General features: G+C 39.9%; 2 protein-coding genes across 4 annotated transcripts in view; one reads left to right on the forward strand and one right to left on the reverse strand.

Annotated features, from left to right (window-relative positions):
• The first annotated feature begins 14,621 nt into the window (after window positions 1-14,621).
• On the forward strand, window positions 14,622-34,354 carry LOC109624170 (paired box protein Pax-6-like). 2 transcript variants are annotated; one of them, XM_020078682.2, is made up of 12 exons: window positions 14,622-14,756; window positions 18,911-18,964; window positions 20,464-20,487; window positions 23,956-24,086; window positions 24,812-25,027; window positions 25,818-25,980; window positions 28,006-28,158; window positions 29,153-29,235; window positions 29,339-29,489; window positions 30,177-30,286; window positions 32,111-32,252; window positions 33,212-34,354. In XM_020078682.2, the coding sequence occupies exons 1-12, from the start codon at window positions 14,744-14,746 to the stop codon at window positions 33,295-33,297; spliced, it is 1,326 nt and encodes a 441-aa protein (XP_019934241.1). In that variant the 5' UTR covers window positions 14,622-14,743; the 3' UTR covers window positions 33,298-34,354. The 2 variants fall into 2 exon arrangements, with proteins under 2 accessions (XP_019934241.1, XP_019934242.1); XM_020078683.2 differs by lacking the exon at window positions 20,464-20,487 and having other exon boundaries at window positions 33,212-34,353.
• Window positions 34,355-69,135: 34,781 nt separating this feature from the next.
• The window catches only part of dnajc24 (DnaJ (Hsp40) homolog, subfamily C, member 24), a 7,433-nt gene continuing 4,479 nt past the window's right edge, over window positions 69,136-72,089 (reverse strand). Inside the window, exons 4-5 of one of the 2 annotated variants that reach the window (XM_020078757.2) lie at window positions 72,055-72,089; window positions 69,136-69,447 (exon numbers count right to left, since the gene is read on the reverse strand). The exon at window positions 72,055-72,089 is cut by the window's right edge and continues 34 nt beyond it. In XM_020078757.2, the coding sequence (XP_019934316.2) occupies window positions 69,221-69,447; window positions 72,055-72,089 (262 nt within the window). In that variant the 3' untranslated portion in view covers window positions 69,136-69,220. The remainder of the gene's footprint in view (window positions 69,448-72,054) is intronic. The other variant, XM_020078758.2, reaches the window with a different exon arrangement.

Below are 72,089 nucleotides of genomic sequence, written 5' to 3' on the forward strand. Positions count from 1 at the left end.
ACCTTGCCAAATGTTTGCCAGAAAAGGCCCACATTCGTTTTGAGATGTGTGGACCACATTTGCTATTAGGAAAGCTCACATCCATTTTGTCCAGGCCAAGAGGCCAGAAGTGCCACATGACTGTGGCGGCTGTGGCTTGTTCCCTAACAACAGGGTTGGCGGTTCAATTCAAATTTATTTGTGTAGCTTCAAATCATAACATACATATCTCAAGGCACTTTACATAGTATGGCCACCTCATGGTTGTATAAATCAAGAAAATTATTATAACCTTTCCATTAACAATGTATTGAAATATTTAATGACACAGGAAATATAATTATTTGATAAATACAGACTTACATTTTTTACTCTGTGTGGCTCTTACTTCAACTCATACTTAGCCCCCTACTAAATTCATTTCCATAGGACTTCACATACAAACAATTAGTAAAAGTAAATGTACCTTCACCACCTCCACCCTTTATCTCCAAACAGAGCCAGCTAGAAATCTGGTCAGAGGAGGCGACTAGACAGCAAGCGGCGAGCCTCTCGACTCAACGTCTTTAAAGAGTTCACACTGCCAATTGAACGTTGATTGGACTTTTGCTGGCGGCTTCAAAAACAGAATGTCATCTGATTTGATGACTCACTGGATTCAAGCTCTTTGCCGTTATGACTCGACCTGTGACCTCCTGCACACACCCAGACAGTTTCCAGCAGGACGCTGGCAGTTTGGCCAGTGCTGAATAAAAAGGATATAAGTATATCCAGTACGTTGTGGTATGAATCTGCCGATTAACCTCACAATCATTTTAAATAAGTCTTGGTATTGTCTGTCTCTATGAACGGCACAAACAGAGTGAGTAGAGGCCAGCACTCACTTTGAGTTAATAATGGCCCCAGTAACAACCTCTCACCTACACATCCCCAAACCCTCATCAACAACTACAACCATTAATTTCCCAAATTTCCTCTGAGCTCACTGTTTATGATTTTAAACTAAACTCAGCTTGTAGTTGAGTTTAATGGTGAAATGACATCTTTAGGATCTGAAACAACTTCATTATCAACAAATTAAAATATCCAGTTTTGAACAGAATCTTAATATGCTGATCCTCTGCAGTCAGTTCTGTTGGACGATGTGTGTCTGCATGTGCGTGTGGATGTTGTACTAAATTGCTGACTTCATTAAGGCAGCCCTTCTCTCCTCACTCATTTAATTACAAGAGAAAAGGTTAGTGCCACAACGCAATTTACCAAATGTGATTTCTGAGCGGCTATTAACTGTGTGTGGGTGTAGAGACAGAGAGGGGGATGGTTATAGTGGGGTCTTTTTGTGCTCTGTGTGTGTGTGTGTGTGTGTGTGTGTGTGTGTGTGTGTTTCAACTCTCCAAATGCTATTAACTCCAACAACTACTAGTTAATGTTGGTGGAGTTATATGTTGATATTTTATGTCAGTCCAAGTTTTATTTTTGTACAGATAATTCAAATATCCAACCAACTAGTCTAAACCGATCCAGACATTAGGCAGAATGTTCGATCAGCAGTAACTGGATTCAGGTTTTGTCTAACAGTATGTCAGCATATTGTCCTGTTGTAGTGTGAATGTGAATTTTTGCAGCTTAAGCTGAAATCTCATCTGTTTCAGAGTCTGGACACAGTATGCACTTTGAGGTTTCCTGTTTCCTGGAGGGTTTTACCAATCAGACGTATTCACATCAACAGAAAAATCTCTTGAGTGTTCAGGCTAAGGTTGGTGCAGCAGGATGAGGCAGGATGTAATCTTTTAATTCCACTGAGGAGATCACTTGTTTTTGTTTACAGCACATCAGCATTTGGCCCTTACCACCAAAAGCTTGAGATTTTAAGAGAGATTATTGTTTAATTTTTGCATTTGTCGGGCGTGATTCATGTGTAAGTACAGAATACATTCATAGAACCAAATGAGCAGGTGCTGCTGGTGAATCTGCAACATCACGGTCTGTTGCTGATGAAGGGCGGAGCTCCGTGATCTGACAGGAGTCAGCACCGCTCTGAGCTCATGGTCTACAGCGTGACGGCTGTGGCTGAGGGGTAGAGCAGTCGTGCTCCAACCAGAAGGTCGCCGAAGTGTCCTTGGGCAAGATGCTGAACCTGGAATTGCCCCTTATAGAACAGAAAGAGTGTTGCTAATAGATGCACTGTATGAATGTGTGTGTGAATGGGGCAAACTGTATTATAAAGAGCTTTGAGTGGTCATCAAGACTGGAAAATCACAATGTAAATACAAGCTATTTAACCATTCTACATACATGTAAATCATTTTTCTCATTGACCAAGGGTCAGGGGGTGAGAGGGGTGCATGTGTAGCGGGGTAGACCTGTATCAGCACCTTCACACTGGGTTGCAGTGATTGGGAATGGCTATGGTTTATGTGTGTGGGGAGAGGGAAGCTGCATGCAGAAAACACTGCTCTCTAATTCTCACGTGTCTCTCTGTGCAGGCCGAGGTCACTCTAGAAGCTGTGCGTCTGAAGACAAGCGTTGACCTTAGTCACAAACAACAAACTCTAGAAGCAACACATCAACACTTTAACCCTCCAGGGAGACAAACTACACTCATCAGACTCACTAAGACGCTCTACGCTTTTCTCTGGACTATAGAGAGGGTCAGGGACACATTGTAGATATTAATCAAGCCCCTTTTACACTGGTCACAAAATCCACTAATACTCATCTGTCTTTTTCTGCAGTGGGAATGGATACAAGCAGCCTTCACTCCAGGGTCAAATGACCACAGCAGACACATGTTTGTATTGGCTCAGGCTCAAATTGACACACTAATTCGGCAAGACAGGAGTGAAAGAGCTTCTCGTTTTTCAGTGTGTTCGTGATGGTTTTGCAGCCTGATTTGCTATGTGGCTTCAAGTTCTGAGGATACTCTGGGAAAGCTCCAAAGTTAGTTTGAACACGGGCTCAGGAAACCCCTCAGAGCAACTCTGAGCCAGAAAGGGACACAAGCCTTAACCTGAGTGAGGCCGTGTGGTTGACCATGATGTGATGCACAGGCCGAGATGCACTTGTGTGTGTGTAGTGTGGAACAGCATACAAGTGGGATAATTCAGGCAGAAGTGTTTAATCACTTACAGTATATGAAACTGCTGGCAAAGTTATCTTTATCAGCATTTTCCTTGCTTAACAAACCCTTCCTCCTCCCTTTTCACATTAAGATCTCTATGAGCTTTGTGAATCATCTTTTAACTCTCTCAGAATCTATTCGTGAGGGGGAAATGTTTTAATGATGCAATATAGTAGAAAATAATTCTATTGTGGGGATTTGGCTTCTTTCTTTTGGTATGCACACAGCAGTTAACAAGAGGAAGAGTATGATGCTCTTAAGCTTTCTTGCTCTAAACATCATGTCTTAAAAAAAAAAAACATTTTCTGTGATGTGTCTGCCGGGCCCCCTTTCCTGGTCCTGTTAGTGTGTCAGGGTCTTTATCAGCTAATTGTTAATCACTGACCTGCAGTAAGCTGTTAATTGAGACTCTGTGAATTAAAGATAATAGTCATTAGAGCGAGAAGAGAGATCACCCATCACACTGAGACAGGAGATGTCATGGCTCTAAAGATGAATGATGGCTCTCTGTGTCAAGAGCACGGCAGCCCGGGGCACAGAAGAGGGAAATGGATGAAGATAGCTGCACAGCTTTCCAGCTGCTTGTCTGAAAGAAGGTACAGAAGATAGCCAAATGAATGCCCTGTAATTAAATAAAAAAGAACTGAATACAAAGCTGTAAGTAAAGATGTATAAACCCAATAAGACAAACATTACACCATCACTCATTTCATTATTTACAGTCCAAAAGTTATTCTCAGAACAGAAGTTTAGCCTCATTAAACCAGCCACCTGTTATTTTTATAATTTGCATTAAAATCTTATTGCTCAATCCATGTCCAGGCACCGAGCCGCATCACTTAACTTTCAGTGCCGTCACATTTAATGACATCATTTTACAGTGGCCTTTAAGCAGTCCTAGAGTTAAAGTTATTCTATATCATAATACTCTCAGTTTGTGGCAGCTATCACGTGTTTTCATTCTCTTGAGCATTTCTAAAGACACACCAAAGTTGTCTCATCACTCACTCATTCTTTCCCTCGCTGTAGTCTGGCTGTGGTGTTAGATAAAGTCATATTCAGTAAAACAAAAAGACATAAGAATAACTGAGCATCCTGATCTGCAGGAAAACTAAACATGATTACATTAAAATATGTCTAACATGAATGATTCCATTATTAAAGCCCCATCTGTCATAAAGATTTGAGTTATTTTCATGAATGATATTAATTTTCTAAATGATAGTATATAAATCCAAACCTGCACTCTCTCCAGCTAATGACACCAATAGCCAATTTACATTAATGGTCCAATTTGACCTTAAGTGGCTCCTTGTCACATTCACACAGACTGGACTGAACCTGTCGGTTTCATTCTGTTTTCACTCAGAAAGTGTTAGCAACACTGATATGACATACATGATATAAGTAATTGACTGGGCGGTTGCACAGTAATCCTGCCTGCAATTTAAAAGACAGGACACCAATAATGAAATTACATCTCTGGGTCAGTTTGACTTGATTAGTCTCATATTTCATACGTCATAAATGCATGCAGACATAAAACAGGGCTTGTAAAAATTCCCCGCAAAATAAATAAAATCCTGTGACTGCCAACAGAGAATCAGTTAACAGTATCATTATCTGCATAATGTAATGACTGTATAATCTGACTGCATTAACCAGAAAAATAAAAGTAAATGATGAAAATGTTTTTTTAATGGGATTCATTACTGCAACAGTTAACAGGTGACTAATGTGAATGTTATTATGTGTGTAGTCTTATTTAAAAAGAGAAAAACAAATCTCTGTGTGAGGTAAAAAGAAAATCATAAAATTGTCCTGCACAAGAAAATTCTGAACTGAAATAAAATACAGCCACTATCGCACATCAATATTGATATTGATATTTCCCCTAAATCTTGCTGGGGGGGAGTGTTTTTGTGTGTGGAGAGAGTTAGGTGTGGGTTGATAATTAATTAGCATTATTACACTGTAAAATGTACCTTTTGGTTTGTGAGGCTGCGGGAGGAAGCCCTGTATAGGAGTTGAACTTATGCGGCTACAAGTTCAGTTGCCTTATCAAAAGCCAGTATTTACTGAGGGCCTTTATAGACCATCACATGCAACAATTATGTATCTGGATCAAAAATGTGAAATGGGAGATAGGGTGGCCTATGTGATATAATGAGATTCATTTCCTGGCTGATTTGAATATTGATTGGAATTTAAAGTTTTGTGGACTCATAAACAACACATTTGTAGCAAGTTATTAAAACAACAAGATTATGCCGCAGAGCTGTTGGTCAACAATCATCGAGTCACACTGATCTAATTTTTACAAATGTGGCTGAGTTGTACTCAGAAGCAACATCAGCTCCATCAGGCAGCATTGATTAGTATTTAATTGCCATTGGATGAGTGTTCCAAAATCTGGTCAAAATAATATTTAAGAGGACGTTTTAACATTTTAAAGTAGGGAATAAAGAGTTCCAAACGAGTGAAGTCAACACAATCCTTAATGGAAGCAGATGGAACATTTCTTACTAAACCAATGGAGAGTACCAGAGGTTAATGGGATTAGTTGTGTGAGGGGATTCTTGGTTTCAGGGGTGCATGGTATATTATGGTGATTCAACTTAAATAAAACAAAGCTGTGTTCCTATGAAGACAAAATTACTGACTGTAAGCTTAGTACTTCTGATATTTAGACAAGGTATATATATATATATATACATATATGTGCATGTGGGACAGAATGTTTTTTAAGACTGAAAACAAAAAAAAAAACAGATAAAAATGCAGTTACAGTATTTGGATAACACTACAAAAAAACAACATTTACACTCTGTCCCCAAATATTAAGGGAACTAACAGAAGAGACCAAATGATGCATGGTGACTTTTCAGTATAGTAACACACCCGACAGGTCTTTGTGACAATCTCATGAAGACATGAGACAGCAGAGAATATCAATGCAAAAAATACGCACAGACAAAAAGTGACTGTACAGTAATGAATACAGGAACAGAGAGTGAGTACAGGCCATATTATTGTTAGACAGCAGAGCCTGTGGAGAACCCAATATGACTGTTTGGTGTATGAAGAGCAACTGGACTAATTAGACAAGTAGAAATGGAGAAGGATGAAACGTTAGAGATGCCAACTTCCATAGAAGCTGAGACTCAGATGAGTTCATGAGTGAACCTGCACGTCAAGGACGGATGGAATTAATTTCGTAAAAATATAGATGTTCATTCTTGACCTTTGTTAACAGCATCTTGCTCAAAAGAGACATTTGACACTGTTCTCAGACCAAAACAGAATTGCATCTGGGAATAGGTCAAATGTCAAAGTTCAGAAGTCAGACTGAGATCAAGGGGGACATTAACAAGCAACATGTTTAAACAGAGACAGTGATTACCTTGTCTCAATATGGCATACACTTGCTTTATGCATAGCAGGCATGCAACATGTGCAGGGTGTGTGGAGGTGGAGGATGTATACAAGAAGGTTCAGTGTCCCCATCTTTCAGTAAATGAATGGAAGTGAAGAAACATTTTCTGAAAGTGACAAAGTTGCATGTATGTGTCTGTGTGTACACATCTGTGTGTGAGTGTTCAGGCATATATATCTGTGCTGCTGCTGGGTGTAGGACTTACAAACCCAAGTCAAAGGCTCGGCAGCAACTCACAATATTGTAAAGATACCCCCACCTACCCCCAAATGTAATTACTGTCTGTTTAGATGATTACCTGCAATTACTCGTAAGCTGTCAGCATCAGACAGAAACGCTACTTCTGAGACACAAGGAGGAGGACAGGGAGGTGGAGGGAGGTGAAGGAATGTAGAATTGGAGGAAAAGTTGGAAGGGGCATAGGTGTTAGGAGTGAGGCTGACAAGAGGAGGACAAAGACGAGGACGTGGTAAAAAAGGAACAGTTTTGGGGGGGGGGGGGGTATGGGGACTGAGGAGGAGCAGAGGAGGAGGTGGAGCTGAGGACAGAGAGCAGAGTGTTGACATGTGTTTCTGTCAGTCAGGGTCAAGCGAATGCTGTCTTTTCTTTCAGCTGCCATCCATCAGAGAGTGCCAGTGAATTAATCTCCCCTTCATTTGCAGAGATGAGGCAGACCTCTGACAGCAGCAGTAATTGCAGGGCTACTGATCTGCTCTCTGATGACAGCGATGCTGCTTTTTCCAAAAGTCATGTGACTGTCAGGTGGAAGTGTTGAGACTTGGCTCATTCTCAGGTCCTGTTCTTTCAGGCTCTTTTTGTTACAGCTCAGAACACACAGGACTCACATCCATTAATCATGTATACATATAAAACAAAAAAAACTATTTACGCCACCTAGCTGTGGTTTCATTTGCCCTGAGATTCTCCTCAGACCATGATGGCCCTCACATTTTAGATTCATTTTACAGTTACTTTTACTTTTACCAACTTTTGGTGGAAAATTGTTTGTTTCAGCGTCATTTTTATTACAGTGTCTCTAATCCTTGGGTCTTCTTCTCCCCTCCTTGGTCCATGCTGTGCGGCTCTCCGGAGCCCGTCCTGGCTGGGGGATGGACCAAGTGGAGGTCGCTGGTCTGTCGTAGGGCTGACATGGAGGGTCACGCAACCACCAGCACTCTCACCTGAGGACCTCTCACCTTTGGAGCCATGGGTCCACCTTCTGCGCGTGTTGGACCATGAGGGAGGCAGTAGTGCCCAGGGGGACCGACGTGCCCGTGACCATGCCAACGTCCATGTGGAGATTCCTGGGCTGGATTCAAGCCCATGACCTGAGATTGTGACTCCTACCCCCCCCCCCCCCCCCCTTTATTTCATTTTGTTCCCCTATTTTTTTTTCTCCACTCACCCCAACCGGTCCTGGCAGAGGCCGTCCACACCGAGCCCTGTTCTGCCGGAGCTTTCTTCCACCCGGGAGTTTTTCCTTCCCCGCTGTTGCTCATGCTTGCTCGGTGTGGAACAAGTTGGAATTTGTCTTTTTTAAGATCTTGGACTTTTGTGCAGCACCCTGAGACAACTGTTTGTTGTGATACCATGCTGTATAAATACATTTGATTGATTGATTGATCATATAAAAAAAAAATTGTTTTAGCTTTTGCAATAGATCCGGATGCAGCAGTCTCTTGGGTCTGTTCTGTTACAAATTTAAACATTTGCGTGGTGTGTTTTGTGGTTAAATCTTTCATTTTACTCCTAGCTTGATTGATGACCACTCAAAGCTCTTTATAGTACAGTCTTTGCCATTCACCCATGTACACATTCATATAGAGCATCTATGGGCAGCACTTTCTCTATTAGAAGGGGCAATTTTGGGGTTTACAAGGACACACTGCTGAATAGTGAGGACTTGAATCCAACTGCTGACCTTCTCTCCTGAGCCGCAGCTGCTCCTGTGTACACAAAGTATTTGAACTTGAGCACGTGCTGTAAACATTGCCGAGAGCATTGTCAAGTTCCATTAGCATCTAAATCATCTATTGGCAAAACTGATAATTGTTGCTGTGGGACTGTTAATTACAACAAGAAACTGTGAATAATTGCCGTGCGGTGCCATCAGATAATAACGATGACAAGATAAACGTGAAGATAACACAAGTCTCAGCAGGAATAACAGAAACACAACAGGCCACTCACACTGAAGCTACTAGATATCAATTAACAGTTTTGAAATTAACTTTACAATGTGTAAAGGGACATAGCAACACTTATGTATAGCCATGAAGACTGACCTCCTCGTGAGTTTCATGGGTTATGACCAGCAGGAAATCATTGGGAGTCATCTTCAAAAGACCTGGGCATATTTTTTTTTTAAAGATGTAGAGTCCCTAGTTCCATGTTGCAGAGCATATACGAAACAAATGACACAAAAACTGTAAATGGAAGGGAACCATTTTTCTGTTTTAATTGGCTATATAAACACATCTGAGGTGTCCTCCACCCCCATTCAGACGGTCCATACTGAAACCTGATTTATCAAAGAGGAGTGCCCATAAAACTATCTTTTTAAAATACAGATGGCTTCTGATGTGGAGAGAAGGCAGTAGAATCCACTATTGTAACAATATTAAATGAACTGGACTAAATATTTTCTCTAAGAGAACAAAGAACTGTACTTATAGTTTTTGTCGATATGGGGCATCATGTGTCATTGCTCTGATTGGTTGCTGGTCCATTCATTAATATCCAGAGCCATTTTGGTCTGCGGCCGTTGATAAGATTCCAATTTGTCTTTTGAGGCCAGGTGATGTCACTGTATTTAGTTTTAATTATATTTTATTCAAACTCATGACCCACACTAAAATTGATTCAATACCGAAGAAGCACAAAAAAGAAAGAAAAATCACTTTCTAATTCTTTCTCTTTCAACATGTTATTTTTTTTTCACCTTTTTAAAACTGCATCGCAAACATATAGTATGTGCTGTGTGACAGCCTTTGAGCAGGAAGAAGGGGTAGTGAGATATCACTGTATTACAGATACTGAGGTGAGGACCAGCACAAAGCAAAGATGAATGGACAGAGGGAGGGAATGATGGAGGAAGGGAGAGGGGAGGGCAGAGAATGAAGGGAGAGGGATGGAGGAGGGGATGGAGAGATATCACCCTGTTACAGACATGAATTTAAAGACATTAATAAGACTAATAGAGAACACAGGACATGAGTTTAATGTTCAGGTCAGCAGCATCTGATCGTACATTAGCCTCCATCACTTCGTTCTCATTCAATGCTGAGAGACGAATGACTGAGAGAAGACCACATCTCAATGTGTGGCTGACATGAACTGGCTAAAATATGAACACACTCACAGCTGCCAATTACAGTAATGCATTTAACACTGCTGCTCTGAATTAAATTAAGCACAGGACCAGGCCCTGGCATATGCAAATGCTGTGTAAAATGACCGTGTGGAGCAATATCTCTTCACTCTCTGTTATTTCAGCTCGTGCCTCAAAACAACATATGTTTACACTCAAGTGACAGCTCCCTCTAGTGACCATGGTAATTATGATGGGAGCAAATGTTGCAATGAAGCAAATAACATACAATTCGAACATCCATACCAATTATGATTTAAATGTGAATGTGTGGTGCATTCGAAATGTACAGTATGTGATTTTGTGTATGTGAGAAATGCCAAACCTGCAAGCCAATGCAATCAAACATATATGGCCTGTAGTTGTTATCATAATCAACACATCTTTGTTGTTGGAATTGTATGTAACGCTCCATTTACCTTTTAACATGCTAACCTATATGCAAGTTTAGCACTGAGGTCATTGAGTTTGCTACTACCAGTTAAAACTGACCTGTAAATGTGGATGTGTGATGAGCAACTGTGACTAATTCTGAATTATTGCTACATTTGCAACTGAATAATGAAAGAGTTGAAATCCAGTGTATGGATAGGAAAGAGTTCGTGCTAACTTGTAAATAAGCTTAAACATGTAAACTGTGTATACTTAACTTACATATCATGTTGATCTATATTGCAGATTTATTTCTACTTATCCTCATGTTTTACTTTTTATTTTTGTCTTCTTGTTTAATTTGATTTATTTTGATTGCGCTGCAATTTTTGCTTGCCCTTACTCGTACTACTACACCTGCCTTTTCATTGCTTGCTCAGGAGCTATGTGACTTTTGGAATTTCCCTCCGGAGATTAATAAAGTATTTCTGATGTTTAATCGTACCCATATAGCTGGTGACCAGTTGGTTTTGTCAGTCAGAGATTATTGGAGTGACCATAATGTTTCAGTAACTGTCACATTTTAAATAATATTATAGTGTTTTTCCCCAAAGTTTAATGCCCATATAGATATAGGATGTTCATCAAGCCACATTAGCTGGGGGGAAGGTGGAGGCTGTCTGGGCCAATTTGGTGGGGCTCTTGGGGAATGGGGAACACCTTATAGCTAGAGGATGACCTGCTCTATTTACTCAGCCACAGCCACTGCTAAACATGAATGATGTCATGAAACATTTTACTGATACATGGAGTTTCAATAATGTGCAAATTGCAATTGTAACTAAACTTTCTTTTCCTGTAAGAAAGCGAAGGGAAGAAGACAAGTGTGTTAAGGATTATTTATATATATTTGAGACGGAGAGAGAGAGCATATAAAAACTATTCATAGGACTAACTGTTGTCATGATACATCAAGATGAAATATGTGATTAGCATGAACAGGCAGTGGAGTAGGTATTATTAATCTGTCATCTATGTAGAGAAGAGAAGGAAACAGAAGGTGAGTTAAATGTAGGGAACAGAGAATGATGAAAAGAAATTATTAAATATATTACAAAATGTTTTATGAATATGTAATTTCCTATAGAGTTCCCTGAACATCACAGTGAAGCACACGTTTCATTTAGTATGAACATAACAATCGTTATTACAAAACTCGCTGCATATAACTATTACTGGATAGTTACACAGGTCTAATATCACAAAGAAAAAATACTTAGTGGAATCAAAAGATAAATTACATTTCAACAAACACCAACATAAAACAATTAAGAAATTCCCTAAGTCATCGAGAACAGCTTTTACAACAGTACAAACTGATTATCACATATACAATACAGTGCTCTCTCTCTATATTTTAAAAAGATTTTAAGGTCTTGACCTTCTATGTAAAGTGCCTTGAGATAATGTATATATGATTTTGCGCTATACAAATTAAAATTGAATTGAACTGAATTGAATGAATACAAAACATTTTCATGACAGCACATTTTAGCAATAGCATTTAATATAATAGAGTCATGTGCTGCAGGGTGGTCACTTCTGGCTGTAGTGTCAGGCCATGGTTAAGGTAAAAGAAACGCATCTGTCACACGTCACAGCTGACAAGCATCATGACAACTATGAAAGAAATGAGAAATTATATATGTATACTTAATGTGCAAATCATGTTAATTCAATTCAATTAAATTATATATGCACCAAAATCATGATAAACATTATCTCAAGGCACTTTACGTAGATGGTCAAGAGCTTAAAAGGGGATAGGAGGAATAAGTTTGAAGTTGATTTCTTATAAACATAAAGAGTACAAGTGTCCAAGTGGGGGGGGGCAATGGTGAGGCAGATCTGTGGCTGAAGGCTAGGCTTGGCATGTCCTGGTGGCTTGAGCTGGTGGTTGGTGATCCTGAGCACAGAGAAAAACAATTAGCACAACGGGAGAAAATCTTCACGAGGAAATAATTTAAGCAAACACTGGAAAAGTGGCTTGACTGCTACTCGGTTGGTGAGAACAGTAATCCGTGGTTGAAGATCCTGTGGTTATAGACGGCAGATTCTTGGATGATTGGCCGGCAGGTGAGCTCATCGGGGAGGAGGGCTCACCAGAGTGAAGCAGGGGGTGCGCAGCAGAGTCGACGAGCCACACCTACAGACGAACAAACACAGAGGGCCAGAAGGGACAGAGAGAGACACAGGGGACCGGTTAGAAGAAACTGCAGTGTCCGAAGCCACTACAGCAATATGCTTCAGTTTAACCAGTTTAACCCTTTAACACAATTAAACAGCTCATCTTGAATGAACATCATTAGCTTCTTATGACAGAAGGTTAAAAAATGCCACTATGACTTTACTAAAGTGCATCATACACAAAGCACATTCAGACACTCCGTCAAAAATGAGTGGTGTTTTTTTTACCTACCTTACCTTTGCCAAGGAGGTTACCTTTTCATCAGCACTTCTTTCAGGATTAAACACAAACTATTGAACCCGTTTCCATGAAACTTGGTGGAAGGATGCATTTCCGGATCAGGGGGCAGATCCAGAGTTTTTTTTCACTTTCTTTAACATCGCGAGTGTGGCAACTGAAGGTACAGTTGAGTGCCCACGATCAGAAGGAGGATGGTTTCGATGATTTACCTGTAACCAGCAGCTTTCCCCACCAAAGCTACAGAGCTGTGGACAGATATTGTTGACACCGTGGAAAACATAAGAACTGAGTTTAGAAAAATCATTGCAGATATACTGTAAATCTGTTAAGCACACTTTGCAGAATGTTCAGTTTTGCCAAGTCTTACAACATCATGGTTAATGATTTTTCATATGGTTATGCTCATACCAGTCAAAATAAACTAAATTAAATGGGCAAATCAACAGGAGTCAAATGACTCCGAGGTAGACACAGGTTTTTATTGGCTCCAATGTGCAGTGATAGAAACATGACACTAAGATAAACCTGCCATTTTCTTCTCCTTTTTTACTCTGGCAGTCTAAATGCTGATGCTGCACATTTGCAGTATTAAAATACACACACACACACACACACACACACTCACTGTGAAAATCTGTAAGCACCAGGTTCCTTGTGACTAGAATACAGCTGTTGGATATCATGGTTCTGTTTTATTTCCATTATTTAAGGACCATCTCTTGAAATAAATTCAAAAGAAATCCAAAAGGTTTCCTAACATGCATTGATTAATAGTATTAGTATTGAAAATAACATGCATTGATTAATTTCTGTCTTCGTATCGTGCATGCTGCAACACTGGCAAGACAGTGAGGTGAGAGAGCTTCTCAGTTTCAGGCACATTCGTGACATTGAACAAGACGCACAATGGAAAAGGTGTCAAGCACAGTTTTTAGCTGCATGGTTCACCCACGTTTAAAAATCCTTCGTATAGCTGCTAACTTTGGTGTAAAAGAGGTTTCATTCTATCCTCGGCTGCTATATGGTGTTGAAGTGTTGGAACCCTTAATCTAAATGTATGAGTGATAGAGAAGTGTGTGGCGTGTAAATGCAGTTCATGAACCACTTATCTGACATGCACACGGTCCAACAATTCCTGTACCTTTTGGAAACAGACACTTAACGTACTGGTCAGGTATGCAGGTAAATTTTTTGGCTCATCTCTGCAAAATAAAACTAATAAAGGATTATATTAGAATTGTTTCCACACAGCTCTTTCAATGAAATGTCTGTAAGGAGATAGTGTTTGATAGTGAGAGCCGTTGCCCCTGAACAGATAAAATTCTTCTGCAAGAAAAATTTGATGAGGAAATATTGTTTTGTAAATGCTAGTCAGAGTCTTTTTACCTTTCTCTCCTCCTGACTTGTGTTCCAGCAGTGCTTCATACATTTCATGACCTTGATATTTCACACATTTAGCAACTTTTAGCTTCACTAGAAACGACCAGCAACACAATGAATTATTAAATACAATTAGGACCTTAGTTCTTTTTATATTGTTCAACTGCACTTTAAAACAATCTAACCCTCTTTTAAATGTGTGTCATGGGACACTGGTGTTTGCTGTGGGAACGTTAAAGTATGAGGCCTTTTATTTATTTGTATTATATATATTTGCCTTTTTCTTGCTGAGTGAATTGTAGGACACTGATCACAGACGTTTCTCTCTCCCGCTCGCTCCCTCGCTCACACACAGACACACACACACATAAGCTCTCAGCATTCAAACTCTCCATCCCCTCCCCTCCATCCTCTCTCTCTATGTCTCTTGGCCCTCCCACTCGCTCTCCCTCCCTCTCTCCTCCCTCCTCCTCAGAGGACCAGCTCTGTCTCTCTCTGCACTTGTCTCTTCAGTCAAGGAGAAACTAATTGGAGGGAAGAATAGAAGAAAGAAGCTGTTGGAAAACTAAACGCACCAAAACTTTACTTCTCTACAGCATGCCACAGAAAGGTAAGCTTGCTGTCTGTCTCTCTTCCTCTCTCTCTTCCTCTCTCTCTCTTTCTTTCTATCTCCCTCTCTCTCATTAGTCTGTGCTCTGAGTTAAAAAGTTGTCTCTTTATAAATCAGAAATGATTTATAAAGAGACAACTCAAACTGACAGTCTGGGAAAGTAGGACACCCTTTGGATTTCTTTTGAATTTATTTCAAGAGATGGTCCTTAAATAATGGAAATAAAACAGAACCATGATATCCAACAGCTGTATTCTAGTCACCAGGAACCTGGTGCTTACAGATTTTCACAGTGAGTGTGTGTGTGTGTGTGTGTGTGTGTGTGTGTGTGTGTTCTTGTACTTATACAATCGGACTTAGTACAAGTGAGGACACTCATTGGCATAATGCATTTGTCAGCCCCTTACCCTAACTCTAACCATCACACCTACCTAGCCCTAGCCTAAACCGAATTCTAACCCTAATCCCACTCACTTTCCAAAAATGTCCTCACCCCGTAAAGTCCACGCTCAAAGCGGACCTCACACGTTTATACATGTGCACACACGCGCGCGCGCACACACACACAAACACATACACAACTCCGGACAAAAAAAAAACAACAACAACAAACCCGTGAAGTAAAAGCTCAGCGAGTTCAGGGAACGCGTGCTGATGAAGCAGTGATGATGTGGATCAGGATCAGATCAGAGTCTGGATCAGATCAGAGTCCGGATCAGATCAGAGTCTGGATCAGATCAGAGAGCAGACACACGCTTCAGTGTAAACCATCGAGCACCTGGTTCAGAAGTGGTTGAGCCACATTGTAAATGATGTTTTTGGATTATGACATGAGTTGTGGATTTTATTTAAACACCCCGTCATCTCAGACTTTACCCCAAAGTTTCAATTTGCTCAAAAAGATATCTGTCATCCACCCTGAACGTTTCTGTTTCTCACTCATCCATCACTGTTTTTCTTCACATGGACTAGACCAGTCTCCGCAGCTCACTCCGGTGTGATTAAGAACTTTAGCATCTTTTAAAAAAAAATGGTAATCTCTAATGAAAGGACACTGAAGGTTGTTTTTTGTATTGCTGAAATGTAATATCAAAGAGCCAAACCCTACAACCTTCAAACTGAAAGCCTGTAAAGGCCTTGACATTTTTAAACATTTCTCTAAAAAAGCGTTGAATATTTGTCATGTAAAGAAATAAATATCTTTAACTGACACGTAAGAGGGACTGATGGAGCTCTGTGGCTATATGATTGAGATGATATATAGCTCAGGCTGGAGGCCCTCGCGTGTTCTTCACGGAGGCCCACACTGAGAACGAGGGAGCGCTGTAGAGGCCTGTGCACTGCGATGTGATTTCCAAATGCTTTTAAAAACCATAAAATGATTTGTAAAAGTGCTTCGTCATAGAAAACGACACATGAATATAACAGACGCTGTTTGGGGAGGGTTTGTCTTTTTTTAAAACCCAGAGCCAACATGCACGAAGTTGGTCTCAAAACTGACGATCGGCTTTTAATGAATGTCTTAATTAAATAGGAGCCAATTAAGCGCATGATGGATCATCCAGCGCGTGAGCGTTGTTTGTGTCAGAGGGAGCTGCACGTGCGCCACCTGAGCCACAGGAGTTTGAGCCGTGGAGATGTTCGAGTTCCTGCAGTGACTTTATTATCCTGCATCACAGCAGCTGGATTTCTCTTTCCATCAGCTGGCCTTTTTTTTTTTTCTCTCTTCACATTTCACCACCTAGCTTAAATACACTCTGCATTAAATAAATCAAGTAAAATAATAAAGTGTGAGATCTGTCATGTTGCCTCGCCGTGTGTGTGTGTGTGTGTGTGAGAGCGCAGCAGACACACTGATCCCGAACTGATCCTGAACGCGCAGTAAGAGTGGATCATAAGCATCCACTACAATATCAACACACACACACACACACACACACACACACACACACACACACATATAGATCATCTATTCTATTGAACAGGAGCTGGTGGAGCCGCTGCAGCAGAAGTTGTCAGAGTTGCTTTGGCGCGTCCATATTCACTGATCGTGCAATGAACTCAGCGAATGTACAAGAAATGATAATAGCCTAATAATAAAAATACATCTGGCAGAATAGACCCCGCTATTTAATCTCCTTCATTCATACGTGTAAAGCTGGGTTGTTGTCATCTATTGTAATTCTTCAAATGTTTCACTGGTTTCCATTTTTTAGAGGGAACTTGTTCTCAGCGGCCAGAAGTTCCAGTTCTCTATTGACAGAAAGACTGAAGTTCTGTAGGGTTTTGAAATAGTTCGTCATGTAGCTGTGTCGTCCAGACTCCCAGAAAATATTCCACATCCTGAATGAAAGTGATTATTATCATTATTATTATTGTGTCATGATGGTGATGATGAATCTAGTGGTCGTGATGGAGTGCTGGGGACGGGATGCAGCGGCAGAAGCGGCCGGCTCCTCCAGTGTCGGGCAGCAGCTCCGTCTCTTTTCTCCTCACACAGCGCTCTGTGTGGTTGAAAGAAACTTGTATATTGTCACGGGCCTGTTCAACAGAACCCCTTTATGTCCGTGGCTCTGGTCAAATTGGGCTCCCCGCCGCGGTTTTGTGTCGCGGGGTTTTTTAACGAGCCGCAACTAACGAGGCAGCGACATGAAAATCCCGCGGACACACAAAGGCCGGCGGGTATTTACCGAGCAGAGCCGCGGCTCCGCTCCTCCGACTCTTTGTCTCCTTTCACAGGCGCCAGGGCGCTGAGTTACAGCGGGGACGAGGTGCCTATAGCCGGCCTGTGTGTGTGTGTGTGTGTGTGTGTGTGAGCTGCTCCATGTTCATTAATGCAGGTCGTTAATAACAAGAGCTTCAGAGAAGGATCTGCTTTGAAGCCTTTATAGCTTCTTTTTTTAAACGTGAAAAGACTTGGAGAATCGGGGTGAAGTATGACTGTCATGTGCATTGATGCCACCACACAGTTAAAATGGGAATCCTCCCTTCCACATGTTTGGTGATAGATGGAGGACCGTTCTGAATTAATGAACGACTGTCCCCATATGATCTCATGACAGTGACGTGTGAACTGAATTATCAGTAAACTCGAAATGAAACATTTGGATCTTTCACTTTTACAAACGTGTCATTTAGAATGGCCTCTGGACTTATTCCATTCTTTAATCAGCTTTCTGAGCTTGTGCTAATTTTATAAGGGCCCAAATTCAATTCAAAAATTAGAAATATAAAGCGGGCAATATTAAATAAATAGAAAAAAACAATGTTAACCCTAAAACACTCAAGTATTTCAAAATATACACAAATATACAAAATCGGCACTTAGTTTTATTTATTTCTATTCAGCATTTCCACAATTGAAGCCCTGTAAATTGGCTGTGATTCTTCCATCTACCAAAACATCAATACGAATATTATATGAATGTGTTATTGGGTGTAAATGGTTCTCAAAGAATGTGATATCTGTATATCGGAATTAACAAACTTTTTTGGGGTGTGTTCTGACCGACACATAATTTAAAATATGCTCGATCAAATCATTTCTCTCTCCTAGTTAGTTTCTTCCATTGCCTGATTTTCTTAAAGCGAACCGCTGTCCCTGAATCCTGCAATGTCTTTTTTTTTTATCTTTGGAGAGTTTCTCCACCAGAGAGTGAGATGTTGTCAAGAAACTGTTCTGAGAATACATACAGCTATAAAAACCATCAGATCTGCAGACTAAATGAAATAAGGTGACTATAAAAAGAGACTGAACAGTGGATTTTACATTTTGGCTACAGAATCGACCCTGAATGGCAGCTCAGTGGTCTGAATGTGAGCGCTGGACTCATAACTTTATGGACATTTGCATATATTAGCATATGAACCAATCACAGGGTGGCGTGGCATTCAGCCAGTCTGTCCAGACAGTGTATTGGACAACATGTTTTTCTCTGATAAAAAAAACCCAAAACGTTTATTTATCTCCTTTATATTTCTACACACACATGTAAAAAAAAAAGTAAATTGTGTTGTTTCTTTTTTACTCACTCCTATAAGATTAGAAGTACAATTTGAGCTGACCGGTGTATGTCTCTGATCCAGCTGGGAGAGATGTGTGTGTTGTGTTGTGTATACTGCACAGAGTTCAAGTGTCCTCTCTTTCTGTACAGATTACAGAAGTCAAACAAGCTGGGAGAGTGGCGTGGCCTCCATGATGCAAAACAGTGAGTTACACCTTAAACCTCTTTGTTGTTTTTATCATTTATGCATTTGATGTTATTGCATCCATAGGTGAGTGAACAATTCATTCATCCCATTTTTTTTTTTTTTTTTACACATTTTATTTTACCAGGCCACATAAAACATTCCAATGCAAAAAGCTACTACTCGAAGCCCAGGTCAAATATGATTTTCCTTAGATGAGTATAATTGGTTTAATTTCGAAAGAAGTTACTCAATACAACAGTTATACACTGCAGCTCTATTACCTGTTTCTTGTTTCCGGGACTAACCATATCTGAACTTTAGTCAAATCATTCTCTGATGTTTAATGTAAAATATCTGTAAAATATTCTGCTTTGTCTTTGGTCTTAAATCAGATAAAATGAACGTTTTTATTACAATGTATCAAATATCAAACATAAAAACAGTGTGTAAGCTGCTCACTCCTGGAGTGACTGAGAATCATCACCTGAATTTGTAGCAGCTCCCTTAGGGACTAAAGCTCTATAGCGACTTTCAGATTATAGTTTCTCTAACTGCTCAGAAACAACAGCTCACCGTGGAGTGACTTTCATGAAGAACGGCTCAATGTGTAGACTACACACTGTTGCCACATTTCGTTCTTAAATTTGCAGTCAGGAATTATTGTGTGACTGATGAAATATGTAAATTGATATGATCTTATTTTGAGAATGATGTGAGTAACAACACCAATACAAGCTGTTGGATACAAGTGAACTGAGTTGCTTTAGTGCCACAAGGATTGAGTGTCCCCATAGAAGAGTAAAAATATCTTAGCAGTCATCCTCTCATTACCTTGCTGAGGACCCTTTTGTTTTGCATTCTCATATTTTGGTTTTAATCGTGTGTAATAACTTATTTAGTCAGTTTTGTGTTCAGTGTTTGTCAGTATTAATGACATTAATGGTCACCGGTTTGGTGGCAGCATCACGATAAAAGATGTGCGAAGGGGCAAGAAGCGTCCGGTCTGACTGCTGACTTATTTCTCTTCTTTCTTTTAATGGGCACAGTGATGTCATTTGGTGAAATCCATATTAATGCCATATTAAATTATATATATATATATATTAAACCATATTAAACCACAAAAAGAAGTCATGATAAACTGGAATGACTCCTCGATGTGCAGTGTAAAATAAATCATCTGATCTGTGGAAACACAAGGCCTGACTAATTTGTCAGTTGACCAGCCTTTCACAGACATATTGGTATAGTCTGCCAATATCAAAGCTTTTATTTCACAGAAAAAATAATGAAGAAACACTGTTAAATATCAAGTCTCAATTTGGTCTTAAGTAAATACATCTAAATCCTATCCACTAGTATCCCACACCTTTCCTGAGATTTTGCACCTGTAATACAAACCATGAGATTTTGCTATGTCTGGCCAGCTTTGCTTTGAATGTTTTAAACCCTGGCAACAAAGGCAGCCATCTCTGTCACGAGTTTAATCATTTCTTCTTTCCTACTGCGGGACAAGAGGTCCATGCCATCTGCAGTGAAGGTGTGTGTATTACTTCTCTATGTGTGTCTTTGCTTGTTTCCTTGGCCTGCATCTCTCCCTTGTCCAGTATCAATCCCTGCAACACACTGCTTCCACTCCCCCCCCCCCGCGTCCATCTCACCCCGGATGTTACCAGATAATGCAGATTCCTATTGAACTAAATATTATTGGGTTAAATGTCAGACTGGGTGCTTTTATCAGACCACCTTTTCTTTAATCAGCTCTAATTTCAAAATGTGAAAATGGAGCAGCTGGAGGGTGTTGATGAGTAACTGAGGGCGAACAGATCATTAGTGAATGAATCAGGTTACATCAGGAAATTATTCAAACGAAAGTGAGTGCAGTAAGCCAGCAGTATAAACACAACATAAAGGAGGTTATGAAATGGCACGCAGCCATGCAGGCTATAATCAGATGTCCATTCCTCCTTATTTTCTTCATTTGAATCAGTTGACACTCAGCAGAAGAACCAGACTGTGTAACCATGTTGGCTGTGATCACCATGCTTGTTGTTTGGCTGAAAGAGTCTCTGTCGGTCAGGTGGGAAATCACTGTAAGATTTTGAATGTGTGGAGTCTCCATGCTCCTCTGTTTCCTGTAAAGTTAGAAGATGAATTATTGCTGCCTCTCAATCTTCAATTTTCATTTTTTATTGAAAGTGCAGTCTCTGTGGATCTGTAACAAGGCTAATTCTTTCTATATTAACAGTCAATTCAAACATTTTAATCTAATCTGGGATTCAGACTATAGACACATAGTGACATAATGTATCAACAAAGCAAATACAAACGGAGGAGAGCAGCGTCCCAGAACAAAGCCCTCCAGGAGTCGTAGTAATTATAACAGGTAAACAGATACAAGGAAGAGGTCATCATTATTGCCAACTGGTATCGGTCAACAAAACACTGGACTGTTAATTTCCAATTTCTCTCAACATTTGCTCCCTAACCAATTGTAACCACGGTGACTGATCTCCACTAACCTTTATGATCACTTTAAACCAAACCTCAATGTTTCTGTTAAACTTAAGTAGTTTTTGGGTCTAGACCTATACCAACAGGAACCATTGCATTGTCACATCATAAAACAGTGACTGGTAACAGCTTTAGAAGGAGAGCTGAGAGTTGATGTGATTTTGCTGACAGGGGGGCGTCCAATCAGAAACACGAGGACGTGTATGGCCAAACCAGGGGGTTCTGTTGTTTGATTTGCAAGACTTCATGACAATAACAGTACGAAAGTGAAAAATTAATTGAAGTCAGGCTCAGTGTAAATGAACTGATTTAAAGTGAAAGCTGCTGAGTTGCTCCCAGGGGTCTGTCTGCCTGCTGCGCACATACGCGTGTGTGTGTGTTTGTACGTGAGTGTGCGTGTGTGAGTGTCACAGAGGGACCTTAGCCAAATTGACTCCATATGTCTGTCTATTAATTGTGTGTCAGCAGAGGAAATCCCGGGTGTCTTCCTTTGGGAAATGACACTGTGATTAACAATTTCTACGGCAAAACAATGGAGCCCAAAACACAAAGTGAACATGATGCAAGACAGCGTGAGGGAGAGTTAGAGGGTGAAATAATCCAGCGTCACACTCAAAGTTAGCAGCAGCTTCTGCAGGGGTCATCGCTCCCCCTATAATTTAATTAACCAGAGCAGAAGTTCACAGCTATGACAGTGTAGGGAGTATTAAGGTAAACCCTCACTGATCTAATGCAATAGATGAGTTGGTGGGGTGGGTAGTGTCCACCGTCCACCATATGCATCTGAATGAATGAACAAGCCAATCCAGAACAGATTAATTTCTACTTTAATTAAACAGCTAATTTTTTCTTAATCACTAATTTAAGAACTAATTAACAATTATAAAGAAATAGATGAGTTTGTGTCCAGATCACACATGTGATTGATCTAAGGTTAACATTAGGACAAGTGATAACACATGTCAAATATTTACATATTGATGGAAACATTTTAGAAAACTAATAATAATAATATAAACTGTAGTTTCATTTAGATTACTGTAGATTCACCTGCAGTGTTTTGCCTTAACACTGTACTGACATCATATTTGTTAAAAACAAAAAGGTGCGGTGTCGATTTAAACTGCAGTTAATTTAGAATGTTCTCAAGGCCACGGGTAGGGGCCAGTAAGATATAAAGCATTCACTCATCAGGTAAACAGCAAAAATAAATAAATCATATTTCTTGCTTGTAGAAAAAACTGTTGTGTGTCTCTTTAAAATGGATACTTTCGCTGTGAGTTCGTAAAAACAAAAGATGAATACCTCATCATTCACATTTGTGGTAGTCATTCCTCTGACAGGGACTGTTTTCAGTGGCTGTAGAGAAACAGCGTTTGATGGACAGCAGCCCAGGGTTAGGGGAAGGGTTAAGGTTAGAGTAAGTCTCCAGTGTAAGTCAGTGTAATGTCCTCAGTCATGGAGACTCATGTGTGTGTGTGTGTGTGTGTGTGCCAGATATTTGTGTGATTTATTAATGTCCTGTTGAGAGGTTTATAAATCTGCAATATGCTTTCCCCCACAGGGCCATTAACAGACAATAGACAATTGATTCAGTGTAAATCCCTACTTAACCTGCACAGTGTCGCAGCCATAGACTCCGACGTCTGCTGCTGCTGAGAGAAACACGTCAGAGCTGCAACATGTTGTTCAGCAGACAGAGCATTGTTTTAAATGGTTCCGCAGCCTACACACTTTATTTCCCTCCCTCTTAAAGCTGGCACTTGGCTGAGCCGTCAGAAGTTTAGATGACACAATGTCCTGAGACGATCATTTCTGCCATTTCTCAGTGCTCTCAGGTGACACTTCCTCTCAGGCTTGTCAGAGCGTGTGACGTCTGTGTAAGAATAATAATTTAAAGGACACTACAGAAGCAACAAAGATTTGGGACAGTTGCTATGTGAATGTTAATTGTAGTTCCTGATAGTTCCTTTAAAAATAAATACATATACAGTTAAAAAAATTTACAGTAAATATTTATTCAGTGTTCTCATTATAAATTTACACTGTATACTGGTACATACTGTTCTGTGTATTGACTGAATGGTAGATATTTGCCAAATCATATTACATTATTCTAATAACCTGTACAACAATGTCATCAATGTATTACAATTGTTTTATGTCGTAAGAAGCCAGATTATGACGTTAAATTGCTCATATCAACATGGAGTGTGACGAATGACAGGCATTCCCTATATACACAATCTGTTTTTGAGCATTGCTTTTATTTAATCCTCAAAGCTGTCCCCCCCACTCTACTCTGACCTTTCATGCATGTGCCTGAATAGTGTGGCTGTTTAGTTCATTGTGTTTACACTTCTTTTTTTGTAGTTTTCTGCCTTGAATTTAATAATTTAAAAAAACATTTCCTTAGTAAACCCATGTTTAAGTATATGTTAAGTATATATTAATTTTTATGTAAAATGTTATGTGTGTGTGTGTGTGTGTGTAGGTCACAGTGGAGTAAACCAGCTGGGTGGTGTGTTTGTGAACGGGAGGCCTTTACCAGATTCTACCAGGCAGAAGATAGTGGAGCTGGCACACAGTGGAGCCCGACCCTGTGACATATCCAGAATTCTGCAGGTAAACTCATCAAGTTTAGTTGATTCCTTCAGCTGTGACATTAGTGGTGAAACATAATGTACCGGCTGAAATGGTTGAATGAACACATTAATATGGGTCAAAGGTCAGGGAAACAAATTTCTCAAATAAGGTTTAAATGTAAAGGGTTCTGCGTCCATTTGCAATTTGGATGTCATCGGAAAAACATCGGCATGCTTTCATACAACGATGTTTTCATGTAACTGTGAACTGTGACAGGAACACAGGACGATGTTGCCTTATGGTGATGTAGAGCCACCATGCTTTGCAGCAAGCAAGTCGGGTGTAGATGATTGGATTGACAAAGCATCCAACTTTACTGATCCAATGGTCACCAATAGTTTCTTTATCATTTTGCACAAAGACACTGTAAGCATTTGAACTGATGCAGCAGTGAACTAGAGAGTTATTTATTTTTTATCTTCTTCTTTGTCAAAACTTTGTGCCTATATACACACAATACAACCAGACCACCAACAATTGTAGGTTCATATATAGGGTAATATAGCCTCAATCAGAGTTGAGTCATAAATCTGGTGGACTCAATTGTTTTCTGTCTAACTTCATACTACCAGATTATGAACATCTTCCAAGTTGTAGTCTTCAGCACCAACAGCATCTAACTCAAGTTCCATGATCAGTCTTTAGACATCATTCTTTGAATAATGTGCATCTAGGCTATAATGTGTCCTGTTTTTTGGTTGCAGGTGTCTAACGGCTGTGTGAGTAAGATCTTGGGCCGGTATTACGAGACCGGTTCAATCCGTCCTCGAGCAATAGGAGGAAGTAAACCCAGGGTGGCCACTCCAGAGGTGGTGGGAAAGATCGCACAGTACAAGAGAGAGTGTCCGTCCATTTTTGCTTGGGAGATCAGAGACCGACTGCTGGCAGAAGGGGTCTGCACCAACGACAATATACCCAGTGTAAGACCCTCCTACTCTTCAGCCAAGTCATGTCAGTGAGAGGTTTGTCCAGGGTTAGCAGGGACTCATCAGTAAAACCTTGTATATAATACATGATGTTTTATTTTGTCACACTATCAGCACTGTTTTAGTTTTCCAGTGTTAAACACCTAATGCAGTTGTTTTATCGTGGCATACAAGTGTAGCCTTCTGAATGTGGAACAGTGAGCCTAACTTAGCTTAGCTTCACTCATGAATGAATTGAGGAAATACACCTTTAAACTTTGTTTTCCCTGCTAGTAAACATCTATCCAATCAAACTGTTATGTTTTGCAATGACGAGTTATAGTCTTGTTGACTTTAAATGGGGTTGTTACATGTACCCTGAGTTTACCTACAGTTCTCAAAACTATTCCACAATAGGATGAAGAATATCATGCACATGGCATGTAAACTACTTCCTGCTTACAAACATACAGTGCAACACACTTTGTATTCATGCATGTGAACTCAGCAGCTGACAGTGATGATTCAAATGATGTTTCTTAAAAGTCAAATTAGTGTAAACCTTTTAGTGCAAGGGCCTGTTCAGACTTGTTATAAGCATCCATTTGTCCATCCGTCTGGAATGTGTCTCACCGTGATCACTTTTGATCAGATCTCACTCCCCCCCCTCTATATGCAAATAAACATGACTGTCATTTGTGTCTGTAAAGACCAAATTGTTTTTACCCAGTCTGAGTTTACAGATGTGTCAAAACCATACGATACTACGTGTGTAATCGTGTAATCAAAATGTGTTTATCGGTAGGTTTCATCAATAAATCGAGTGCTGAGGAACCTGACCAGTGACAAGCAGCAAATGGGCACAGTAGTGGCTGAGGGGATGTTTGACAAACTCAAGATGCTGAATGGACAAACCAACTGGGGAGGACGCTCAGGGTGGTACGCTGGTACTACACTCACTTCTACTGGTAAGATGCTAACTCATCCGCTGTTCCTACTTTACGGCGACTACAATAGTGGGTTAAGAACTGCTGAGACTTTCAGGGCCCTACTTTTACTAAAACCCACATAACACATTGGTGTGACTGACTAATCTTTGATGATGGTAGAGCACACAGGGGAATACCAATCGCATGAGCAACTTCCATCTATCTACTAATTCCAGCAACCTTGGCATGTGTTTTGTTGAGGGCCCAAGGAAGTGCAGTTTGGACATGTGATATGTTCCATATTAATGTGCCAATGACATGTCCTTCCAATGCCATTTTGATGGTTTAAAATAGCTCTTTAACTCCTGAGCCACAGCGACAACAAACCACTTGGAGACAATAATGTATAAACAACCTTCTCTGTTGAAAATCAAAGAAAGAAACCCACAATGGGCCCGGGTCCCTCGGCCAGGGCCGACCCAAAGCTGGTTGGACAGCAGCCAAAATAACAAAAAAAAAATCTAATTAAAAAAGTCAAAAATTTGAATATAAATATATCTAAAACATAATCCTGACTCTCTTGACCCATTCTAGAACAGCCTGACGGCGTCCTGACTCTGCAGGGACACAGTGCCTTATCCGCCTCATTAACTTAGCTATGATTTCCCACCACCACCCTTTTTAAAAAAAATTTAAATGTATGTCTTTATTTTCTTTATTCTCTACAGAACCACAACGTACAGGCTGTAGCACAGACAACCCCCCACACATGCACATACACACCCACAATTGTCGTTTATCCACTGTTTTTCTTGTCTGTCTTTTATCATTGTTTTGTTAGAAAGAAAAGTATTTCAACTTACAGGTAAGGACCCCTTTACCTGTAAGTTTAAATACTTTATAACATAATATAACTGGTCTGTGGGGTTTTTAAGACACCCTGGTAAACTGACGTGGTTTAATTTTTTCCTTATTTTCTTTCAGTTTTTACTTTTTTTTCTGGTGCTAACGTCAGAATACTGATAATGACCCATCCTGAATCACATTCAGTTTTTCGTCTGCACCCACAGTAAATTGCCCAAAACGCAAAATCTACTCAAAATGTAGATTATATGGCAGCTTCCTTTCCTTTTCCTTTCTGTGTGAGTGTGTCTGAGGGCCCCATTTGCTGTGTGGAGTTGGCTCATATGCTGCTGCTCCTCCTCCAGCACCTTGGGATTAACAACAGTGAAACGGAGTCATGCTATACTACCACGACTGCTGCCTCCCCATCAGTCCACAGCATGTTTGTGCCTGTGTGTGTGTGTATATGTGTAGCGGAGGGGGAGGGGGCGTCTGCTCTCATTTGTGTCTCTTTCTGCCTGACTGACTGTGACACTGAGCAATGGCTTCATTCTGTTTTGCAGGCTCTGTCTGCTGGGGATAATGAATAATTAGGCTAGCACCACAAATAACATAAGTTCCACAGGGAGCGGGAGTCAAGCTCTCATCTGCTCAGAGATCACATGTTGAAGATCTCAACTCTGTAGTGCCCTGAATCTTCCCTCATCATTAACTCACATGCATGGTTTGATTACAAGGATTTGAATACATCATATTGCATTGTCTGATCACAGGCAGGATTTTAGTGTGTACTCAATATACATGTTTGGCTGTGCAGTTCATGCATAGTGTCTCACTCAGTAATGAATATCTTCTCATAACATTGCATTTGAAATAAATTATACAAACAAGTTTAATACAAAGGATCTGATGTGTTATTTGATCAGGCTATAGATTTTAATAAGAAACATCAAATGATTCATTATAGCATTGTTCCTGTTATAATCAACACCTATAGTTGATACTGTTGAGCATTTTTCCCAGACATATTTACAACATTTATTTTCCATCAACATGACTACTTTCTTTATTTTATCAATAGAAGATGTAAAAACTTCTTCAACCTGCGTGTATCTGCGTGTAATTCTGATTGTTCTCTCTTTCTTTCCTTCCTTCCTTTTTCCCATCACTACTCTCTTCCTCTTCCCGTCCTCCCTCGTCTCCTTTCCGCTCTTGGCACAGAGTGTCCACAGGCAGAAGGAGGGGAGAGCGCCATATCAGTTAGTTCCAATGGTGAAGACTCTGAGGAGACTCAGATGAGGCTTCAACTAAAGCGAAAACTACAGAGAAACAGAACATCTTTTACACAGGACCAGATAGAAGCACTGGAGAAAGGTAACTTCAAGTCACTGATCAGTACACCATACAACTGCACCATATACTTACATACATATAGTACTCTAATAAACAGTATGTGGTTAAAAACCCTATGCTATACAGCATTTTCCATATATCAAGGGTTCGCAAACGTTTAAGCCACTAACCCTGAACATAAAGGTGCCAAAAACTTCTGACCCCCACTATCTCAGGAGAATGATGAAACATATCAAAGATATAAAAAAGAAATCACCTCCATGCACGTCACATTGTTAACTGAGGCACTGTAAACTGACTTGCTGCAACTAATGCTGTCACTAATCTGTAATCATCTTAGTTGTCATTTGAGGACAGAAAATCAGAAGACATGTTTTTTTTATTTTCATGGTTTAACTTAAATTTTATATAATTTATATATTTATATATATTTTCTAACAGTCTTGGTCAAAATACACTATAAATAATTCTTTTTAAATGTATAAACTTTTAATTTGACTCTGACCAGATTCATAATGTACCAACAACTTGAGAATGTATAAACAATGACATGACCTCTAACCCTTTTTAACAGTATTTTTCAACTAGAGACTGGGGATAGAAATGTGTGTGAAACCTTATGTTGGTTCTCAAAGAAAATTGTTAAAATATCTCAAGAATAGTTGTCAAATTCTTCTATGCTAATAATCAGAAACAAGGTTAAGGATACCTGTTCTTTTCAGTTCTGAATCTAATCAGGAATGGTATTTGATGTACAAATGCCCTGGGTAACAGAATCATTAGTCTGTAACATGGCAAAGCACACATTCAACTATAATTCATGACAATTGAATCCCTTTACAAGTAATCTTGCTATGGAATACATATATACAAATACAAATATAACCTACCCAACTATTGTGAAGTTCTTCAGGTAGAGACAGATCAATAAAAAACAGAATGTGAGACCTGATTCAATGAAATGTCCATGTTTATCATCTGTTATTATGTGATGAAAGAACGTGCTTTTCCACAGAATTTGAAAGAACACACTATCCAGATGTATTTGCCCGAGAGCGCCTTGCCAACAAAATAGACCTTCCTGAGGCAAGAATACAGGTAGGTTCTTGTGTAGCGTTAGTAATCGTACGTCTTCATTATTGTGTGCAGAAATAGACCCCGGGAGTTTAGCTGAATCCAATAATAGGCTTGGCGTGTGCAGGTTTGGTTTTCCAACAGACGAGCGAAGTGGAGAAGAGAAGAGAAGCTGAGAAACCAGCGACGTCAGGTGTCCAACTCCTCCAGCCACATCCCCATCAGCAGCAGCTTCAACACCAGTGTTTACCAGCCTCTACCACCGCCTACTACACCAGGTACCCATGACACAACAAATTGTTTTAATGATTAGTCAGCCAATACCTCATGTGTCAACAGGATCTGATGAGTAACTCAGCTTACTCAATTAGTCAGGAACATAAATGATGACCCTGCTCTATTCAAGAGTAAAAATGTCTTCTGTTGAAGATGCCTCTTGACATTGGATGTAGTTGTCTGCAGTGGATGTTGTGGCAATAATGATTTGTTGGAACGTAACCCTTTTCATTCCCTTTTCTTTTTTAATGTATTTTATGTAGATTTATGTAGATAAGTTCTTCTATGGTAGTTGAGACAAAATTTAACATTTTAAGAACATATTCCTCATCTACTGAAAATATCTTTTTCTGAATTAGAGGTATTGTATCCGCTTTTGTATGAAAACATTTCAATTGATACTTGGGCCCATATTGATCATATTATGTCCCCCATGCACAATAGTTTTGAGTGGTTGGTCTGGTGTCATACTTAAATATACCTGAACCAATAGGCAGCAGGACCTGGGGTTCAAACTGATCCAGGAACTAAAGAATAAATGCATTACCTGCTCTGCTACTCACTGTAGTGAGCATCACAACTTTGACAGAATGATAACATGTAACATGGACCTAATATCTTTTCTGCCTAATGATGTGCTCGTACAAATTCACTTTGTTCACTCCATTCCATGCTCCCTATTTCTCCAGTGTCCTTCTCATCAGGATCAGTGTTGGGAAGGCCAGATCCAGTTCTGTCCAACAGCTACAGCATACCAGCTATGCCCAGCTTCAGTATGGCTGCCAGCCTGCCGATGCAAGTAAGTATCAATTCACAGAACAAAACACAACTAGAACGGCACTGAGTAGAGCACATACCTCTGCTAAGGCTCCCACCAAATAGCATACATAAGGTTCAGGAATTAATATCATGAAATCAATCTCGTGAAATCAATTAAAAAAGGAATTACTGGATCTGCCCCTTGATATGAATCAGCATCTAAATTTGTCGGGTTCATAAAGCATCCTTCCATCAAGTGTTGTGATAATGCATCCAGTTGTTTTTGAGGAATCCTGCTCAGTAACAAACAGACGGAATAATTGTGGATGTGGCTCAGAGAGCTCCTCTAGGGGAACCAGGTAGAGTTGATTGGCACAGCTGAGATTAGTGGGCCAATTAACTGTCCCTGGATCCAAAAGGCAGCAGCCGAGCTGCCACAGGGAGAGGGAGAGACAAGAGAGACACATGAAGAAAGAGAACCTGAAAGAGACCAGGGCAACCTGAGCTGCCAGGCCAAGACGCCAGCAGAAAATACTGGCCAATTTACGTTTAGTTTAATTTATGTTTGCTCAGGTGTTGGAGAAAGTAAAGATGTTAAAAAGTGAGTGGTTGGAAAAGGGACAGGGAACAGGCTTGACTGAGTTATCTGAGCTGGAGCATAATTGGAAGCTCCACAGGTGAACCCTTGTCTGGACCAGGGTGTGGATACCCAACCTGAGCCTGGCGGGTCCAACAGACCATGCTGGGTTCAGACAAAAAATATGGGATGATATTCAGGTCTGGACGGTCACAGTGGCTTGGCTGATTTACTTTAGTTTTACACTGCACCCATCTTTACTCATGTATCATGAAGTTGTTCCTGTAAAACCATGGAACATTTGACACATTTAAGATGTCAATATGTCCATGTTTTCTCCAAGACACTTAACGAAAGAAAATCTCCACTTACAAAAATAAGAATTCCCATAACTTGTCAGTCTCTTGAGATTATTTGTAAACTATAAATAACCACATACCAGCAAAAAACAATTCAATTACATCAATTATACAATATTATGTTCATTTAAATCCTATCATACAACTTCATGATTGATGAAAACACAACTGATTATTGTGAGAGCATGTCAGTAGTCAAGTGTGCGTACGAGTGCTCTTCAGTGTGTGTAGACTCTGTTCTAACAGAGAAGAAACCCCACATAAGAAAAGATTGGTGAATGTCAGAATTTTTGAGGTGGATTCTACAATGAACATCTTTTCTGAAGAACAGTTGGTGAATGTGGCACATTGTTTTCACAATGGAGATTAAATATCGTTAGAAAGTTCATCCAAACACTTTTTGTCGAAATGTCCACTAATTTCCACTTTGCTTTGACCTGTCCATCCCAAACTAGCTCTGACAACTGCTTCCTGAAGGACTGTCTTTTCATCACTTCATTTATTACATTTACATCTAGAATTACATCTGCTGTTTCCAAGCCGGTAAAACTAAGACTGAACACACTGCTGACCCTGCTTTAGTTTAAAATCTCCAGAGTTGTTAGTCTGGAAGAATAGAAACTGAGACTTGACGTCCATATTCACTTCCTGATCGGGTCTTATCAATCATGTAACATGGATAATGAATTGCTGACACTCACTGACTCTAATAGTTCCACTTTGCCATCAGACTAAATTAATGATTTTATCCATCATTAAAAATGACCTGTTTTCTATTAAATGATGAAGTGATCCAAACCTTTTTAACCTTGGATAGCTTACCAATCACTGTTGCACCATTTAAGTTTATCAAATGAACTTGTTTTATTAAAACCTGGTAAAATAGGGGTGTTCTAAAATTCATCTGCCCATCTTGATCTTTTTCCAGGCATCCAGCCAGACCTCTTATTCCTGCATGCTGCCCACCAGTCCCAGCATAAATGGAAGAAGTTATGAGACATATACCCCTCCACACATGCAGCCACACATCAACAGCCAGTCAATGACATCCTCTGCAACGTCGTCAACAGGTAGGTAGATACTGTTTGATACCCCACACACCCTCCCCATCTGTCTGCACTATTATAGCATATCATTATATGTTGATAGAAAGAATGAGAGGTTAGAACTGAATACAGATTTCTCAACTTTGTTTTATACACAAAATCATGATGATGATGACGGTGATGTAGTCATTAAAGCATGGGCTTCCTTATGATCGACAGCTTGACCCACCTGAGCTGCTTAGCATATATAATTTGCTACACACTTCAAAGATGTGGGTATCAGTATAAAATAATCCTGGCAACTGTTTGTAGATTATGATTACAACTAAATTGCCTGCTCACATAAACTTAAGTTATTGGTAATATAGCTATCCCTTCATCTCTGTTCGATCTTTTCTTTTGTGTAAATACTTTAAACATTGATACACCTTCATTTATGTTAGATACTGTCTTTTCTCATGAATGCTGTAAATATTGTTATTTACTACTCTGCTACACACGCCATCGATTGCAGTTCCACTTTCATCATTATACATACTTTTGTCGAGGGTTAAGGGCAGAGGACGACTTATATTAGATTCAAATTGCTGGTAAAACAATGTATATAAACAAAATTATGAGGTGTCATTTATATATCGCTTTAAATGAATGAAATAGTCCACAGTAAAAAACTTGATTTGAATGTTACCAAACTATTTTTTCAGAGGCCACCACTATACCGATGGAGGGGTGGGTGAAGTGTTTGATTGGTTGACTCCACAGGAGCAGTTTTTTCTCACCCACCCGTCCGTCGGCATAGTGTCGAGTAGATAAGGGTGAATTTTCATTTTTGGGTGAACTATTCCTTTAATTTGCTCCTTTTTTGCAACTGTGTTGTCTCTGATATTCCTTTTTGCGCTCACTCAATACACACTACAGACACTTTGTTGTCATGTCTGTTTTTTGGCTGTATTCTAATGCCCTTGTTATTCTTGTTTTACAAGGTCTGATTTCCCCTGGCGTCTCAGTTCCAGTCCAAGTTCCAGGAAGTGAAGCAGACATGTCACAGTACTGGCCACGCCTGCAGTGATGTCCTCTCTGCAGTAATCATGAGCTGCGACTGCAGCAACAGGACTGTATTGGTCATCCAAGGGTGCTGCTCTATCCATAATTTACAGCTTCAATGTCAAAAAGGACCTGTCGTTGAACGAAACTGCAGCAAATGCATAAGATGAAAGGACTCTCATTAATGCTTGCAAGACAATATTCAAACCAAATTCTGGAGACAAGAAGGACAGAAGGAGTACTTAATTAAAAAAATGGTAATATGACTATTTTACAAGTTGAGCTACAACTGGTCAACTGTCTTTGGGTGAACCGTCTGTTTGGTGAGGACACTGGCACTGGATGACAATGAAAAGCTCCAGCCTGAGCTGTACTCAGGAAGCTCAGGAAGGTGGACCGTCCTTTACTTTAAGAATAAACTCCACACAGGAATGAACTGCTCTGTGTCCATTGGGACATTCTCTGGGACGGCATATTACCTCTACTTTGAGTTCCTAATTTATACCATGTTGGTGAATTTGTAGCAAACACAAAGATGATGAAAGAAATGTAAAAGGGAAGAAATTCATGAAACTTGAAACAATTGTCTGCTATGAATTTGTTTCATCAGCAGATCCCAACAGCCCTGGCCTGGGATGTGTACAGAATTTCATAATGTTGAATCTGGTTGTATGTGTTTGGTATTGTAAAAATCCTGACTGACGGGATCTGCTAACTGGCATGGTTTTCTGAAATGAAAACATTTTTTGGGTGGGTATGGGGGATTTGGGGGGTGTCTCAGTTTGTTTTAATTCCAAAGCTCTAATGTCCTGAGATTCATCAGTGAACCAACTGTTGAATAACTGGAAACAGAACAAACACTTTGCTGGCTTATAAAAGCAGTGAACATTAGATTGTGTCTGAGATGTAAATCAGTCTCTAAAAAGTCGAAGTGTAAAGTATTTGTTTTCTCCAGTGGTCTGGAAGGGTTTCCATAATAAAGTTATTTCAATTATATTCCTTGTTACTTCTGGAATTGTAGCTGTTAATTTTTTTCTTGATCCAAGCCTGCTCAACCTGAATATATATTTTATATTTTATATATATTTTAAAAAGACTAATTCCTTTGTGTGTGTGTGTGTGTGAAGATCCATTCTGCCCACTGTGCTCAACTCCAGCTACCCTCAGACACATCGTCACTGTTTTTAACATAAGTCTCTCCCAAGGTAGGCATACATAGAGACACAACCCAGGACTTGAATGCCTTGTAGCAACAATAGAAACAAAGAGAAGTGCTACCAATGCCTTGCCATCCAAAACATAGAGCACTCAAAGACCAGACCTGATACTCTGTGCGTCGTCTACTTGGTAGAATTGACAGTAACCTGGGAGGATGCTGTTGATGAAGCGAATGAGAGGAAAAGGCTGCGATATGCAGACATGGTATTTGAGGCAGAACAACATGGCTGGAAAGCAATAGTTTGCCCTGTGGAGGTTGGCTGCAGCGGTTCCATTGCAACATCCACCATCAGGTTGCTCAGAGATCTGGGGATCCACGGGCAAGTCCTGCACCAGACCATAAAATAAGCATTGGGGGGCCTACCTTAACCTGACACTCAGGTACACAACTGAAGCTTTGTCCCTAACATCCGGCGCTGGTCACTAACATCTGATAACATCAACTGGCAGAATGTACCATCTTATTCTATGTTCTAAAATGGGACAGTGTTTAGTTTTAAAAAGGCATAGAGGTAATGATGTCTGATCGACTGAGTGGGCCACATGTCTTTCATACTACCAACATACAAGCCAGTGGCCAGTCAGATTTACCTTTAGCCTCAGTGTACCTTCAGGTTCAGCCAAAACAGAGTAACTAGCATATCAAACAGGCCATAGCTGTCTTGCCTAAAGAATCTTACAAAATACCTTAAATTCTAAGTTTCAATTTTTAATTTAATTCCAACACAAACAAGGCATGTGGCCTATTTTCCATTTGTATAAGGCAATTATTTTGTTTATAGTATATTTATAAAAAAATCAACACACTTGCAGTGAGCAGATCATGTGAGTGCCATTGTTAACTCTAAATGTTTATCCACTGAAGCTTCATGCATGTTACTAAATTTGCCATTAGCTTTTTAGAAAGTAGAACTCTGTTCTTTAACAAAACTTTCAGTCAGTGCAATGAAGCAAGGTGCAGTCGTATGTCCCATCTTATGCAGCATCACTTTTGACAATGCCACAATGCCATCGGAAGTCAAAAACTGTCTGTGAGAGGCTGAATACTGTCTGTGAGTTCTTTGTAGTTCGTTGCTCATAACTACAGACAGCCAGTCTAAGGCAAACTGTGAAGTGTCAGTAAGCTGGCTCCTGTATGTCATCTTTGCAAACGCCATTTCAAAGAGATAAGTGGATCCAACGTAGGCACTCACTCTTGCACATGCAGTGAAGAGAGGAAACCTCTCTCTGTTGACAAGTCCCAAAAAGTTGCTGTCCCTTGATCTGGCTTCCAGCTATATATAAGTTAGCAAATCAACCATCCCCATGTCAACTCTATTTGGCTGCTACCTGTCGAGCTCACCCAATAACACTTTAAACAAGCTGTGCTGAAGCACTTTTGCTTTGATCAAGTTTATCAGTTTGACCACTAGTGTCATGTCAGCAGAAAGTCCAAGGCCTGCTGATGAATCACACAGTGATAACTCATACCTCTCATTTTCTCTTTTAAGTGCAAAAGAGTTAGGAAGTCCTCCTTTGTTGTAGAATCCTGGAAAGCCATTCTGACAAATACAACTAATGTCCTTTGTCCATTAAATCCAGAGATTCATCAAACTGTAGTGAAAAATATTCACAGAGTGACATGTCCTTTAACACTTGTCGATCCATGTGCTCTGATAGTGACCCTCCTTGTCACTGTTACAGGGCCAAGTGGTACTCCACAGAGTGCGTTTTGATGTCATCTTCATTTTTGAAGTCATGAAAACCATCTCTGCGGTAATGGCCATTGCTTCCTTTAAGAAATCACCATTTGTTAACTGCTTATTGTGACTTACACAAAATTATACTTCAGTAGCAGCCTTATTTTTTAAAAACAGGTTTTGTGAAAAGTGATTGCTGAGCTTTTCACTCGTCAACTTTCCTCGCACAGATTTCGCTCTTTGACGAGTAGCAGACTTTTGAATTACTGATGTTGGTTTTGTGGTGCTGCTCCAGTTTGCCTCTTTTAGACAGTGCTTGCCTATGATGGCACAACCTACATACACACTGGTATAATGTGGTCAAGGTAAATAGAAATTCCTTTCTTTTTTCTATTAGTTTTTGGGGAGCTACAGGGAAAGTCTACCGGTCGATTGTGATTGACAGGTTGAAAACCATGGATGTAGGTAAATAACCAAACATAGTCAAGTGGAAGCAAGCTTCATAATGATCAATGCTAGTCCCATCAGAGCTGTGAAAAATGCCTAGTGCAACAAACAGCAGCGCACAACAAATTATGCTATTAACTTTATTTATATACCATTGCAGAGTTTGTGTACTCCGTTCTCCATCTGATATGGTTATTGCTTGTTTTCCCAGATTACAGACATGTGCATTTTAAAAAACCCGGCAAGTCAACGTTACCAACCAGAACCCAAAGTATTATTTAAAGAGTTTTGTCCAAACCCACCCTGATTGTGAACTAGGCAATTGCCCACTTTGTCCAGGGTGGCGAAATCTGTATTACTAGAGTTTATGAGGCTGCATTTAAACATCATGAAAAACGAGTTGTCAACATTTTGTGCTCAGTACAACACAAGATGTGACGCTCACAGTCAGGACTCAGTGTTAAAGTGACCGGAGCAACACGCCGACGTTATCCGACACTATTGTTTAATAACGAAATATGTGATTGTAATTTCATCATCTACATCATAACCATCCCAATAAAAATGGAACTTAGTGGTATATAGTGGAGATTTGCACTGACATTTAGTTTGAGGAGCTGAAATTGAATTATTCTGAAAAATAGTTATATGTGCTGCCATGAGTGGCAGAAGCGCACGCCTGCCTGAGAGGAAATTTAAGAAAAAACGTAAGATATTGCTGAATGAACTCCATTGATAGAAACTGATATACAGGAGTTGAATACACCTTCCAGTGATACTTGGACACGTCATCAGTGAAGAACCCAGGATCATAGGGTGTTTCAGGTCTTTAATCTTCAGACACCCTCTCCTGGGCGACCCAGCCGGGGGTCGATCAGTCCCCGGCTTGTGCCCAAGTGGCGCGTTGTTCCACGGATCCCCCCTGTGGATCCACAGCCACCTTGAGGCTCTCTCCGCGGCCTCTAGCGTTTTTGATGGCTCTCTTAGTATGCAGTTCGTTCGCTCCAAGGAGTTTGAGGGTTCGCACAAGTGACTGGCCAGCGAAGCCACGGCACCCAACCTCAACTGGCTCGCAGCGGGTTTTCCAGCCGTTACTCAGCGATGAGCTCGGTGTATTTGGCCTCAGAAATACAATTGTCAGAGATAACTAATTATATAATAGAAAATCTGCAGCAAATGAAATGTTACATCACTTACTACTAATGGCAAAATAAAAGGACAAAAATTTCAGAAATTATTTAAAAACAGACAGTTAAGTCTCAAGAGTCTGTCCGTCTCCGGAGCAGCAGGAAGGAAGGACATGTAATGCCAACTGAATGAGGAATCTTTAAAAAGTTTCAAAATGTTGATTCAGAACGCATTAGTAATATTTTTACCAACAATTTATTCCATTTGATTTTAGCCATAGAGCAGATCATACAATACAGTGTGTGCACATAACTGCTACAGCTTTATCAAATTGTTTCATGGTTTTATTAAGAATCCCTCAGCACTTGGTTTGACTTTGTGAAAATTGCTATGTCTTAATATAGAGTATGTGTATCAACAGGATCCATTCTGGATCATGTTAAAACTGCTTTCTTAACGTTGGCCATAAACGTATCCTTGTTTTCCTGGATCAAAGTGCAACATTCAGTACCACTGACTATGATGTCTTGGACCATCTTGCATCCTTGGCAATGCATTTGTTTGGCCCTAACTAAAAGACTGTCCTTTTTGTGTTTGTATGGCTAATGTCTGGTCAGCCGCTCCAGGTGTTGCTTGTAGAATGCCCCAAGGCTTTGTGCTGGGTTCAGTCTTCTTCCTTTTTCTTCTTCCATGCTCCCTCATGACCAACATGTCAACATATGGAAGATATAGATCTATTTATACTGTAGCTCTATAAAATGACTGCTGAACTGGCCTAATTCATAGTCATTCATAATGGTAGTTTACGTTACTGACTGTCACACAGTTGCGTACATTCCTGACATATTTCATGTGTTGAAGATCAGTATTTGCACATAGTGATCACAGCACTATGCAAGGGAAATATTTTCTGGTTTAACAAAGAAAAGGTCAACAGTGATTTCAGATAATGTCCTTATTAACATTTTAACAAAGCAACAATCTTTATTCGCCCTCTTACTTGAGTCAAGATGGAAAAACCTGGACTCCAGCATTTGTACTTTGCACTCTTACCTTGCAGTTCCTGTGTGGTGGACAAATGTAGGCCTTCATTCATTTTTTCATAACTTTCAGCTTTTCCAACATAAGCCAATAAGTATTCTCTATGAGATCTCTATGACGCTAGCAATGGACACTGGCAATAAACCGGCAACTTGCATTCAGAATACTGAGAATATTGTAATATTAGCACACACACACACTTCCCTCAAAGGTTCACACAAATTTCATACACTGCAAATTCAGAAGTGAGGCTTTGTTGAAAAAAAAAGACTATTCATTGGTTCTCTCCCTCTGTTTCATTCATTCATTCAGCCCGTCATTTCTTTCTGCCTTCCATCGGCCAGCGGGTGGCTGCAAATTAAGAATGGGGTCAACCTCTCCTCATTTACCTAACAAAAGACTGGAAAAAAGAGAGAGAGAAAGAGGAGCTGATGGCTGTCACTAAGAGAAAGAGAGAGGGGATCCAAGACAGATGACCTGCAGCTTCACTCTGAAAAGTTTCATTCCATTACATCTCACACAATCCACATCATGTCAGCACCTATCAATTACTGTCTGCATCAAACAGCATTATAGGAACTCTAATCATCACAGAGCATTTGGAGAGTGATCAATGATGGCTGGCTACCTTCCATCACTGAAACAAGAGTGATGACAAGATCATTAGGTTATTCTGGTCATAACGGGTCTATGATAGTGTGTGTGCATGTGCGTGTGTGTGCAAGGTGATGCGCCAAACCCTGTAGTTTCTCTCATCCATCTAGCTTCACGTACTGCATCCACGCCCCTTTTCTTTCAGCTTGATTCTGAGTTGTTTTTCATTTATGAGATGAAGTGAATTTAAATCACAAGAAGTTGAAATTATATCCAAGGTATTTTAACTGTCATCATATTTTGCTGTTGATTTATAACAGCTGCTTTACAGGTAATCTCCAATAATATATTTAGATTAGAAACAAAAATATAATACAATAAATGTATAAATCTGTATTGACGGAAGCAGATACACACTAGGAGATGTAATCCATACTTGAGAATCCAGAAGAAGAGGATCACAAATGGTGTAAATGTACTTGTTTCAAGTCTAATTTGAATTTCGGGGCTTCCAGACACTTGGATGGACGCTGAGCTTCATATAATGCGTGAATTTTCGTTTTTGGGTGAACTATCCCTTTAATGGTGTAGCAATTTTTCCTGAAGGTCAAACAAAGTGTATTTTATTTTTAAAATAATACAGACTAATGATGTCATCAAGCTGGTGTAACACCATCGTGTTGCTCTGGAGAACATGGACATGCCATTTACCTTAAAGGTACAGTGTGTAGAATTTTGTGATATCGAGTGTTGATATTTTATGTTGCAGCTGAACACCCCTCACATCACCCACCCCTTCCAAAAATGACAGAGAACCTGTGGTAGCCTTCAATAACTAAAAAAACTCAAAAGGTGTTTAGTTTGTCCTGTCTGGACTAATGTAAAAAAACATGGCGGCCTCCGTAGAGAGGACCCCCTTGATGTAAATATAAAGTATTTAAATATAAAGAGCCTTTTCTGGGGTAAAGAAAACTACAATTCATACAATTTAGATGAAACAAACTCCTGAAAACATCATGAGGATTATTCTACATTAAATTTCTGACAAAAGATCCCTTTCACCTAAATCTTACACACTGGACCTTTAAAGGAGAATCCTGGCATTTTTCAAGTTGGGCCTTTTGATGATAAATATGACTGTGTAAACGGTAAATGGTAAATAGTTTGCATTTATGTAGAGCTTTTCTAGTCTTGATGACCACTCAAACCGCTTTACAGTACAGTTTGCCATTCACCCATTCACACACACAATCATACAGTGCATCTATTAGCAGCACATTTTTTGTTCTATGAGGGTATGGTACTTCCACATGGCAGCAGTGGCCACAATGTAATCTTAAGGGGCAACAGCAACAGTCAACAAAATGTCCAATAAAGGTTTTTTTTCACATAAAAATGGCAGATTCTGACCCTATTATCTGCGGCCTCAGCAGAAATCCAGATTCATCAGACCAGGCTTTATTTTTCAATATTTATGTGACAAGTAAATTGTCTTCATTTACATATAATGATTTTCTTCTCTTAATGACCTCTCAAATTAATTTACAGTAGTTTTTGTTTTTGCCATTCATACAATACATCTATGGGCAGCACTTTTTTGGAGTTCAGTATCTTGCCTAAGGACACTTCGGCATGCAAATGAAGAAGACTGGGATTTAACTGCTGACCTTCTGGTCGAGGACGAACACTCGATCCCCTCAGCAACACCCGCCCCAGGCAAGTGTTGGTGAGTCTGTCACTGCAGCCTCATATTTCCGCTATATTAACATAATGTGTCTGAAATGTCACAACTGAGATCAGATTGAGATTTTATTGCTTTATCCTCCTCCTGTTGTTAGGACAGTTGAGGAATCTATTGATACTAACAAACAAGTCTGACTATAAAACCAAATTTCTGCGATGGCTGGTGTTGAACCTAGATCAACTGCTTGGAAGGCAGCTATGCTTACCACTATACCACCATCGCCATGAATTCCTTGCAAGTTGGTTGTTAGAATCCAAGAAATGCGGAAAAAGGTGAGAGAAAGCCAACCAAACAGAATCCAAAGAGGGGAAGAAAAGATGAGGCAGTTTAACTCAAAGTTCTGTTACACATAAAACAGAGAACTGAATGTGTATACATCTCTACCTAAACTCTGAGTACAAGCAGTGAGAATTTGCTGTGATGAAATACAGTGCAATAAAGCAAATCCTTGATTGTAACTGAGTCTTTGAAACAACAGACTTAGCATTTCACCTTTCCAGCTTGTACTTGCAGTTGTGTTGTCCTCATTGTAGGGCTGCTTGGTTCCTAAATGTAAGCACTGAAAGAAACATGAACACAAAAAGCTGCCTAGCATTGTTGGAAGGATTTGAACCTGCAAGGGGAAACCCCATTGGATTTCTAGTCCATCGCCTTAACTACTCAGCCACAACAACCTAACAAAAAATGAGAACATGGACAATGTCATTTACCTTAAAGGGGAATCCTGGGATTATTTAAACTGGGCCCTGTGATCATCAATATGACTGTGCAAACGAATGGTACTTACAAAAGTTTTTGGAATCGGTCTAGTAGATCATCTCCACTGCCACATCACATATCACTCTTTCCTTCTCTCCCTCTTTATCACATTAATTGACTTTTATCTTTCATTGTCCTAAACTATGATAGAGCTATCATTGTTGGTTATTTTAATATTCACATTGATGACCCAAGTAATGGTTTTGCAACTGAATTCTTAAACATCACAGAGTCTTTAATCTTGTCCGACATGTGACTAGTCCAACTCATAACCATGGCTAAAAATTAGATCTAGTCTTTACCAACGGTCTGAGCATAAATTCCTTGACCTTAGAAGACATATTTGTCTCTGACCATCTCTGTGTTGAGTTTGACTCCCTTTTCCAGGTTGCACAAAAAACCATCAAATTCATTAAAAGCTCAAGCATTTTAAATGAACATAGTGCCTCAAAATTCTCATCTCACTTTTCCACTGGTGTTCTTTACCATAATCCTTATGAGTCATCAGATCCCAATATTCTACTTAATGGCTTCAATAATACCTGTCAAATCATACTAGATACTATAGCCCCCATTAAAACTAGAATTAAATCACCTGTTAACACCTCTCCATGGGTTGATGACAGGCTAACAGAATTTAAAAGGCTGTGCAGAAAAACCTAACAGAATTGGAAAAAGACAAAACTCCATGTCCACTACTTACATATGAAAAACCTTTAAACTTCGTACAATAACAAAAGTAAAACTGCAAGAGCTAACTATTTCTCCGAACTAATCGCTAGTAATCACAATAATCCCAGATTCCTTTTTAAAACCATCAAGAGACTTATAAACCCTGCTCCTTCTGCCTATCTGGCCACCTCACATATCAACTGTGAAAGTTTTTATCTTTCATTCTGCAAAAAATAGACATTAGAACAAACATTGCACCACCCACCTCCATCATCCACAATATTGCAGAGTATCCTGCCCGTCCCATTTTACTTATCAACTTTCAGCAAGTTTCACTTCCTGATTTCATCGACCCTCTCGACATCATACCCACATCACTCCTTGAAGAAGTAATCAATACTATTGGCCCTAGCCTTCTTAGAATTATTAATTGCTCCCTTTCTTCTGGCCAAGTCCCAGACTACTTCAAGAAAGCCACCATTCAGCCTTTATTGAAAAAGCCAAATCTTGACCATGCACTCCCACAAAATTAAAGGCCCATTTCAAAATCCCCTTTCATATCCAAAATCCTCGAAAAGGTGGTTCTGACCCAACTGCTAGATGTGTGTAAGGATAATAACATTTTCAACCAATTCCAGTCAGGATTTCGCAAATGACATAGTACAGAAACCATTTTGTCAAAATCACCAACGACTTATTAACGTCTGCCAATGCTGGTGAATGCTGCGTATTACTGCTCCTCGACCTCAGTGCCGCATTTGACACCATTGATCACAACATCCTGATCAATAGAATAACGCAATACGTAGGCATATCTGGAACTGCCCTTAGTTGGTTCAAGTCATATGTCTCAGATAGACAAATCTCCATTTCCATCGGAAATAATGCCTCATCCCTGGCCCCAATGATGTATGGAGTGCCACAAGGTTCTATTCTTGGTCCCATCCTATTATCGTTTCACATGCTCCCATTAGGAAACGTCATCAGCCACTTTAATGGGATATCATATCATTCCTATGCTGATGACACCCAAATATACTTGTCCTTCAAGCCAGACTATGTAAGCCGTGTGAGTGTCCTAACAGAGTGCCTATCCGCAATTAAGGAATGGATGTCACTTAACTATCTTTAGTTAAACTCAAATAAAACTGAAATAATTATCTTCGGTCCTATCATTTCTCGGCCCCCTGGCAGCCAATATATTAAAACAACAGCTAAAAATCTAGGCGTCACATTCGATCCCCATCTAAACTAAGCTACCTCCATCTAGGAAATATTTCTAAAATCAAATTGGTTCTATCTCTCTCTGATTTAGAAAAGGTAATACGTGCCTTTGTTTTCTCCAGCCTGGATTATTGAAACGCTCGGTATACATGCCTTGGCCAAAACCTGGTAACTCATTTGCAGCTTATATTTAAGAGTAATTGATGATGAATGTGAGATGAGTCCAGGCTGTGTCTGTGTGTGTGCTCGTGTAGGCATCTTCATGTAGTTTATTCATAGTTGTACATAGTCAGAGCATCCTGAGGCCAGGGAACGACTCGTGTGTCAGAAGCCTGTTCATACCTGGTTCTAGGCTTCATTATTTTTTTAATTGCCAATTTTTATAAAATACTGCTCGTTTTCTGTCAGGGCCCCAAGGCTCTGGAACTCCCTTCCAGATGAGATTGGGCTCGCAAACTCAATACCGATCTTTATATCACTGCTCAAAACTTATTTTTACAGGAACGCATTTCTAACATGCAACCTGTAACTACTTTCACTACAATAATGAGACTTATAGAGGCATGTATGATGTTCTCGAGGTCCCTCTCCCCTCTCCTGACCCAACCACCCCATCTCTCTCTCTATTCTACTCCCTCATTGTCACACACCTCCTCTTTCCTCATTTCTCTCCTCTCACCCCAACCGGTCGAGGCAGACGCCCACACTGAGTCTGGTTCTGCCAGAGGTTTCTCCCAGTTAAAGAGGGAGTTTTTCCTCTCCACAGTCGCCACAGGGCTGCTCATTGTGGGAACTGTTGGGTTTAATATGACAGCTTCTGACTCTGCTTCCTATGAGAGTAGGTATTTAGTTCAATTTAGTTTAAAAACCAATAAATAAATAGAATAAAAAAGGCACAGAGGTAATGATGTCTGATCTACTGAGCGGGCCACATGGCTTTCATAGCACTGCCATACAAGCCAGTAGCCAGTCAGATTTATCTTTAGCCTCTCTCTACTTATTGTGATTAATAGGCTTAAACACTTGATGACACCAATGTAAAATTGTTATTATTTTCATTACAACAACCAACTCTTCTTCTTCTTCATCTTTCGGTTGCTCCCTTTTCGGGGTCGCCACAGCGGATCATCTGCCAATATATCCACTACCCCTCCTATTTGTGATCCACATGTTGGTTTTGGCACAAGTTTTACGCCGGATGCCCTTCCTGACGCAACCCTCACCATTTATCCGGGCTTGGGACCGACACTAGAACTACCCAAAAGAGTATCCCTAGTGGCTGGTTTACAACAACCACTCTTACAGAGCTCAAATTTGATGGTCCGCTCTGCGGCCCAAAAAAATTTAACTGAAGTGAATAAATTTTATCATAATTTATTCTTCCTCTAGCCATGGATTTTATTATTTTTCTTGTGAAGCACTTTGTCACTTTATTTAGATAAGTGCTATACAAATACAGTTATTATTATTATTATTACTCCACCGATTACTGCAACAACTTCATGTACTTCAGTACTAAAATTGGAACAATGCATCAGCAGCTGTCCTCTGTGAAACACACCTCTTCTGGTCCTTCTTTATGATCCTTCCTTCTCTCCTTTCTCCAGCTTTCAACTTCCATCTGTTGCGGGAATATTCTCATTCATAAATCCAAATCTTCTACCTTTTAGCTTGATCCACTTCCTACTCACCAGAATCTTTCAGCCTCTCTCTCTTCTCTTATAACTGAAATCATTCACTCATCGCTCTCTGGTCTTGTTTCACCAACTCTTAAAAACAGCTGCAATAACCCCTATTCTCAAGAAACCCGGTGCAGACCCAAACAACCTCAGTAGCACTCAACCAATTTCTAACTGACCCTTTCTCTCCAATATCCTTGAAAAAACAGTTGCAGCTCAGGTCCACACTCTAACAATAATCTTTGTGAAGAACTCCAGTCTGGTTTCCGTCCCCTCCACAGCACAGGCAGCCCTGGTTAAAATCACCAATGATCTGTTGATGGCCGCAGACTCTGGACTCTTATCACTGCTCATCCTCCTTGACTCAACACAGCATTTGATACCAGTTCTCATCACATCCTCCTTGACAGATTAGCTTCCATCGGTTTCAGTGGCACTTCACTTACCTGGTTTAAATCATATCTCTCTGGCCGTTACCAGTTTGTTAAACTCAAAAATGTTAAATCACAGCTTTCCCCAGTTACCACTGGTGCTCCCCAAGGTTCTGTTCTAGGTGTCCTCTTTATCATCTATCTCCTTCCACTTGGTCACATCTTCAGGAAATTTGGTATTAAATTTCACTGCTATGCGGACAACGCTCAGCTCTATATCTCACCAAGCCCAACATTGCCCTCCCACCATCTTCCCTCTCTGACTGCCTCTTGGAAATCAAATCATGGTTCACCCAAAAGGTTGTGCATGAAAATCCCAGTAGATCAGCAGTTTCTAAAATACTCAGACCAGCCCATCTGACACCAACAACCATGACACATTCAAAGTCACTTAAATCCCTTTTCTTCCCCATTCTGAGGCTCAGTTTGATCTTCAGCAAATCGTCTTCACTACGTCTAGATGCCTAAATACATTGAGTTGCTGCCATGTGATTGAACAAGTTTGCCTAATAAAGTGGCCGGTGAGGGTATATCACCTCAATACATTTGCCAGATAAATACGTATATTTCCTAATGTTCTAATTATCGTCTGTTCTTACTAAGGCATGAATTGTTGATTCTGTCATTGCCTAGAATACCTCATTTACAAGGTAAGAATCATCTCTCTATTTTCAATTTTACTTCTCCTTCAAAGTCATCCACCATCTGTTACATCTATCCCTTGGACTGCTTCTACCATGCCCTCTACCTCTAGTTCTGGGTACTGCTAACCCGCTACCACTCCCTGAGTGGTTCTTCCTGTGTGTGTATTTTCCTGTAGGTGCACTGGAGTCAGAGCAGAGCCTCACCAGCTGCACCTCAAGCCTCTACATATACTCTGCCTGACTTCCTCCACGCTGCCAGATCATTAGTCTCTGCTACCAGTTAGTGTTGCTACGCTTCAAGCCATTTATCATGATTCGTGTTTGCTATTTAGCATTTATCCCTTGTTGCCTGGACCTCATACTGTTCTCCATTTGCCTTCCAGTTCCTCCTGTTATGGCTCTGTCCCTCACCTGGCTACAAACCTGCTATCCTGGAACCCAGCCTTACACCCCTTACCTTGGATAACCTTCTGGGCCTGTCACCTTTCCCTCTATCGCTCCTGCCTCAGCCTAAAGCTCCTGGCTCCCCACTACCAGCTCCAGCTCTCCCTAATATACAGCCTGGCAATAAATACCTTTGACTTACTTCTCTCTTCACGTCTGTGTTTGCACCTGGGTTCACCTGTCCAACAGTTCCACTTCACACCAACTTCACTTTCTTTCCCTTCTCTTTTCTTTTGGGAAAATTCCTGTACTACATTCTGCCAACCCCGTCTAATTCCGATGACATCACATGGGGTCCAAAACACCAAAATACTATAACACATAATTTTCTGTACACGTCAATAAATGTTAAAACATTGAATCGAAGTCTGTCCTGAGCTTTTCTTGTAGGCCGGTTTTGTGTGATAGATTTTATGATATTGCTGTCAGGGCCAGTTGTAGCCATTCTCCAGCATTTGCTTAACCATTGCTTCATAAGTCATTATCATAAAAAGTTCATTTTCTGATGTTATTTTTGACTTGCTGTTGTCTTTTCATATTGTATTTTGTACTTCAGGGCCATCATTATGTTCGATTTAATCAGTTTTATCACATTCAGTCAACCCTTTATTATTAATCAGTTTAGTTGAATAAGTTATTTCAGTCTTATCTCAATCAACAAAACAGAAACATTTTAGTCACATTTAAGTCAACACAAATAAGAGTTCATCCGACTGATTTTAAATATGCCTGGAAAGATGCAATAGCATAAGGAGATCTGAATCTTAGATCGTAAACAGCCATTAAATAAAAAATATTTCCTTCATAGCGTTCAGTGTTGTCAGGACTGTCGTTTTGTTGTTGTTTTAATTTCTCAGTAGGTCGTGATTTGGTGGGTGGGTGCAATGATGACATTCCTGACACAACAGACATGAAACCAATGACAGACACGACTCCCAAAAAGAATGTAAACATCTATCATTATCACTGACCAACATGCAGACATAAGAAAGGTTTTATCCTATTAAGCTTCAGGGTGGGCAGAGAAGACAATTGCCTTGGGCCCAAGTGACAGCTGATTATCTTACGTGTGTAGCCTGTGATGGCTGCACTGTGGATCTGCCACGTGTCGTGTGTTGTTCACACAGACAGCCTGTCTGCTGAGTGTCTGCAGTGGCACTGCTACGTGGGGTTCAATTTCAGGACACTATCGTACTAAGCCTTGTATCTTCCAGTTTTGCGCTAACACTCAAAACCTTGTTAAAACAAATGAATAGATTCAGCCAACAGAAACCTGAGTCTGCATTTACTTTGAAACGGGTAGGAAGTGTCAAACAACAGAAGGAAAACATGCAAATGAAAATGTGTCACAGCAAACACAAGTCAGATTCAATTGTGCAGGTCTCATTCTCTTGGCAGGTCTCATAACATATGCACTATATGCACTTGGGCGGCTGTGGCTGAGGGGTAGAGCAGTCGTCCTTCAACCAGAAGGTCGTTCGATCCCCAGTCTTCTGATGCTGAAACCCGAATTGCCCCTCACAGAACAAAAAAATGCTGCTAATGCACTGTATGAATGTTTGTGTGAATAGGTGAATGTAACACTGTAGTGTAAAGCGCTTTGAGTGGTCATCAAGACTAGCAAAGCACTATATAATTACAAACCATTTACCACTTAAGTTCGATATAGAGCAACCCAGGTCCCTCTTTCCTTCAAAGTCCAAACGTTCCTGTGCAGCTGCAAGAGAGAAATGCTCAGGACATCAGTGGACATCCCTCCCTCTCTAATGCAGTAATGTGCTGGACTTGGGAGGGTTCAAGACTTCCAGTTGCCTTGAAGTAGATAATTAATGTTAAGAGTGACTGATCTCTGCATATAGTTACAGTGCTGAATCAGCACGGGACTATGTTGTTCATTGCTACAAATGTGTGTGTCTGTGTGCAGGGTATCTTTAAGTCCTCAGGCAGGAAGAACAGAGAGAAACAGGGAGGAAAGAAGAGAATATTGTTAGTGGATGAATGAAAGAGCAGCCATCCATTCAGTCAGTCAGTCAGTCAGAGAGACAACAGCTCGCTGTCACAGTCCTGTCCCACAGCTGCTGATATCTTCATACAAATAATCATCATTTACATTCTAATTAAAAATCATCATTATGTTGATCATTTACATCCTAATGAAATACATTTGCATGGTAATCACAGCAGGAGTGTATTGTGACAGGGAAGCATCCTGCCTCTTCAGAGACAAATAAAGAGACGGACGGACAGAGTGGACACACTGATAGATAAAGGCAAAATGAAATGAAACCATTCAGAGCAGATGGGAATCAGTTCAATGTCTGATTCACTTTGACATCTTTGTTTAAAAAAGTGGGAGATTTTTTTTTTCCCACAGAGACCCCTGGACACACAGGCCTTAATAAATAAACTCTTATTGTGATGAGAGCTGCTGTCCTGCAGCCTCTGATAACAACTACATAAAGGACCTGCAGGTTGGGACCACAATGGAAGCTTGTCAACTGTCAGCAGAGAATTATTGAATCAATAGAGGATCCTATCAAAGCAATTATTCACTCATTCAATCTCCTCCAGCTTAAATCTTCACAGCGAAATAAATTAAACCATTTCGCTTTGCCGATGCAGTTCCAGCTCCGCAATAATATATACCAGTACACATAATTATTATTTCCTCACAGATGTGGCACATATCACATACATACAAGTGTATGTAAAATACGTGGTATTTCATATTTTCATTTTCAATTTAGCAGGATAAATATGACTGTTATTCTGTTAATGTATACAATACACATGCACAACATAATTCCTTATGTCTACTGTGTCTTTCAACACTACTCTCTGGTTGCTGCATTCATCACAGTTAAAAAATATTTTTTGAAATATATAGTGGAGACACTTTGAGTCTTCTCTCCTCCAGCATGGTCATTTTGTTCCCTACATCCATCAGTCATGATCAGTTTGGTAGCAGCTTCATGTCTATAAGTCTTGTTTGATTTACCTTCATCAGTATATGCTGTCATCTTTATTTTGTGTTTCCTATTTTTGGATTTCCCTTGCAGTCCCAAACTTTTAGAATCTGAAGAAGTCTTCTGCCAGATGATCGCAGTGGTGCACTTTGCACTTTTTCATCCAAAAAACTAGCCTGGGATGGTGTAAAATTCTTGTTTCAGCCTATCTCTGCTGGAATGTATTTAAAGGAAAACTAGACTGTTGTTGTGTTGACAGTGATGAGACAAAATTAAATCAAAACTCAATGTACACGTCCAGTTTACCAGTATAAAATTAATGCAACATTGTGAATGTAACCACGATATCAAAAATTAAATGTGCCTGGAGGAAAGTTACATTTCCCCTCTGCCTAATGGAATGATAACCAAAAGGCCATGGAGTGTGAATATGGCACAGAGGTTTGGTGTGTTGCACCAGCTCACGAGCTGAGCCTTGTCTTTGCTCTGAGTATTAGAAGCTTTTCTTTGAGGACAAAAAAAGGTCGGGCTGCTCTGCACATCAAATGTGGAGGTCAAACTGATCCACGTATCCAATAGAGAGACTGGCCCAGGCCACACATCACACAGCGAGGCTGCACTGGGCCACACACTGGACACATTTAATCTGTGCCTGGCCCTCCTATTGGGACAGAGAGCTCAGACAGACAACACACAGGCGAGCAGACTTACATCACCTCTGGCAGCTCGAGTGCTCCTTCTCTTAGTGGCTTTTCTCCTTTTCTTACCTTCTACTGTGGACAATCTGCTTACGCCACAATAGCATGGAGGATCCCTTTAGACCACAATGCCGTGCTGCTGCGGCACGGACAATCCCGTCCAGCTACAAAGCACGACATTCTCTGCTGCTCAGCTTCAATTAGCTGTGCTCTGATACATCTCAATACAGCTTCAATAAGGCTTCAGTACAATTTAAATATGGCTCAAAACATCTCACTTCAACCTCAGTGCTTCTCAATGCAGCCTCAAAACTTTGCGCCTACGTCTTAATACGGCTCAGTACATCTCAATACAGCTGCAGCAGATCTAAATACAACCGCAGAGCAGGTCTATGAGACCATTCAGCAGCTTGGATTCACTACCTGAAGCCCTCAGCGTTGTGGGCTCAGCTTGTTGCTGCTGTGGATGAATGAGTGACAGAATGGAGAGAATTCCAGTTGGGACATTCAGTCAAGAGTTCAGCTTGACTCATAGCGACGGGAGCTTAACGCTGACTTAACAAACTGAATGAGTGTCAGCGCTGCTAACTGAAGTATTTTGGTTGTCTCTGGATGTTCTAAGAATGACTAACTTTGCCTTGGATCAACATTTACCCCAAATAACGTGTGCCACTGTTTACTGTCCTCTCCTGAGCTCTGAATAGAAGAATGCACACTTTGACACAGCTTGTAATTACCAAGTACCACCCGTTTAAAGGAATAGTGCTTTTTACAACTTCGTTACTACGTTGTTGATACACTGGCGTTACGTGCCACACAATCACAACTCTAGGAAAAGGGCACAGTGGGTCACCAATTCAACACAAAATAAACAGCTAAACAGAGCTGAAGCCCACTATTGTGAGCTTTTCTGTCCTTTTAAAACTCCAGTTTACCAATGCAATCTGCAGTTTGACACTTTGAGTAGAGTTACAACGGGATATCAGGATTTTAGAGTCTAAAATGAGGTAACTGTTAGCTTTGCCACACCCTCCAATTTCTTATAACACTCTCCTGGTCAGACACCATTTTATGTTAAATGGCCCCTAAGAAAATTGCAGGACAGCAGATGAATTAGGGTCCTTCACCAGGGTCATTTTCTGTGTGAACTATTCGTGCATGCAAAGGCAGTAGTGGATTTTGTGAAGGTCTGGTGTGTTGGATTGTTTGTTTGATTGTCAGTATTCCTTTACTTTACTAACTACTATTTAAAAATAAAACACATCTGTCCAGAAATTATATAATAAATTCCTCCAGGTAACTTCAGATCTTGTCCTGTTATCAGTATGAGAGATTCATCAGTCTGAGTTTCCATGATGCTGATTTGATAAATGTGATGTAGGTTCAATATGCAAGTGAATATCATGAATATTCATCATGTCTTCATCAGCTTATGGTCGTACAATGCAGGATATAGCTTTATTTGAACTCAACTGCACAAGTGTTTCTTTTTGCCTATATTGTAGTTCTTATTTTTAAGGGTGACCATGGTGATGCCTGTCACCATGGTAACCTCAGATGGGAAATAAACTGAAGTTGTGTAAAAATGCGAAATGTTTCAAGAGAACTTCATAGAATTCAACTCTTCTGTCACAGATTTCCATATCATTCAAACATTTTAAACTAATCCCACTGAATACAACGTGGCCTAGTTATCCTTTATGGCCCTGATGTTTTCAGTAACTTCTAAATCTTTACTTTTTCAGACCGCTGAGAACTTGACAACAGTAGCACAACTTATGTTTGTAAATGTGGGTTTCAAAACAAAATATATTATATTATATTATATTATCTAATTTGATATCATAATAGTACTAATAAGGTTTATTTGTGCAGCACTTTTCAAATTAAAGTTACAAAGTGCTTTGCATGATTATACAAGGATTAAGAAATTTCAGGAATAAGACAAATAAATTCAGGCAATTTATAAAATAAAAAAATAAGATGAAATAAACTTATCAACAGTGAAAACAACACTAAGAGGAATACAAGGAATATGTGGGGATGCACATATATGGAGTATATAAATAACTGATTTAATGACAAATGTAAATATAAATTATACATAACATACTATGAAATTATATAAGAAACACAGAATAATAATATATCACATAATATGTTATGAATTACATGCATATTAGATAACAGCAACGCATTTGCCTGAAGCATAATGTAGAGGCTCATCAGACCATTTCTATTTGTCATATATCAATGAATCAACGTGATACTGTATTTTTTATGTATTTTTTTAAGTCTTGTTGTTTATGTTAAATGAGTCTCATACAAACATTTCAACCAAACAGCACTAAAGCAACTGAGTTGACTCACTAATGCATCTACTCTTACCAGCACATATTTACAGAGGTTGGCTCAGCTGTGAGCAAAGAACAGAAATAAGTGTTTATCTGCACAAAGCAGTCACAATGATTCCCGAATAGCCGCACGAACACAGGATAGCCACACAAACACACACAGAGAGAGAGAGACAGACAGACAGAGAGAGAGAGACAGAGAGAAACCGCAATTACACTTTAAGCTTCATTACTGTGATGGAGTCTTCATTTACAAAATGGAGAGGATTTATCCAGGAGAAGGGGAGGTGCAATAAGATTAAAAATCACCAAAATCCTTCCTCACCATATTTTGGAACTGCAGGAATGACATGTCACACATTCAGCAAGAGAAAAAGTCAGGCAGAGAAAGATTAACAGAATGCAGACGGATGCAACGTGGTGAGCTGGAGTTCAGCAGGGATGGATCGAAAAGTGGGTCAAGGTCAATCAACGTATTTTTCATCAATAAATGCAGATGTTTTTCCACGTGTGTTTTTAAATATCATTGTAAAAGATTTTTGCATCCAGAATGTTTACTGATGATTAAAATATTCTATACAATTAATGTACTGTGACAAGGACGATGGTTAATTATGTTTAGCTAAATGAGCTCAATTATTTTCTTTATATTTGACAGTCTAACTGTCATCACGTCAAAAGTCAAGTCAGACAAACTGGGCATTATTACACAAATGAATCCAGTCAGCTCTGAGTTACTGTGCTTAAAGAAACATAAATGTGCCAGTGGAGCACTTCTGTTAATAAAGGCAGGCATAAACATACTTTCTCTATAAATCAAGTGAGCAAAAGTGAACAAGAATGGAAAAGCTTTAGTTACTTAAAAGATCCCTGTCAAGGTTGGACAATACAATCCTCAACACAATGTATCAAGTTATTTTATCTTTCAGCAGCCAAGAGAGAGAGAGAAAATGAGAGAGTGAGAGTGAGAGATCCCTTTTAGGACCTCGGAGATGAAGTGACAACAGACAAACCAGGGAAGTTGGTCTAAATACATTTGATATATGATCCATGGTTCAATTATCTGCATGTATCCAGCACTTTGTGGTCGGCAGCAATGCCCGCATGTGATGACCTTTGATAATAATGATGAAACAGAACGACCGCCAAGATGAAATTATAACAATGTGTCATTTGAAAATTATTATAAAGTGTAGTGTTAATTTGTAGGTAGTATACATAAGTCCTGTGTGTGTTTAATGACTGGCCTTACAAAACTATAACAGCTTTATTACAAAATCAATGGAAATAAAATCAAATAAGTGTATAGTTTAACCTCAGAAACCTTATGTCCTTCATATCTTTGAATCACATTAAAAATTCATTGTCATCAATACATTTATTGATGACAAGTGAACAGCTTTCTGAGGGTTGAAGCATCAGTTAATGTGCCCTCTCTGAGTTGAAGCTAAAGAGGAGCTCTAATAAGAGGCTTTACTCCTGTGAAGAGAGGCCACTCACCCATTATGTACTTGTACTCACAGGCTCCTTTGGCAGCATAAGAGGCTTTAGCTGCTCGCTAGCTATGTGGAGGCCAAACAATAAACAACTGTAGAGAGCAAGGAGCGCTCCAATACAACTGCTGTGCTGATCATGGTGCAGTAAGAGGCTTTCACTGAAGACAACACCTCAGTTCAATAGACAGCCAGCTGCACAAAGGTGATGAAGACATCCAGCCCACCCTGGATACTTAAAAGACTGACCCCCAACAAAAAGGCAGCGACAGGGCCTCAGCTGATTAAGTGTCTAAATAAAGCCTCTTCACACAGAACCAGTATAACCTGAGGACCTTGTGTGATCGGTGATAATTACTGGCGTCAATACCCCTGGCAATCTGACATGTCTGTGAAGGAAGAGTCTGACCACAAACTGCTTTATAGGTGGAAAAATAATTGTAGAAGCTGCAGCTACGCATATTTCATCCCTGGTTCAAGGAAAACTCAACTAAAAACACTTTTATGTTCATGCAGGTTAGGATTTTTTTGTCAGGGTTGTGATATCTATATCTGAGATGACTAACTAAATGATAAAGGCCGTAAAACTTTAGGGAATCACCATCCTCTGGGGACCATTCATGTCTGTACAAAAGTTAATCTCAATCCTTCCGGTGGTTGAGATATTTCAGTCAACCAATGGGCCGACCCACCAACTTTACTATCACCGAAACTGTGCTGCTAGCATGGCTGCCAAGCTGTTTCCTCTGTAGCCAGTTGAGCAAAGCAGAGTAGCAGTATATAAACGTATTTGGTGACATTCAGGGACGCACAAGGAAAATCCCACTGCTTTCCCAACTGGTCTCATGCACCTGTACTTTCATCTTTTGTGCACATCAGTTCTCTATTTTTAACCCTAACCCCTCATGCATGACCCCTGTCTGATGTCAGTAATAGAATATAACAACAATTATGTTGTTTAACACAGTATTGGTTTTTTTTAGAACTTTTGGAAATAGACTCCTCAGAGGAAACACCGATAACTAATTGGGAGGACTGGCACAAGTCCAGCTGCTGAAATCTGTTTCTCACCTACACACACACACACACACACACACACACACACACACACACACACACACACACACACACACATACACGAACACACACACACACACCCACACACACACAGACACACACACACACACACACACACACACACACACAGACACACACACACAATCAGTCTCCCAGACAGTGTTTGTCATCATTTAGCTGGCGAGTACAGTTGTTTTCCTGTGGCCCCTGGGGACCAAACTGACACACAAAGAGAGCCCAAGAGACTGTTTAAACCTGCCAAACACACACACACACACACACACACACACACACACACACACACACACACACACACACACATACATGTGTACTCTGGAAAACAATTCTGTGTGTGAACGTGTGTTTTCCCTTGGGGGAGTACAAGTGGTTCCTGACAGACATCACCGCCGTTGTGTTTCTATAGCAACAGGCATGTCATAACAGTTCCCTCCAGTGGTGTCATAAGCGACACACACACACACACACAGACACACACATAAATGCAGGCACACCATCGTTATCATTGTCTTGCCAATGGTAATGGTTTTGATTATATTTTATTGAAGAGGTGGCAAATTTAAACCATTTTAAAAAAGATGTCAGTAGGCTGGTTCAGCGTGAGACATTTAAATATCAGAGAGGTTTAGGGAACAATTGACAACACAGTACATAGAAATGTGAGTGACTCGTAGGCGAGTCAGGAAGGATTAAGGAATGACCTGTTAATTACTGAAACTATTAAATAGAACTTGAATTATATCGTACATGGGTTGAGCAGAAAAGAACAAACTGTTTATTAATGAATAATACATATATATATATATATATGACAAGATAAGATACAATTAATAATATAAGATAGATAAGACAAGGTAAGACAAGATAAGATCGATAAGATAAGATGAGATAAGATACTATAGCAGCAGTCTCTGCCTGCCAGAGTGTCCTATAGGGCAAGATGCTGAACATATAGAAAAAGGGCTGCATAGATGCACTGTGTGAATGGCAAACTGTACTGTAAAGCGCTTTGAGTGGTTATCAAGACTAGAAAAAGCTCTCTATATATGCAGACCATTTACCATTTACCATATCAGAGTACACATATAATAATATTACTAATAAACTACATAGTTACACCAAAATACACCAAATACTAAGGTAACTTGAGACAAATATTGCCTCCAGTCTGATAACACCTGTGTTTAGCAGAACCTTTGAGTAACTGGGTCCAGTTTAGCATTGACCTCTTCAGGAGCACACCTGTTCGATGCTGAGCAACAGAGCAACAGCCCCACTGTCTGGCCCATCCACCTGTGAAGTCCAGTGGTAAATGATGAGCTGTGCATGTTGTGCAGAGGATACAGAATAGCCTATAATTCTAACTGCTCTGTTCCTTGTTGTTGGCTGACAAACCTCCATTGAGCAGGTGTGAACATCCACTATGTTTCAGATTCATTCTAGGGAGGTTATAGCTTTTATTGTGAGGAGAGATACGTTTCCATTTTCATATGGACATTAGCATTAGCTTGTCTGATGATCCAGATCTAAGTGCTTTCTCAACCCTAAAACCAGACCTGACCCTCTAGCTCCTTTGCCCATCACTCTCTTCACCAGTTTGGATTATTGCCCCATTCCACTCACCTCAGTGGTCGTAAAGTGCTTTGAGAGCCTGCAGGGACTGTGGCTCTGTCCCAGTTCCTCTACCTTGGCCCTACCCCTAGATATGAAGTGACCTTCGCTGGTCATGTCTCCCTCCAAAGTGAGCCACAAGGGGGAGGGCTACATAATCTTCCCCTAGGAATTGGGACACCACCTATGTCATCAGCATCCAACCAATGTTATTACAGTATCAACTAACGTTATTACATTAGACGTTAGCACATTCAACATTTATTTCAATGAAAAGTAAGTCCTATCCAATGAACCTTCTGCCCTGCTCTGAAAACTTTACAAAGCGTTACTCGTTAATCTCCCTCAGACTGTTTACATGCTTGTTTAGACAGAGAAAGGTGAGGCAACACTGTCCTCACCTCAAAGAGGATAGAAGGAGCGTTTGCTCCTCTGCTGTTGAAGGCACCCAACACCAGTATCACCAGCTAGTCTGGGAACTGCTCTGCTCCAACTGATGTATGTTCAAGTGTGTCTGATAAGTTTGGCTTTAATTAGAAACAGCATTTGATGCTATAAAAACAAGGCGAGACGTTATGATTGACAGCTGAGACAGATTCGATTGGTCGTGTTGGTGAATCAGTGGGACCTCGATACTATGGCTCCAAATTAAGTGATCAGTGTTGGTTCACGCGCCTGTATCCAATATATTTTAGCTCCCTTTTTATACAGTGGGATGAAGTGAATATGTGTAGTCCATCTTTATATACTTTGTTTATAAAATGTGGTATTGCATTGTTTTTTGCTTGCCATATAGAAATTATACCAGAGCATTGGTAGTTTGTGTGGAGGCCCCTGCTGGATGAGTGGCCTTAAGGAGCCACTCATGCCTGGGGTCTTACCCTGTTCTTTCCAATGTTCCACCAAGTCTGCTTCTTTCATTATGAGTAACGTGGTTTACATAGAAACAAAGCGAACATGTGAAGGACACAATGTGCAGTCAGTGGAGCAGCAGTTATCTCTGACTTCAGTCTATGTTGTGTACCAGTGTGTACACACACACACACTCTGCATAGACTTGAAGTGTGAAGTGATTTCCACAACAAGTGATTATACTGAGCCAGTGAGCAGAGAGCTAAGAAATGAAGCTAGTGTAAACGGTATCTTTGTGTGACCACTCCTGCACATTCACACAGCCTGGCTGAATCAGCACAATAGAGCCAGAGCTGAGAGTCTGTTTAGGGTCCGAGCAGCAACCGCTGGCAAAAACCCTGTAGTGCACAACTGTGGTGCATCTCACCAAAATGCATGAAAATTGTTGGGCATACGTGTCACAGACCTACAGAAATTCCAGGGACCCATATTCCAACAGGAAGTCAGTCATTTTTGATTAATTGGTCATTTTTGCAGATTCACAGACATTGAAATTTGGTCAGTGCGATCTAAACACCTTGATGATGAGAAAGTTCTCCTCTTTGTGAGTTTTTGTCTGTGGCTTGGCGTCACAATTCATTGTTGTTTTAACTTCACTGACATTAGCTAATCTACCCCAAATGTCATATGTGTGATTAAAGTAACTCCCTGAACAAATCTACATGCCAATATTCAGTCATATTCATAGTGCCTCCTACTGGCTACAATAAATTACATAATTTATACTGTGATGTTCTCCCTCTACCAGGTTGACCACGTCCAGCTGAAATTTGCTCAGACGACCCTTTAGACATTGTAGATAATAGGTCATGAATGTTGTGTGTTTTTATTAAACGCTGTTACTGTGGCAACATGCCAAATGTTGATGTTTAGTTTTTACAATTGGTTACATTTTTAGGATATTAAACATATTTGATAAGTCACATGACACAAACACGTCACATACTTCCAATATGGGTCTGCATATGGGTGATGGCTCAACAGTGCCCCCTATAAAATTTAAACAAAGCAGCCATGGCTGCACTTTTTACCAACATGTGTGTGAATCAGTATGAATATACTGTATAATGGCTAGACCTACAACAAAAGCGTCTTGGACCCATACTCTAAATTGAACAGGAAGTCGGCGATGTTGATTGTTATGTACAATTTTCTTGATTTTTGCTACTTGCAGGCATATCATCTTTATTTGGGTGGTGAAAACAAAAGACATTGAAAATGTATGAGGCATAATGTGGAATGTTGAAATTGAGTGTACATGCATACAATTTCCCAAACTTCAAATGTTGTATGTAGATGTTAAAGGTTTAGACTTCATTATATAAAATGTTTCATTTGTAAACTTTGTTCTAATTGTAAATTTGTTCTAATTGTACATTTTCCTTCACATAATTTGTATCATTCATCCAACAAACGATGACAAGAGTCATAGACATTTGTGGAGGAAGTGAAACAGGAGGAGCTGTTACCAGACTGAGGCAGAAGAACCCAGGTTGTTCTGCTTCGGCCTCATCTGTCTGTTTATTCGCCTTCGGAAACAAACACACAATCGCTGGAACGATCCACCAGGGTTTTAAAACTGAGTCTGGTGCAATATTAATATCCATCTTCAGAACTATCTCCTCATCTCGTTGATACATGAACAAGATGTGTTGAACCATGGTGGTCAGATCTGAAGGACATCTACTGAGGATGATGCTCAACAGAAGTGGTTGCATCAAATAACTGGAGCCAGTACCTTAAATCAGCAGCTTCAATATCATGCAACATTTAGGGGCAGGAAACTAGTGCAAGATATATTAATATTAGTCTGATCATACTTAATAATACTAGATCTATGTTATGAATTTCTCCAAATGCACGCTGGATTTCAAGACAGCTGTGCTTGTTGGTTTTAAAATTGAATTTCGACTATTATCATTTGGAATTTACTAAATAAATGATTACTTGTTATTGTTTTTTGTTATATAAAACACATAAAAAATTATTATTGTACACTTAACATAATATTGTTGCGGAACAAAGATTTGTAGAGACTTTTGTGATAAAATATCAAATTCAAAACACAGCACACACTAGTGTGTGTATGTTTTGCTCCTAATTGTACTTTGTGTCATTCATCCAAAAAATTATGATAGGCAGAGTGTGTGGAGGCATTTAATCGGGAGAGGTATACACACACACACACACACACGTAGTATATACTGTATATATTCATGTGACAAACTTACCAAAAACAGGACATGAAGGCTTAAAGCAACCGACAGGGAGAGGCGGATTAAAAACCAAAGCTTAAGAAAAACAAAACGTCAGAAGACTATTGAGACAGATGAAGACGTCTGTCCTCTGACACATCCTTCACTGCTCTTTTCATCTTCTCTTCTGTGATCCTGTGTAGCCGGGGGAGCAGGGGCTGACAGGTCTGCTGTCCTTGTGTGCTTCACTTCATTATGACAGCACATGTAGAAGAGGAGCAACTAATGACAGAACATTCGCTCTCTGTCATCAGGTCACTTCTGAAAAGCTGCTCCTGTCAAAGCTTTAATACTGTTTGAATGTCAGAGGAGAATTCTCTTCACCTCGACTGCAGTGAGGCCTTCAGCTGTCCACACATCGACATGTGACAGTGGACTCATCTCCTCTTCGCCTGTCAGTCCTTCTCCTCCTCTTCTAACACTGTAAGGTCTTCAGCAGGGAAATTAAATGCACCTATGGAACTACTCAGAATCTGGAACATCTACCACCTGAGGATTTACACTGTTGTTCACATCTCTGTACAATTCTCTGTATACCCTCTGTGTTTGTATATATGTCTAATAGCTTCCTGTCAATTTTTACTGTTAACCTGCCCCTATGTGTACCAAGGATTTACTAAATCCTTATGAGCCTTAGCACTATTTTACATCAGTTGATAGTGGCCCTCTGGCCCTTTCCAAAGCCTGACTGGAGAATAAAGGCTGTCACGCTCTGTCAGTCCAGGCCTCCAAACTGTGAACTGATTTCAATGCTGAAATTAGACAAGTTAATCTCTCCATTCTTTTGAATCCTTTTTTGAAATGTTCTGTTTCTTGATGCAGCTCTGATCTCTCTGTGAATTTATTTTTGATTCATTTTAATTTTCTTATCCTGTACTGAATTTTGTTAAAGTGCTATAAAGTGCTGGAAAAGTGCTATACAAATATATTATTAGTAGTAGTATTAGTATTATTAGATGGTATTATATTAAATATTACTTTGATAAGATTTTTGAAGTGCTAGATAAATGTTGTCGATTATATTGTAAATGTAGCCAGCTTTTCTTTCAGGATAAACTGAAGTGCCAGCAGAATATTTAGCAGAATTTGCATTTTGCTATTAAAACTTAATTAATGGCAAGGGTCAATCTACCCAACTGTCACTGGTGAATCCAACAATAACCTTTCTTACAAATGTCATCATTGAAAGATAAGAGAGTCCTGCTGCCTGCTTATGGTTCATTGTGAAGTGGTGAGGGCTTTTTGGAAAATTAAATCATTACTCTAAAATTAAATCTGTATATTTTCTATAATAAAAGCTAAAATATAGATTTCATGAAACTGTCGCAGTGGCATGATGATATGGAAAACTTGATACTTGCCCTTCATGCTGTAAGTTGATGATTTTGAGTGACTGATGTAATGTGTGATTATTATTTTGTTTGCATGAAGTAAAAATCATATGATCTGACACAAAAAAAGAAAGAAAAGAAAAAACAATCATATTATCAATAATAAAACTGAAAAGACGAAATAAATAAAAAATAATAAAATGCTTTTTAAAGAAGGAATGTTTAAAAGGATTCTGCAGAGACATTGATTTATTAACTTTTGTGTTTTACAGTGCTCTTTACCAAATGGAGCAATTTTTAACATTTTATATGTGGTATTGGTTTTTTTGTCCTCTATGGGACAACCATAGTGCTTCCTGAGCCTACTGGCCTTGTCTGTGCAGTCTCTGTGGCTCTCGTCGATAACACAGAGACAATAATACGGTGGGAGGTGAGGATAGAGTGCTGATCAGGGCAGGGGGCAGAAGGGCAGGGAGTGAGGGGCAGATTAAGCAGAGAGCACAGGGCAGGGCAGGGAGTGGGGGCCAGGGCCCATTGGGGGCCTATGAGCCACCACAGATTACTCACGCTTAACCTGGACTGAAGCAGCTTAGCACCGACCAGGACATAGTGCTCGCCATTCTATTCTGCTCCACAGAGTGGCAGACCCCCCAAACCTTAGGGGTTTTCATTTGAGCTTTGTTTTGTTTTAATAGTGAATCAGAATCTCAGAATCCCTTCAAACAGGTTAAAATGTCAGCTTTAAGTCAGGAACTATGGACTTCTTGTGGAAAATGTTTCATATTAAGTAGCGTTTACATTCAGGATCTTGGGCAGATGAACTTTTTTTAATGACCATACACTGTATTATGAATGTGATGGGTTTTTTTTATCTTTTGTCAAATATCAATGAACAGTTGGCATGAAAAAAAAGTTAATTTACATGCCAACCAGGACAAAAGGGTAAAAACTAAATTAAATTATATCACCCCAAAAAATACTTGATATTGTAGCTGATGATTTTTTCATTGTATAATTGTAAAATTAGCCTCATTTAAATGTACCACAAAATGTTTTACAGATATTTTCTGTTATTTAAAAACATGCAATGATGCACATTACTATTGTATTGCTTGTCTTGCACTGTCTCAAGGGTTAAATCTGATCCATCACTATTTTAAACAGCATTGCAGCCCATGAATTATCTGTGTTCATTATCTGTCTGTTTTTTGGAAAGCTAAAAGAAAAAGTGAAATCATATATAAATGAAAGCTGCACACTTTGAGGCAATAAAGATTGGCTTTCAAGACTATTTTTAGCACTATAAGAAACAAGCTAAGGGATGTCAAGCAGTGGACAATTTCTCCACCTTGTGTAAACTCAGCCAGCAGAGGAAGATCCTCGTTTTGAAAAAAGAAGCCAATGCAGTTCTAGCAAAGAGTGATTGAAGGGCCGAAGAGGCAGCACAAACACAAGGTCTTCCACCAGCAGGTCAGAAGCATAAAAGCATCAGAAATGCAATTAGTTTAATCAATAATGTTTTACTCCATAGTTATGATGATAATTAATATGATCTTCTGGCCACCTTTTCCATGTGTTCAGAGAGTACGTTCTACACAGGTCAGGCTGAAATAAAACAGGATCCTACATTTCCCAGGATGCAACATGACTGTGTCGCCTTTTTTCCACATCTGATAAATGACATATCATATCATACCAACCAGAACCACACAGAACATTACAAACCTGTTTACACAGGCAGAGCACATGACAAGTCAAGGGATTCATGAGCAGTGAGGTCTGAGAACCACTCAAAGACACTTGCAATATTTACATTTGCTCACAATTAGGGAACACACACATTCTCTCCCTCTCTCTCACACGCATGCACACACACACACACACACACATACATGCACACAGTGGTTGAGTGTTCCACTGATTGTTTTCCTGGTCATTCATCAAGTTAAGGAGCTAGAAAAAAAGCTTTGAGCTAATAACAAGCTAACAACATGATAATGAGTTGATAAGGTCTGGGTGTCTCTAAGGTCTTTTCTGCTACAGCCAATTAGTTAGCACCCAATGGGACATTGCTTCTTATTAACGTGGTGTCTGCTGGGTGGCACAGTGTAAGAGCCCCCACTCTCAGGAACTACTGAAGAGGTTCACTTGAAATGGATGTTACGCAGCCCCACAGATCTGCCTCACGGATCACACACATTTTTGATTTGTTGTCATTAAATCATTCATTAAAACAACAATTGAGTGTTAATGTGATCATTTAGGTTGGTATGTTTGCGATGCTGTTTAAAGGCTTGAGGGGCAAAGAAATAAATCTGGCAAACTATTTAATTTCACAAAATTCCCATTAATTATTCTTTTTCTTAACCCTAACTCTAACCCTTTTTTAATTTGCCAAAGTTCTTTCTAAAGGTCTTTCAGGCTTCACTTTTTATCCCTTCCTTTCCATTTAAAGTGGGAGGAACCTCCTCAATAATACAGCCGGAGTCTGAAAATTAAGCAAGGTCCAATTTACAAAAGGATCCTCACTCACCAGATATAACTGTTCATCCCTGACAGTACTACCATGTTTTATTTTGTGCAATTCAATGTATTAACTGACTAGATGTTAAAAAGGCAACTTTTTTTCAATTCTGGCTCTCCCGATGACACTGTATTGATGATTGGATCTTCAAGCTCTTAAAAATGAATTTCTAACAGATTGTACAAACTGCAAATACAATGGGGAATCATTCCAGTTGATCACAGCAGCCTATGTATATATATTATTTTGGGTTGACACTGGTGTCAGTTAGTACACATGGATCCCTGCATATGCTGGTGGTAAAATCACTAAGACGAAACGTGAACAAAAAAAAGGATAAGGAGCAACCCAAAAAACAGTGTTTACCCATTCTTCATTAATTTATACTCAGAAATATTTTTTTTATAAATCTAAGACACAGAACAAATTGACACAAATACAATTATAATTTATACAATTATGTCAATTGAGTTTATTAAAATATAAATCAAGATGAAGAAGTCTTCAGAGCGATGAACACGAGAAATTGAAAAGACTTGAAAACATTCCGTAATTGAGAAGAATGTTTAATAGGTTTTTTTTTTTTTTTTTAGGAAAGGAGGTTTTCAGATGACTGTGTATCATCACAGCATATAATCCACATTCATCAGTCTTCAGGGGACAGTTATTAAAGGGCAATGCCACCATTTCACAGTTATTATCCTGACAGTTATTCAGTACATCCATCAACACCTCCACCCCCTCTATCACCCTGACACAACTGTCAGCCACCCAAACAGAAACACAGACAGAGGTAGAGAGCGTTGACTGTGTGGGGGGGCTAAATAGGTCTATTTACACGCGCTTAGAGTGAGAAAGGATAGGAGGAAGTGAAGGAGAGGAGAGATAGGGGTTAGACAGAGAGATTGATCTGAGGGCTCTAATTGCAGGATGGAGAGGGGTGGAGCTTTCAAAACCAAGGACAGGATACACTGTAAAAATGTATGAAGCTGTGACCAGACTGAACAACTCATTAGATATTCTGATTTATAACTTATAGTCTCACTGTATATAAAGGTAAAATAAGTTACAGTAAACGATTATCTAACTTTACATAGAGGCAAGAGTGGAAGTAAGTGCAACAGTGCTAATAAAACCTCATTTTAGAAAAGAGTAATTTAACTGATGATACCAAGCTACTTTTTATTTTATCTTCCCCCACATGGATCCCTGAGTATGTTTTCAAAAAAAGTACTTGTCGAATTCTCTTCAATGGTCAGATATGGTTCCAGTCTTGGAATGGAGAGAACTGCATCTGACAATAGCAACCACATTACTCCAGTGAGGGATGGTGCAGCAGGTACAGGCAGGAAGTCATGTATTAACTACGCTGCAGAGAGATCACTGTTTACACTGTTGTTTCTTCTCAGAAACTTTGTTCAGATCTTTGTCGGTGTTTTCTTTTTAAGTATATTTCTAATGGACAGGACAGTTGAAGAGAGACCGGAGGCAGGGGGCAGAGAGAGGGGGATGTGGGATTCGAACCAGGGACCACTGCAGCGAGGACTGTGGCCTCTATACATGGGGCGACCGACCACACCATTGTTGGTGTCTTCTACACATTTTTCTCTTGTGTCTATTGCGTGTTAGAAGCGTCATCAATGCCGCCCACTTGCCCGCTGTGAATCCAGCGGGGACCTGATTCTTATGACTTTGTGCAGACTTTATACTAGGAGGCCAGGCGGAGAAAGTCTGATCATCCAGAGGCTCTCACAAGGACAAGCGCTCACCTCCTACAGAGAGAGCGCTAAGTTCAGTGCATTTCGGAAAGCAGCAATTATGTCTGCACTTTTTACTTTCTGAAAACTACTACTCTTTGTGTTATTGTTTGTAATTTTCCACTGTTTGAAAGATTCCAACCATTACATTGACATTACGTTGACTGTAACAGTTACTTTACCTTTGAATTCTTGTAGTTTCTCTTTTTCATTATTTCAACAAATAATAACAATACAATTATAAAATCCAATTAAACATGACATCATAATAGGTTATGGCTAGCCTTAATGTATGTCCATTGGTAGTCACTCAGAGTTGCTGCTCTTATTTTTCTCACTTAACATTCAACAACTAAAATCCTTCGTTCATTCAACAAAAATACTTAAAAAGCACCAAAATCTTAAAAGCTTATCCTAAAAATGTGACTTAAAACTGGATAAACTAGAAATGACACACTGCATATGTATGCTTTCATCAGCCAATGCAATTCCATTCTATATATCAGTGGTGTCAAACTCAATCACAGAGAGGGCCAAAATTAAAAACTGGGGTGCTCATTCTGTGTGCACCTGGCGAGATATTGTACACCATGGCTCGGCCTATAAATCTTTTTTTCACAAAAAAAGTGTTTATATTTACCGGCAGGCCAGTTAAGATAGACATAGGCCAGATATAATTGTACCACGGGCCTTGAGTTTAACATGTCTGCTATATAGTTTTTTTCCCCAGTTTCATATAAGGTAAATGTGACCTTTAAACACTTAAATCTAATCAATTGTGAAGTACAAGTGACAACGGGTCAAAATCTGAAGAAATTCCCCACAGGCTAACCAGTGAATCCAAGTGGAAGTTTTCATCAAATTTGAAATTATTACAGTTCAGGTATCTGATATATCTCATTCACAAGAACGTGAGGTCACTGTGACCTTGAGGTTTGACCTTTGATCACCAAAATTGAAATTAGTTCATCTTTGAGTCTAAGTGAACATTTGAACCAGTTTTTTAGGGAATTCCCTCAAGGTGTTAGGTTACTAAGACCAAAAATGTTGATTTGTAAGGTCAATTCTCTCTGGCATTTTTGAAATGTATTGTTCATGAGAATGGTGCGGACGGAGAGACAGACCAAAACCATAATGCCTCTGGCGACTGTCTGTTGCAGGTGAAGAGGCATAATTGAGGATGACTGAGCTAAGAAACTGGCTTTAATATTCTGAATATAGACCAATGTAAATATTAGCAGAGAAGTAGATTTTAAGTCCACTGCAGTTTTGAAATGAGAAGAGTCAGTCATGGTAACACACTGCAAGGCCCCATATCACACGTGAGCCTGTGGGTTGTAAAATTCCAAAATGGAATTATTCCTTAACTAATTACAGTGCTTTACTAATGATGGATGAGTCGATTCGATTAAAGAGATGAAAAGATTTTACAGTGTGTAAACAGGGTAGGGATGGAGTTGTGGAGGGGGTGGGGTGATTGAGGGTTGGTTTGGTGGAAAGTGATCTAAAGCGCTGTAATTGTAGGAGGTGTGTTGGTGAAAGTGATTTTGTATCCCAGCACATCCCAGCACGTCTCTGTGGCTGTCACATAAATATTCTACCAACCCCTCATTTAAACATCAGCTGTCAGCCCATCCCACCCCACCAACCCTCTCTCAGTGTCTCATTAGAAATACTACGCTGCTGACCACTGCCGCTGATTTAGATGATGCTCAAGAGATAATTAGCAGTTCGTTCAAACAAGAAATGTTACCCCTCCACTCCTTTTCTTTCTGTCACATCCTAACTTTCTCTTTCCTCCACCCTCCTCTCTGAGGAAAACAGAAATGGATGGATGGATGGGGGGGGGGGGGGTAATAGATGAGAGACGATCATCACCCTGAGCTTCTGTCAGCTGTGACCTTTGCAGGCTGAGTGACCAACGAGAGAGCAGAGTCATTACCAGCCTTTATCCCTTTGTGTGTCTGTCGCAGCCCCGCTGAGAGGACAATAGCGCTGTCATTTAGGGCACCACGGCTAAACCTGGAGTTCAGGACCCCAGGCGGTCACAGGATAATTTTTATGGGTCATAGGATATTCATGTTTGAGATTTTTTTTTGTTTCTGGCTGCTTTCACAGAACTACTGACTGTTATAATTAATTCCATTGAACACCATGAAAAACGGACCCTCATTCTTCTGTTGAACTGTTCTCTAGTGACTTAAAATCACTGTTTTGAACATGAAGAAAATGTCAGCGATGTGTTGAATTGTTGTTGATTCAGAGTTTTTCCTCATGAATCTGGCTTAATGTATCCTCATGTTTTATATCTACAATTAGAAAGGAATGCATTGGTGTTCTTTGACACACACACTTTGAAATAAAAAAGGTCACTGTCACTCTGATGTCAAACATACACATTGTATTCAAAAAGCCACTGCCTAAACTGCACATGGTACCAGATGCAGAGATGCTCTACAACTGAGGTTGATCCATTCATTTAATCCACGATATGAAGACACCAGGCTGTGACCCATATATTGTGTCGGACCGGGATACCAGTATAACTGCATTTTAAAAAGTGTTATCATCTTGTCTTCCACTAGAATATCAGTGATTTGAATTAGTGAATTAATGAGCACAATGGAACACATATCTATATCTATGTACCTACATCTGTTTAACTGTGCTCCTGGCTTTGAGCGGACAGTAGGCTGCTGGTTATGCGTCTGTGTGAGACGTAGTTGATGAGCAGCATCAGGTATGCTCAGCAGCATCATGCCAGCTTGCAGGCAGGTTTGGACATGTAGTGAGGACCCCAGAGTCTAGTCACCCCTCACGGTGCCTGAGTAAAATCTCACAGGATAGACCATCGCCCTCTTAGTGCTTTGGCATCACATTACCCATGAACAATCCCCATGATGGTATTTCTGGTCCGCCAATAACATCCATTAGCTCCTGAATAAAATAATATCAATAACCTTTAGGAAATACCTAATCAAATTCTCTGTAGTGTATGAGAAATGTAAGTACCTGTTTTTGGAATGCTTGTGATTTTATTTTGCTTTGTGAGATATTCTAACATAGAAATAGCCTGTATTCATATTTATATTATTTATAAATTGTATACAAAGAGAAGCATGACCATACACACTTCTACTCAACATAAACACTACCCCCATGGTTGGTTTTCAGTACGCTGTTTTATTGGTGCCCCGTTGCCAGTGATGAACATGAAATCTGTGAGGTTGAACAGTTACACAGTTCACTTATTTGTGTCTCTTTGACGTTGGAGTCATTCTATGTGATGACCATGTGACGTACACACTGAGGGAACATGTATCACAGCAGACAACCACTCCTCTGTGCTGCCCCTCAACCGTTTCCTCCGCCTCCTCATCCTGCTGCCTCTTCTGCGTCTCCTCCTCCTCCACCTCCTCCTCTGAGACGCTGAATCCTCCACCACAGCGACAACAGTATGTGTACACACACTCATCTGAAAAACACAATCTTATTTTAGATAGAAAACTATAGATTCACCTGCTTGGTTCAGTGAATATGCACTCTTACAGGTATTATGATAATGTAACGTTCTTTAAAAACTGAAATCCAGTAAATGAGATTTGCCTTTATTCATTATTAAAATTGACAACAATTATTTGAATTTACAGCCAAAAGAGTCTGAGACTATCGTCTCATTCAAGAGAATGGGAAGTTTCAAATCTAATACCAATTCATTAGAGATGATCATATCAGCTTAACAATGTACAGTCCAATCTTTGAGCATGACTTTCACATTATCTTATTATTTTCTTTATTGACAGCTTATATATATGAGCTGTCACGGACTCCACGGACTCCATGATCTCTCAATGTTCCACAGAGCCTCCTGTGATGTGAAGTGTCCCCATAAAAAATCAGTGTGGATGAGGTCAGGTAAATGTGGAGGGCAGTCTATAAGAGTCAGGACTCCCTGGTCTTCTCTGGACTCTGAGGTGTGTTAAGGCTCATTGGGCCTCACCTCTCAATACCTTCTTACTTTTTTCTCTTGACTTTGCTCTTAAGAAAGTTTTTAAGAAAACTCTACATCTAATTCATGAATTCATGAATGTCTAAACAAAAATGTAAATATGGTGGCGCGCTGAATCAAATTTTGTAGTGTCAGCAGTAGACACAAAATGACAAAAATAACGATACGTGGGATACAGTAACGTGCTGTATCTGGAGAAAGTCGCACAGTTGAAATAAAAACAAATAGTTTGATCTCAAATCTGATGGCAAAAGAAATATTGTCAAACACAGAAGAGAGAGGGGGAGGAGAAAAGAGAAAGGGAGTGGGCAGGCTGCACAGGGTTATTTGATCTCAAACAGCGCATCATTGGAAACACAGCACTGAGGGTGAACCCTCAACCGAGCAGCTGTGGATAAACAAACCCCAGCCTGACGGGACCAGACATGCCAGGCCGGGTTCGTACAAAGTGTTTTACATAATATTCAGGTTCAGGTCGGTCACATTGACTGGGCAGATTTTTTACACTGCAGATTTCCATCAGGGACAGAGTAAAACAAACTCAGTGCATTTTACTTTCACTGCATCAGGCCCAGGTCAGGTTGGGATGCAAAAAAATCTGAATGACTCAGGCTCAGACAGAAAAAATAACTCCTTCTCCACAAACATGCAAACTAAAGGTGTGGCCTGTCTCTGAAGAATCTTGGAGCTTCTCAGATCAGTGCAGGTGTCCGACTCCAGAGTCGGCAATACACCTGTGGACCTGAATAATCCCACCACCCTGTTTCACTGTGGGTTTGATTCCCTGAGGGATCATTCTCTCTCTTGTTCTTTTCTCACCCTCCTATTACTAATAATAAAGAATAATGCATTTTATTTATAGACGCCTTTCACAGCACTCAAGGTCACCTTACAAGCCAGAGATGAAAAAAGACACAAAAAAAAACAATCAATAACATTAACAGTGAATAAAACATTATGTAGGGTGGCCAAATGTAAAACAATCAGGCTGAATACGCCAGTTTAAAAATGTGGTTTTGAGACAGGTATGAAAATGGAGAGGGTCAATGTTACGGATGTTCCTGAGTTCTAGAGGCAGGGAGCAGAGCAGCTGAAGGCTCTAGATCCCATTGTGGCCAAGCGGGCAGGTGGCACAGTGAGATGGAAGAGGACCTGAGAATGCGGGAGGGTGTGTCGATGTGCTGGAGTTCAGAAAGGTATAGAGTAGTGAGATTATGGATGGTCTTATTAAAGGCGAGGGGCAGAATCTTTAAAACAATGCAGTGTTTGACCGAGAGCCAACAAAGCTGCTGAAGGTCAGGAGCGATGTGATTAATGGAGGGGGTTCTGGAAATGATACGAGTGGCAGAGTTCTGGACTAGTTAAAGTTTATGAAGGAATTTGTGAGGGAGACCAAAGCTGCAGTCACCAGTGCAGGATGTAATCAGGGTGTGAGCAAGAAGGGCGGCACTGCTGGGTGTGAGGGACGGGCGGAGATTTGGTACCAATAAGGTTCTATCACTTGCAGTAGAACCAGGATTGGATTTCTTGTAGGCAACCAGAAAGGGAGGTAGGCAGGAGGATAGAGGTAGGTTTGGTGGACAGGTTGAGCTGTGTGTCATCCGCATAGCGATAGAAATTGGTGTTAAATTTACAGAAGATATGGCCAAGAGATCAACAGAAGGGGCGCCAGGACAGAACCCTGGGGAACAGCAGCAGGGACTGGAAATGGCTGGGATTTGACAGATTTGAGTTGGATGAACTGAGTGCGTATAGAGAGATAAGATTTAAACCAGTCCAAGGGTGTGCATGGATGCCAATGGAGGCTAGTCTATTAAGGAGAATATTATGAGAAATGGTGTCAAAGATCAAGGAGGATGGAGGAGAGAGTCCAGAGTCAGCTGCCACTGACACACATCTCAAACTGAGAGGACACTTAAAAGTCTGACTTTGCTCAGATCAATAATTCAAATATTTCTTCATCATTTTACATAACTTTTTGTATTTGTAAATGCCTTAGAATACTCAAACCTTCTGATTATTTTAAAACATTTATGTGAAAATATTAGAGATTTGTGTGGTGTGTGTGTTTACCCTGGTCCCAGGTCATGTCCTCCAGATGGACTGTA

Source organism: Paralichthys olivaceus, chromosome 7 (assembly GCF_024713975.1).
Source record: "Paralichthys olivaceus isolate ysfri-2021 chromosome 7, ASM2471397v2, whole genome shotgun sequence".
NCBI classification, from domain to species: domain Eukaryota; kingdom Metazoa; phylum Chordata; class Actinopteri; order Pleuronectiformes; family Paralichthyidae; genus Paralichthys; species Paralichthys olivaceus.

Coding starts and splice junctions, on each gene's coding strand:
- LOC109624170 (XM_020078682.2), top strand. Junction 20,488..23,955: donor CCATGCCATCTGCAGTGAAG/GTGTGTGTATTA, acceptor GTGTGTGTGTAG/GTCACAGTGGAGTAAACCAG. Junction 29,490..30,176: donor ACCACCGCCTACTACACCAG/GTACCCATGACA, acceptor CTATTTCTCCAG/TGTCCTTCTCATCAGGATCA.